The sequence below is a fragment of the Calonectris borealis genome, chromosome 11 (assembly GCF_964195595.1).
Source record: "Calonectris borealis chromosome 11, bCalBor7.hap1.2, whole genome shotgun sequence".
Taxonomy (NCBI): Eukaryota; Metazoa; Chordata; class Aves; order Procellariiformes; family Procellariidae; genus Calonectris; species Calonectris borealis.
The window spans coordinates 13,843,152-13,915,240 of record NC_134322.1 but is presented as its reverse complement, the minus strand read 5'-3'; the positions used below and the strand labels follow the sequence as shown (position 1 = coordinate 13,915,240).

Genomic DNA, 72,089 nt, shown 5'->3' with positions numbered 1-72,089 from the left:
CTCCAGGCCCCAACCATGCTATGTGGGAAGAAATATGGAAATCCACCGTTCTCTTCCTTGGACTGCCTCTAACCGTCTCTGTCTTCCTCTGTCAGTAACCTTTCCATCCACATTTATTCCAAGCGAAATAGATGTAAGTATACCTCCTATTAAAACAAGGCAGGAGTGAGACTGATAAAAATTACACTTTTTTTTTTGTGTGTGTTTTCAGGTCACCCATCAAAGCAACAAAGTAACTCTGTGAAAATTTAATTTTACTTTAAAACTTAAAATCAGTGAGTGGACTTATTTACAAGGAACATGCAAAGTCCTGTTTCCCTGCATGCCAAAGGAACTTGGTAGCAGCAGCCAGGTTCTTTGCACTAATTTCCTTCCTGAGAGTTACCAATTAACCGCAGAGGTTCTCCCTCTTTCTTTTGGAAAGTTAATTCAAATCAAGGAATACCACAATTTTGAAGTGAAATAGCTGTTTTGGATGAATGCTATAGAGACTGTTGTTCTAGAGAAAAAATGCCTTTGGAAATACATTAAGCTAATCCACAATAAAAAAACACTCAATCTGGAATATGTTTATAAGACAAGTTAATCAGAAATAGTTTTAGTGGGACGGCCATTCCAGAATAACTCTTTGAACTCCTGCTACAGCTGTAATTACTTTTCCACTCCCTCTCTCTTTTTTCTGCTGCTCTGTCTCCTTCAAGCATACACAATACGTGCATGAACAGCACCCAACAAATCCTTTCCACCAACATGCCCCAATTTTCGTGTGGTGATGTGTGTTAGGCAGGGGGATCAACTACTACTTCATACAGGACTTTAACTGTTTCTGACAACCTTCTTAATGGGCAATGCCATCCAGCCCAGCAGGTTTTCACTGGACCCCCAGCAGTAGCAGTGTCCCAGCTTTAACAGAAGGAAACAGAGATATCGGAAACTCAATTTAGATAAAGTGACACAACAAATTGACGTCAAAGAGGATTAGCACCTTCGTATCTTGGTTCCTCGGTAAATACTTTAAATCAACAAGTTACTTGCCTTAATTCCCATCCCTCTGAAGATATGAATTCATTTTTGCTTTCAAATCAACTTTGATATGAGATGTTGAAGCACTTGGGAATAATTCATGATGGAATTAATTTAACACGGTGTAAATCCTGAATAGTAGTATATGTACGTACCAGAATACAGAATGAGGACCCTAGCATTAATCTGCTAGTATCTGAAAGCACCAGCAACACCAAATCCTAGCTCAGCACATCTTAAAGTCGGACACATCCAGCTGGGCAGACAGCACAGAGAACTTCCATACAACCAGCCTTAGAAGAGTTGAGAGCTGAAGCCATGGAGCCAGGTCATCTTGGAGAGGCTGGAGAGAAAAATGCTGCCCAGAGCTGATGACCCAGAACTGTCTGGGCGAAGGCTGGTTATGCTACAGACACACAGATTTCTTCTTGCTTTTTCAATTTCATTCATAAGGTTAAGTATGCTTGTTACTTGTATTTACCATGAGAATATTGTCCAATCACTTGCTACCCGAGTGGTGAAACATTATTCTGTGCATCCAAATTCATCCTTATTAGGAAGAAGCTGGAACAAGTTTCGTATGTAAGGAACTTCCATTGCTACTGTCATTTCATAGAAAATGGGGCAAATTTATTTCTGCTTTTAAAACCAACCAAACAAACAGAAAAAAACCCACAACCCCAGCCTAAAAACAAAGCAATACCAAAATGAAAAATTTGCTGTGAGTCACCTAAAGCGCACCAGGGAATCCCCAGAATTTCTTCGATTAGCGAATATAATCATGGATTTGCATACAGACACACAAAAGGGACCCAAGCTAGGAAGAAACACTCACTCTTTCACTTGAACGAATACCAACTGTTGATGCATGTCATATGAGCTGTGAGATGCAAATGGATCTCAAAAGACTGTGGGCCCATCTGCAAGTTATTTACCCTGCGGAGGGAGTGACTTGCAGCAGTATTTGTTCTTCTGCTGGGGAGAAGAACAACTCACAGTATAACCACGTAATAACCCTGTGTTATAATCCTTCAAAACAAAACCAAAAAACCCACCAAACTAGGACTTGCAATGAAAATGCTTTAATCTCACCTGTGCGTGCCAGAGCAGGCTGGAACGCAGACGGGACACTGCTGAGTTACAACATGGTGCCACGGTGGGGTAGGGCTTGCTGCTAGCAGGAACTCTGAATGCTCCCGCTGCTTTCACATTGCAAATTCATCACCAGGGCCCAAGGAAAGTGCTGGACAATGGGATGTTAATTTATATCCTGACATGCTGCAGCCAAGCAAGGGGCTAGGAGGGCAGTGAAAGCAACCAGAGGGAAATGTTGCTCAAGGATGACTTGGAGATGTTAAGACTTGAAAGTCCAGAGGGAGCCTCGCCACTGAGCAGCTGTCTGCACAGGGAACCGGAGGAGAAACCGAGAAAGCCTGGGAGTTAACAAGTTACAGGGATAAGGCAGAAAACCGAAACAAGCTGCCTGCAACAGAACTTGGTCAGGCCTTAAAGTTAAAGCTCAGATGAAGCTAAGTCTTAGCGTTAGACTAAGATTTACACTTCTTTTTCTCCCATGTTTCTGAATCTACAGAAAACTTACCCTATTGCACTGTGTTATTTCTTTATGAAGTGATTAATACATGTTAGCTTGTCTGAAGGCAGGGAAGAAGAGCAGTCTAGTTAATTCAGACAACAGTGGAGGCTCGTGCAAGACCACATCACATCAGCATTTCTCTGTTCAATGCTCTCATAGAACATGGGAAAGTTGTGTTGACTTTAACAGCCACATGCATTTATCTTGGTCATAGATGTATCAGGTTGCTACATGCCACAGGAGAGTGAGGTAGAAGGCAACGTGATGCTTGGTGTCACATTGTACTGCAGTTCAAAGAAGTCAGCTTCTGTATAGGAGAAAGCAATTAGCTGGGAACAATGGCAGCCTGGGGTGGGAGCGCTGGGCTGGATCCAGCCATGGCTAGGAGGGCTGACTGAGTAGGCTAATGCTTGGCTAGCTAGGACAGGAAGAATAAAGTGCCTTATTTCATACTTTCACCTCTCACAGTGTCTAAATAATATGTCTACTCATTTAAGTTTTCTGATTAAACACAGTTAAAATTAGAAAAAAAATTGAAACAGCTACCAGAAGAAAACACAGTGAACGAATCAGAGTTGCTAGAGAATATTCCCAGGCGCCAATATAACTGGATGCAAAGGCAACTGCAAGAGCAGTAATCTCAAAATAGCAATGTTTTACAGGACGTGATGCACTAGGGCTCACTTACACTGCCGACACCTCTCACTAAAGCACAGCCGCTGGGGTTACAGTAGAAATTTACTTACAGCAACATAAGGTCTTACCGTGGACTAAGTGTGTATGTATGTATGTAACCAATTCCTGTAACCTGTGTTGAACACCGTGTTGTCCTGATGCGCTGGAGTGCTATCCTACCCGAACTAACCAGCGCAGAGCCGGTCAAGGTATGCCTGACATACTTAACTGCCAGACTTTACATCTGCTGACTTACCAGAATACTAGTCTTTTTATTTCTTTTGCGTGCTCAGACACGTTATAAGTGACTTGCTGCATTTCATACCACTTCAGATGGGGCTGTAACAGCAAAAGAAGGAACTTAGTAATACCTGGGACCAAAGACTGCTCTGTAATCTCAGTGCAATGCTCCTGATTTGATATATTATCTTAAAAGATCGTTCACAATGGAGAAATCAGAGATTAAGTTATTTCCCTTTTCTTTCCATTTCTAAAGAGCTTCATGTGACTTCATCCCACAATGACAGATGTACTTACTCACTGTCACCTCAAAGTACGTCATTATCTACAAGATGGATTCAGTGTGACAGTGAGGGAGGCATCGCTAACCCTGTTTTACAAAAAGGGAAAACCAGACACAGAGTCATGAGGTCTCTTCCCCAAGGCCATCTACTGAAATCAGTGACCATTCTCCTGGCAAGAGTGGAGCTCCAAGCACATGCTGAGTCCCAAGGACAATAAAGGAAAAGGCATGCTGCCAGCCCTCCACGCAAACTGGATGACTCCCTTAAAAAACATTTTGTGAGAAAACCTCACCACCACGCATAACCCCTGAGGATGGCCCCAGCGCAGATGTCTGCAGCAGGCAGAACCGCCGCTCTCGGATGGAGGTCGGTGCCAGTGCTGGGCTCCTGAGCACCAGCAGGGCTTGCAGCACAAGGAGCACTTTGAAGCGTGGATCAAATACAAGCCATGATTGTTCCTGTGGCACGGAGTGGCAAATCTCACTCCAGTGGCCGGAAACAAGACGTTAAAGCACAAATTTCAAAACCTGTTGCCACAGGAGAGGCTCCAACATGTGGCCCTTCAAGCTGTGATATTATTAGGGGGCTGTGACACACTTGTCAAGGATTAGTCTTTGTTAGAGAAGCTCACAAGCAACATTTATAGGAAAACACTTGCTGTAAACTTCACAAGTCCAGCTGTACACAGAAGTTATATGTATAAACATATAAACGGCAGCTCCAAAACAAATTCATTTTGACTGGAGGAGGTTGGGCACCTCCAGCGGCAGATCTGAGGAAACCTCTGTTAAGGCAGATGATTCTGCTACAAAGGCAGAAGAGCTGGAAGAAGGCATTTGTCCATGAGCCATGCCCAAGCCCCTCCCGATCCAAGCCAAACAGAAGTACACCAGTTCTCAGTAGATGAGTGTCCAGAGAGGATTGGTGCTGTATTGGTTTAAAATCACTTCTTCGGCTACGCTGGTGCAAAGCTGTTTGCAGGTCAAGCCTGAGGGTATTTCTAAAGTGCAGTTTCACCTGGAGAGCCAGGACATTGGGATTTACAGCACCATGCTCCTCTCTTTTGGAAGATGGTACTCCTAATGCCTGAAGCTCTGCTACCTTATTCCTGTTATCAGGGCTGCCAAAGAGCCCTCAGGGTACGGCCTGCAACCACACCTCCACACCAGCTGCCCCAACTGCACCCAGGTCTTTTCAAGCTCCTTCAGACCCCCACAACTTCAGTTCTTAGCAGGCACAGCCTTGACAGGAGCATACCTCTTCCTAGTGTCAATGAGGAGCAGACTGCCCAGGTCCTGATGGCCAGCTGTTCCTCATCTAAATCTCCATGGGGCTCATATTGCTTCAGAGAGGGGTTGATCTTCATCAGCAGTTTGCAGGGAAGATTGTCAGCCGACAGCCAGTTTTCCAAGGGTGGTTCTCCCAACCCTGGCACAGAGGTCATGTCGGGAATGGAAAGACATGTGCATGGAACTGAAGCCTGTTCACATCAGCTGAGGTTTGGACCGTGGAAGTGTGCTGAAGTGGCAAAACATAATCAGCTTCAAGTGTCTGCATGACACCGCGCAGTCAGAAGCTGGCATGGGAGCATCGCTCCTGCCGGACGCTCATCAGTGAGCCACCTCAGGTGGACCACTGAGGGGTGAGGATCTCTGCAGGCGTGCTTTGCTCCCCCCAGGCAGTTCCCTGGAGAGAAATGAATTCATCTAAAGGCTCCACTCCCAGGATTTCTTCTAATCTCAAACATCTGAATAACTAACTGTGTCAAACACTTATGTGCAAGATGATCAGCAACACAAGAACTTCTTTCTGATGTCAAGGTCATCTGAAGCTCACAAGTTACGTCTGTTAGCTAGAAAGCTGCTGGTCACATTTGCATGGAAAAAAAAAAAGGCAAGAATGAGGATGCATTCTGGGAAGGATTACTGAACTGGCAGAGAAGAAAGTGCAATTTAGCGCCAAAAATAATGATAACACAACAAGGAGATTCTTGGAGAGGTTCTCCAGTTATGCCGATGGGCATTGGATCGGAATCAGAGAGACAGATTCCTACAGGAGCAAAGCATGCCGACTGCTAAACACTTTACGTAAATTGATCCTATGGGCACCAACACAGCTACTAAATGCCAAACATTTGCAAAAATGCAAGCTAGAGCTCTCTAAGGCCCACAGGCTGATACAACCTGTCCAAGACCTACGCAGTGTGCCACATAGCCACTAGCACACTGGGTTCACAAACGGGACTCGCGCTGGTGGTCTCAGCAGAGAGGTGACAGGCTAAGGACACCTGCACTGTCTGATGTGCTTCAGGAGACCATTCCCTGCAGCATCTCCTCAAACAGAGGGATATTTACAGCAGCTACCCACATCTCTGTGGGCCTCCCCTGAGGGTGGAGGAGTGAGGCCAGGAACTACAGTGGAAACGCAAGTGGGACTTTCTGTGATTAGTGATACTCTTAGTCCGAAAGCAAGCATAAACCTGGACAGGAATCTCCTCTTGGACCACCGGCTATCACTAGCAGCTCTCTGCGCTGTTCTTTTTTCCAGCTCCCAACTCATGGGCTGAATTCACACCCTTACTGGGTCATTTGTCGTCCTTCACACAACGCAGCTCTGAGTCTGGTGGCTCCTCGCTCTAAGGGAGAAGGTCTTTCCTTTTGTCAGCCTCTGTACAACCCTTTCCAGGGTTCAAATACACCAGTGTTTTTCCTAAGCTCTAAACAGAAATGAAAACACAGACAAACTGCCATTTGACCAGTTACACAAAACAAAACCTCCTTCAGCGAGGTATGATTTGTGGATTAAAGTTTTTTCCCTTGAGCTCAACGCAGCCTAAAATCTCTTCCTGCAGCTTATCACAATTTAGCTAACCCCAATCCTTAAAAGACTTCTCTATCTCAGCACACCAAGGAGGGTCTTTGTCAGGGACTTTCCAAAAGCCCTCGGCAAACCTGCTGCACACAGGGTACAGTACAGGCTTCTGAATTTCACAAAATGTCTGAGATGCCAGTGTGAGAACTAGGGGGTTGGATGTCAGGAAAAGAACAAGCCTGGGCATTATTTCACTTTGAAACCTTTTGCCAGTCATCTGGAAACTCATCACATTGTTCCAGGAGCATGGAAAACAGGGGGCTTTTGTCGGAGCACACTGCTCCTCACATCCAGGCTTTATGTGGTCCTGGAGAGGTGGCAGTGGCTTACTGGGGTGGACTGGAACTGATTAGTGAAACAAAAATGACAGAAAACAACTCATAAAATCCCTCCTGATTTCCAGCTGCTTCTTCAGAGTACACTTCTTTCACCCTCTGAGACATGCATGAACATGAGACTAAAACGTGTGCAGTCCAAGGGATTAATCAAAGGATGCCATGAATTTGTTGGGAGAAAGCAGACTACATGCCTGCAGTAACGAAGGACACAAAGAAATCGCTATTAAATACTGTCACAGGCTGCTTTGGTAATTTTTGTCTATTCATAATAGCTCTGTGTCGTAGCCTTCTTAAAAACCAGAAAAGATTATCATGATGTGATTTTACCAGTTTCACAAACAAAACCACACTTTTGAAAATACCTGGAAGTCTGGATAGGCAAACAGAATATTTTCATTATATTCATCTAAAGAGCAAGATAAACTCCACAACCAGCAGAAAATGCATCCACGTTATCTTACTTGCAATGGAGCTACATCTTGCTAAACAACCCAAAATTAGCTGCTGCACGGAGCTCGAGCTCTATGAGAATATATCTATGCCTCCTTGAAAAAGTAGCACATCATATACAAGTACTTACTAGCACACAGAGAGTTAACCTCTGTGCACTGCCCTCTGAAACAGAACTGGTTTTGAGATGTATTTGTTTAAACAAGTTAACAGAAATGTCAGAGGCCATTTCACCAACTACACATGACGACAGCCTTCTTCCTCCTCTATCAGCAGAGAACAATTACACACTGGGAAACAAGGGCTTACTAATGTTGAGTCAGAGCAGGAAAATCTGTCCAGAAAATACATGCAAATGAAAGAAAGAAAAGACAGACTTTGCATTCTGTCTTCCCCCTCTTCCTCCTCTCTTCCCTCAAATAACGTGAGCTGGGCAGAGACTGCCTCTCCTACTCCGGCTTGAAGAGCCCCATGGAAGAATTTGGCACATCGACAGCCTCATCTGTTCCCACAACTCCCGCATGGGTATTGACAGTAAATCGGATGTCTGGATAAATCCTAGCTAAGGTTAACGACTCCTGGTTATCTCAGGGTAGGAAACGGTTTTCCAGGAGTATCAGGAAACAGCACGTCCTTCCAAGGATGGGCTTGTGCATAAAGCACAAGAGCTCTTGGATCTACTCCAAGATGAGAAGCGGACTTTCTATGACCGCACGGACAAACCATGCTGGCATTTCCTTACAACTGCAAGTCTGACCGCAGGGGACGTGGGAGGCTACCTTCCTTCACCTTCATAAAGGGCTTGGGGCCAAAGGGCTCGTTAAGTGTTGGGCATGACAAGGGCCTTCAGAGAGTTCAATTTTATTTGACTGTAAAAGCAATCTCTTCAAAGTTTAACTGTAAATACTCACTAATAATAGTGCACACACAGGAACTTACCAGCACCAAAACCAACTGACAAGATCAACTGTGAAACGCCAAGTTCTTTCCCATCTACACCCCTCCTCGCTGCCTCTCCTCTTTTCCACACCAGAGGTGACTTTTGCAAAACTTCCCTAATGTCAGGAGGGTCCCCGTACTTCCCCCCCAGAATGTTGCATTCCCACACCGACACCTTTTGGAGAAATCCCTCAGCAGTAGTCCCTGCCCATAAGCAGCAGGGCAGCCCCGGTGCCGGCACCAGCAGGGCCACGCTGCACCGTGCTCGGACTTCAGCCAGCAGCTTAGGGGAGAGAGCTCTCGCCTGTGCCGCCTGCGTTAGACCTGGCCCAGCAGGCACTGCGGTGCTGCGTGCAAGGCGCTGACTCAAGCTAAATTTAAGGTGAGTCCCAATAAAGGACATGGCAGCAGTCTAATCGCAGCACCAGAAAAGATGTTGATGCTTTTCTCTTGAATGTGGATCATGAAAACGAGTTGTACCTGAATCAGGCACAGCTGACAGCTCTCCCCGGCCAAAGCCCTGCACTCGTGCCTGCAGCACGACACGCGACAGTGCCCTGGTCTGACAGCCTGGGCATTAATTCAGTACAAACAGAAACCATACGGGAAAACAGGGCTATGCCCTACTTTGGGGTTGATTTCCATTTGTGACCGTTGCACAGCACAGGGCTCAATGCCAGTGCCTTTGCTTTCTCATCCAGGATCCAGAGGGATCCTTTGCCTGTTGGAGAGGCTCTGCAGCATCTCTCCATATTTCAAATGGACAAGCCATTCTGAAAACACCACCAACCTCCCAACCCTCTTTAATTTTTAAGAGCAAGAGTTACTCAAAACAAACAAAAGAAACACTACTTCTGAAATTTCTGATTACACATTTAACTTTTTATTTTCAGGACAGGATAAAAAACAGGTGAGATGCAATGAGTTATTCTGGTATAATACCGTTTCATTTCTTTCAAAAGACTTAACCATAAATAACTGAATACTCCCACCTCTTCCAGGAACACCAGTCCTGCTCTGCCTTCCTCTCCCTCAAGCAAAGATGTCATGCGTAGGTCACTCCTAAAGTCAGGAGACTTCAGCTATTTCTCATTAAGGAAAGTAGAGGGTTCTACTCAGTCAGAAAAGCTACAGAATTCTAGGAAGTCGCAGTGTCATTTTGCAAACGGACCTGTTTACGTTGTGGCTTTTCTAGATGCACACTGTAACGCATAGCCCTGATGTGCACAAACAGCCCTGGATGAGAGCCTGCGGAGGCGGCGCTGCGGGGCCCTCGACGGTTCGGCACTCAGGGCGCAGCTGGGCCTCCTGGAACGGGGGTCCTCTCCTCCCTGCCTGGGTAACACACACGAAAGGCATTCATCAAACTCATACATTTCACTTCGGGTTCTTCCATTGTGCTAAAATGGTCATGCAATAAAACGTTACCGATCTTACCCACTTAATTCTCCCCCGAGGACCCACTCTGCTTTTAATAATCTCTCCCTGGTCTCGCCTCCCTCACTGGGCTGTTGTGCCGATTAATTAGTTAATATTTGCAAGGTGCTTTGAAGATGAAGAGTGCTAAGTACTCAGCATTAAGCATGATTATTATAAAAATACTGCAGGCTCTGGCAACGCCCTTCAGGCAGGTGAGTATTACATTGAAGTCGCTTCACCCTTTTGCCTCAGAACTACCATGACCCGCAGCATGTTTCAGCTACCCAGAAACACAGCGTTTTGTCTTACAGCTTAATTATAAAACAACTTCTAGTCAATCCCGCACTGCATGGCGGAGCAGAAAGGCCAGCAGTCTTTCACGTTGCACAAAACCCACCGCTGTGACAGACCAAACAGCAAACTCTGCCTCCTGCCAGAGCAAACGATCTCCATAATGTCCCCAAATGTGGTGATGGTTAGGTGAGGGGACCCCCTGCGGCAAACAGCCAGGCTGCAGTGGGGTTGCGGCAGATGATAAAGAGACCAAAAATAGGCAGAAGAAACAAATTATGGGAAAATTCAAGAACAGAAAGTGCAGTAGCAGCCAGAAGCGAGGGAGAGCAGCCTGACTCGGGGCTCCGGCCGATGAGCTCCAGCAGAGCTGGCTGCAGCCCCGCAAGGATGCGTTACCCTCCTCAGCCACCTCCCTGCTCCCTCCTGGAAAATGCCACTCCTGGGTCTGCATCTGGGTCAGCTCCGTTCCCAGCTCAGTATAGTCAGCTGCCACCAAAGACAGGTTTGCACTAAGACACTGGACCGGGAACTGAAGTCCCCGAGATGTGGCACATGTCCCCTGCTGCCCCGAGAAGCCCGAGGGATGGCTAGAGGTGACCCTGTGCAGCTGCTGCAGCCGCTTGCTCTGTGAGATGGAGTCAGCGCCCGAGGCCCCGGGAAGCGGTGCTGAGCAGGAGGGGACATGTGCTGGACACCACGCAGCGGGCTGCAGGAGCAAGGAGCACCACTGGAGCCAACGGGACTCTTCCTGGCAGCACAAGGCCCGGGTGAGGCTGAAGAACACCGATAGCCCTCTGCCTTCCAGATCCATCCCTTTGTATTTTTGATATATGTAATAGCAAAACACACAGGGATTTCCTCAGTAATCAGAGAAACACATTAAAACATTTTTCTTCTCCCTGCCAGTGCAAGACTACTGCCTGTTAGTGTTTTATATAGGCAAGCGCTCTTTCCTATATATTTTCTTTAAACTTACTCTCCTAAAAATATTTCCATTGCTATTCTTCATATACTCCAGAAGGAAACAAGCTGCTAATCAAGCTAGTAGATAGGTACATCCACTACTCAATCCACACTAAAATGAGCTAGGAAGCTTTTTTCAGAGCCACGATGCTACCAAATCCCCTGAAGCACTGAGCTGCTTTTCCCCAGCTTGAGCACCAGCCGCCTTGCAGCAGAGGCTCGCACTGGAAGCCCGCTGAATTAGGACAAGCAAGGGGAAATTTATTAACAAATGAATTCCTGCTATTACAAACCACTTCCACTACACTACCAGGGCTTTTAAAGGTTCACGGCAGGATAAGCCATCTCCTTTCATTCCCAAGAGTGCAACTGAAGGCTTGATTTCCATGATCGCTGAGCTCTTACTGCAGCTCCCATTAGCCGTGGCAGAAGCTGTGAGTGTTTAGCTCTTCTGAAACACAACGGTTTCATGTGCGGAGGGGGGCTAAGCACCCCCGCTCCGACTGAAGGCTCGAGATGCATCCAGTAAGTTTCCACTCCTGATGCGAGGAGCAAGTGTGAGTACATGCTCGGGGAAGCCTTTTACGCACTGTGTCCACGGGCTTTGAGCACGGGGCTGCCCTAGCCGGGATGGGAATGGCTGCACCTGCCAAGAAAGCTTTGACTCCAGCTCTTGCCCTGGTACCTGCAGTTAAAGGCAGCCAGGAGTGGGGAGAGCGTGCCAGGTCTGCGGTACTTCGGGGGTACTGATCACAGCCTTAGCCTGCACCAATCCAGAAGATGACCAGAGCAACAAGCTGATGTGCTCATGAAAGGCTGGACCTCCTGAAGCTCTACAGTAGCAGCAATTTCAGCCCTAAATTTAATTGGCAAGGAGAAGATTTGATAGACATCTGCCCTCAGTTAGAAAGTGCTTTAGAGAGATTGCAGATTCTTCAAAGTAATTCTCCCGCATCACCTACAGTTCCTCCTTCTTATCTAAATGCAACATTAGCAACTCAGCTATTGATGCTCCCCAGGGATTTAAATATTCACAAGAAATCACTGTTTGCTGCAGCCGGCAGACAGTGCTGGGTAAGGTCTTCTGGCATCAGACTCCAGGCTGCTTTATGGCTTGACATTAGAAGGAAATCACATGAAAATCAGTCGTCTTGTACATGATCAGATAAATGCAGTCGTCAAGCACAAAGCTGAAAGCTCTTCAGTGAAGAAGGGGTAGTGTTATTTTTTTTTTTTCAAATGCTGATATGAACTATTAAGTCAAAACCAAATCATGAAGCACTTATTCAATCTCTAGTGTCTGCCAGACTCATACAGGCTTCTGTGGGAGGTCTGTTTAAACAAGGCTATTTTCAGCTATCCACCTGGAAAAAAAAAAGAGAAATACAGAGGATTTTGTTTCAGTATAATCTAGTCCCACCACGTGATGCTGACTGATCTGTGATAAAATTTCCAGAGCTCAGCAGGTGTTTGGGGAGTGACTGCAGCCGCCCATTCAACACAACAATACACAACCACAAGATAAAGAGCCGAAACAAAGGTCAAAGGGAAAAGAGCGTAGGAAGTTAGGTGTGAAGATGAATGATGAAACTAATGATAAAACTTGTGTCGAACACAATTTACAGTAGAGAGATGAAATCCTCTTTCTGGGTGAGAGCAAGTCGGTTGGTCACAGTTACAGCGTACTTCACCGTCACGCTGACAATCACAGGTCTGTGCCTATTCAGATACACTGGGACAACTGGTTGAAGACCCCAGGAATCCCAGGCCAGAACACAGCTCACAGCACACTTTGTCACTTACTTCTTCCACATCATTGCCACTACATTCAGCTTACAGCAAAGGAAAGAGATTTTATTCCTTCTCTTTCAGAGCTCCTATTGTCACAGAAGCTGCAAATCAACAGCAGAATGATGACATAAATTCAAGCAGAACCAATTCTTTGCTGTTCATGTAGCCCAAACACCGATGACACAGGAGAAAGTTTCGGCTTGCTGTTGACACTCAAAAGCCAAAGTCCCCACAACCCAGACCTTTTGGCTGTCAGATGTTTCAGAACGACGTACTAAATATAGTCATGACCCTCAATATACCCCATGTACTGTCTGCATAGAGTAAAACACTACGCGTGGACCAGCTAGATAGATTTATTTCAGTATGGGGGTCATGTGTCGGCTAGACAGACAATACATGCTTACCCAAAACTGCTACACTGCTATAAAGGCTGCTGTACTGCAGAAACTCAATTTCAGAGTTAACTACAGAGAAATAGGAATTAAAGCAGCAAGGTTGCTAAGGTCTAACATGCCATTAAGGAGATAACATGCCATTAAGGAGATAACATGGGCTCAAGTTACCAGACAGGAAAGAGGATGGATCAAGAGTCCCTGCATGTACGCTGGCTTCCCCCTCGGAAAATAAAGCAAGCATCGTTTTGCACAACTCCCTCCTGACTCTTCTGGAGAGCTCTTCCCAATACGCAAGCAGAAAGGCTCGTGCAGCCGCGGGCAGGAGGCACACCCCCACATTCCTAACCCGGGGAGCCAGCCTCCCTTCCTCCGCGGGGGGATCATCGGACCAAATTAAAAACTAAACATTTCCCAGCAAGACTTTCACATACCAGGAACTTCTTGGTCAAAGGAGCAGCACATTAACCTCGAAGATTTTCCCACAGAAGCTGGGATCATGAGTTTATGAAAGTTAGCTCCTTTTACTTTCTGTGCAAGCCGTTCTTAATTCTTGCAAACTCTACCCACATTATTATTGAAATTGGAGCAGCTTGTTCCAGGGGAAGCACATACTCAGCAGCTCACCCAGTTTTGCTCCTATAAAGGGAAAGAGCAAAACCAAATCAAAGAAACTCATTTACTACAGAAAGTTGCACTTTGTGTACAGGTATTAAACACCCTGGAAGATGTCTAAGTAAAGTGGTGTGGAAAACTGACAGTTGAAAAATAACATAATGATTTTACTATTTTTGTCTGAATTCTCAAACTCTTGTGCACGGTTCTATTTTCTAATATAAGGAAAAAGAAATTAAAAAAACCCCACCACAAACGACCCAGAAGAGCTGATGGCCTCGGCTTCTCCACAGAAATCTGCAACAAAATGCTCCGATCAGCCTGTACAAGTGCCACACTAGTTACTGCCATGACTTGCACATACAAGGACTTTAAACCTGATTACTACTGTAATGATGAATCATTGCGTAACTGAAGCATCCAAAGTATCGTTTGCAAAGGGATCACCCTCTACCAGTTTTTCAGTTCCCTGTTAATTTTTTCACTGCTGCAACTCTAGTCCCTAGAGAATGACCATAAACACCCCTAAGGTAATGACCTAGCTAAACACGACTGTATTTATAGCGCTATTATTTCCCCTTTGGTACATTTCAGAGCACAGAGAGAGCAATCAGACCCCTTGAGGATTATATCCTAACATATCTACTATAAATATTTATCTGACTGACTTAATTTTAGCTTTACCTAGGTCTTTCAGGGACACACAGTGGGCCTTAGCTTGGGAAACCAGAGAAGCAACACAACGTGACCTTCTCATGTTCAAGCCAGTTTCCCCTTACTATTGCTGGGTTAAGTTACCTGTGCATAACCTATCTGGTATGGCCGCGCAGCGTCACTGCTTTTCGCAGAATGAATGCCAGGACTCGCCGTCCTTGGTGGATGCTGCATTTATTGCTGAAGCTGATGATGGAGAAGGTAGCAGATTTCATCTTATTTTCATGCCACATAAGACCCTTTCCCATGACAATGGAAAGCCTGGCACTGCCCAGATTAGTATCACTCCAGAGAGGTACCTCCTCTCTGCCTACTACAACACATTCTCATGAGACAATGTTCATTCAGCTACTGAAATAAAAGAAAAATAAAATCCTGGCCAGAGTAACATCTCAGAAGTAAATTGCAAGTCAGAACAACAACATACCTCCTGGAGCGTGAGCTTTGACTTTGGACGTCTACAGTGATGTCTGCCTATGTACTTCACACCTCCTCCTGTAAACTTCAGTCTTGCAAGCAGCTCCCTTCTCAGGCACGGTTTCTCAACAGACGCCGGATCCCGCTTACCAGCCTCCACACCGGCTCGCCTGGCACATCAGCGCAGCGGGAAGGCAGCCCAGCTTCCCAGCACCGTCCTTCCTCAAACAGCCCCAGGGGCAGCAGCTATTCTAACCCCCCTCGGCACATCAATTATTGGCACAGCGTGCTGCTCCGCTCCGACCCAAGCGTTTGATTTCAGGCAGCCTTTGGGACTGACAGAGCCACACTAACGTAAAGACTGTGGGAGAAGCCAGCAGAACCGGAGCAGAATCACTGCTGCGACTGCTGCCCTCACTCCACACACACTGCTGCCTTCGGAGAGGGAGACCTGGCCCTGCAGGGTGGGACAAGACCGCATGGCAAAGGGGGAAAGTTCAACAGCAGCTCCAAAACACCTACCTGAGGAAGCAGGGCATCAGCTCCCCGATGAATGACCTGGTGCTCCTCCAAGCTTACCTGTCATTCATCAGTCTCAAGGAGAGACTGGTATCATAGTGGCTTTTAGAGGGGTTTTCCCAACTGTAGTATGACCAACATAGTACCACTGCCCTGATGATGCTGAGGTAGTCCAGCATGGTCTCCTCCGCTATTAACAACAAATTGACCCTAACAATTAAGTGGAATGCTTGCCACGCGGCAGATATTTAAGCATCGCTTCACTGGCAGGAGGAAAGATCACGAAGAATCATGATAAACTGCGAAAGTAAGCAATATTTAAACAACCTCAGATCTGCTTCCATGCAGCACTGCAGAACTACCACAAGGCTGGAGGAAACAACAAAAACCCAAACGAACTGAATCGCTCAGATTTGGCCATTACAGGCAATTCGTCTCAGCAGAAAATGTAAACACATGAAGGAGCCTTTGCCAAAAATACAGTGCCTCCTTTCCTCCTCTCCCCGGTTTCAGGGTGGAGACAGATTCCTCAGACACACTTGCGAGGCCAGTAACCCTCTCTACTGCTTTACAATGTTATCAGATGCTGAGGGACGATACAGTTCACAGATGAAGGAGTTTAGTTCAAGAACAAATCTTCCTCTCTTTAAAAGGATTTTTTTAAAAATAAACTCTGATTATGTCAATACTCCCACTTACACTGTGGCCCCACATTAGGTCTATCAGCAAAGCGGTGTGAAGGAAAGTCCAGGCCGTTGGAGCAGGAATAGTTTTGTCAAGTGGCTTTGGTTTGTTTTGTCAAAAGGTTTTGTTGCTAAAGAAAACAGGGCACTGAGCTGCCCCTTGAGTCACATTTTGGTGCATGAAATATTCTCACAGACTGCAGTTCCCCCTTGCTCTCCCTACACAGGCCAATGTATTAAGAGCAGGCTGAATCCCACCCCACCAAGAGCCAAGAGGCGCGCGACGGGTGGTGGTTACAGGCACCCAGGTAACATTAGGAGACATTTAGCTCTTAGCTTGTGACTTTTAAATCCTTCCTTCTCCAAATAATTTGCTGAATGCTCCGTACACAAGATGGTATGAGCAGCACAAACTGCCACAGAAACTTTCACTGCGAGGTCCACCTACCATGAGGTCCACCTAACCTAGGGATGATCAATCACCAAGAAGATGAAAATCCTGCCTGGTTCTGCAGCAAGGTGGAGTTCACCCCACTTGGGCAGCAGAAGCGGCTGACATCTCCTTCTCACCTCACACCAGGCTGCCCCTTGGGCTGTCAGCGACAGAACTTTTTATGGGGCTTCACTAACTGAGGAGCAAATCTAGGTCTTAAAATTAATAATATTAAAAGCAAGAAAGATAAAATCAGTTTTGTGTTTGCTTTAAATGCAGACCTGCTCGGCACAGAGTCCCACGCGCAGTTGCGTCACCACGAGGGGAGGTTCACTCAGTTCCAGAAGCCAGGACGAGAAGCCAAGGGTGGAGTGTGGAGTATTGCCACCAAAGTGCCCGCACCATGAAACTACACCCACACCAGCCCACTGCAAGAACAGCCCTGTCCTTCACCCCACAACTTCCCACTGACCCACCACGATGGCGGCAGCAGCACTGACAGAGCTGAGGAGCAGGCTGCTTCGCAGGTCCCCAGCTGAACAAGTCTCCCAAGAGCCCTCCCAAGCTGGGCAGTGAAGCAGAGCCTTCAGACCACAGCGCATCCCGGACCCCTTCAAGGGAAGCCTCCTTTCCCCTCTTCTTCCATGTGACGTAGGTGGCCATGGAAAGGACAGCATTATGGGAGGTGATCCAGTCGATGGTTCCTCCTAAGCTCCACACACCACGGTCAGCACCTTGGAGCACGGTCAGGATCACAGCTTCACATCCTCTGCTCGCCACAACCTTTCTTCATGGATCTAAGGGGACCCCACATCTCCTTAATGACTGTTTCAAAAAAGGTGCAAGAGTGGATGTATCTAAAATGCCGCAGAAACCAACATTTCACCATCCCGAGCAGAAGCTGGGTTAAAATTCTGCAGAGGCTGCTCAGAGAAGCTGTAGTGCTTGAGGGACAAGGTGGTGCACAACAGGCAAGGATGGGTGTGGGGACTGCGGGATGCCTGTAGAGAACAGCCTGCCTTCCAGCCCCTGGCTTGTGAGGAAACCACATCTGCAATGCAAATTGACCGGGCACAGGCAAGTTATCACCATAGACAGATTTGCAGGCCTGATCCTCTTTCGCTTCTGAAAGAGAAACTGGGATTTTCACCATAGATGTTCATGCAGCAAAAGCACTGCTCAGCAGCCAACTACTAGGAGGAGTAAGCCAACTATTTCAACTGCAATTCAACAAAGATTTCTCTGGAAAAAACTCCAAAGTCTTGGGGGTTTCCCTGCCACTCCCAACGTACCCATCCCTGTTATTGCCTACCTTTACCAAGATCAACACCCAAGCCACCCACCAGCATCAGAAGGTGTTTTGATGTTGCATATCCCCACCAAGCTGACTCCAGCCCTGGGGAAGGGAAAGGCTGCTCCCATGGGGAGACCGTGTCAAATCAGGCAGGTGACAGGGACAACCGCAGGTGGAAGATAACGAAAGATCTTTCTTAAGTGCAGTTTTACACAGTGCCCTCATATTTGATATATAATCCATTTATCAGTACCATAGAAGGTTTATACTCGTATATTTAACCTAAGCATTAAGTGAAGAACTTACCTGGCCCAGAAAAGAAAAAAAAAGGCAAACCCACAAGCCCTGGCACAGGTATAAATGTGTCATGTCAGACAGCAAACAAACTTTCTGCAGAAAAACACGGGAGACAGTATCTTTTCACCCAGCCAAAAAGAGCTGCCGCACACTTTTGAACCTAAATTTCCTGATTTCCACAGCTGCTGTGGCAGGGGGCAAGAATGAATTACTGGAGTGCATGAGAACTTATTAAACTGGTTTGTTGCTGGCAAAGTGTGTGCAACCCTGCTCTGCAGCAAGCCAGACTCCCACTCCCCGAACAACCAGTGGACCCGCTGGCTTCTGCTGGAGGTGACCGACCGCGCCCACGGCTGCGCCAGCCCCAGAGGTTGTGCAAGCCCAGCGTCGGGCACAGCCAGCCGGGCTACCTGGAGTCACCACCCAGTGCACGGTCAATGATCCCTTCTACTGGCACAACTGCGGCGGCGTCCGACCAGTGGGCAAAAATGAACGGTAACATCTTTAACATGCACAGTTAGCGGCTCTCAGGGGCCCTCTGTGGCTTCGCTAACTGGAGGGCTCCAACGGGGAATTGTTTTAAGAGGACTCAAGCCTTTAGCAGACCTTCCAGGCTCTCGCCTCCCCACCTGTACCGCCCGTGAGGAGCTCGGGAAACCTTTGTACCTGCACCAAAGGTGAGTGAAGCAGAAAAGCCCCCTCAGCAAGCTTCTGCACAAGAGCACACCAACCTCCAAGTGGTCAAACACATTATGTGATAAGAAACAGCAACAGTCACTGAATAATTTATGTGATAAACTATTTCTGGAGCATTTGGTCGGCTCTACTGGCTATCGTTATTTTTGCTGAATCAACAGCCCCCATCAGAGCATATGCTCTAGCGAAAACAAGCAGCACTGTGACAGGTTAGGAAAGACTTTACTAAATTAAATGCACACCCCGCTTGCTCTGCTGAGCCATAATGCAGTACATACATGGAAATCTAAGCAGCTAAATGCATACGCTTCCTGAAGTGGCTGTCTGAGCATACACAATCTGTCCCTTCAAGGTTTTTCCATTAACATACCCACGTGTAGAGCTATAAATCAAGATGAAAGAGAACAGAACAGGCCAGCAGAAGAGCAAGAGAAAGAAAATACACTGCAGGCCCTTCTGCAAAAGGCAGTGATTAACTATTATCAGTTAAATCGTGGCTAGAGTGATTCTGCACCTCAGCGGCCTGCAACAGAGGGCTGGGGAAGTAGAAGCAGGTTGGTGAGGAACAAGTGTTCAGCTGCTCTTGAAAACAGAAACAAACATGACAACTTTTTTTTGAAGAGATTAAAACCACTGCTGAGTACACACTTTGATTCAGAATTCACCGCAAGCAGAAAGAAGACAACAGTATGTATCTTCTGTGGAGAAGTCGGAGGACCCAGAGCAAAGGAGGGGAAGGCAGCAGCGAAGCACAGAAGGTGCCCTGGCAAGGGGACGCCTGCACCGCTGCCCTGGCACCTTCCTGAGGCCGCTGGGAGAGCTGGTCTAAGGCAACAGGCTGCCCACATCCAACACGGGAAAGGAATTTATGCAACCTATCCCTCCACTTCAGAACGTGGCTCCTGGGGTTTGCTGGGGGGGAAGTTACCCGGTTTTTACTACAAATATTTCTTCACTCCTACAACATCTTAAATCCTTCCTTGCCGTGACCTTTCTCCAAATGGCAGCTGTGAACCGCTGCTCTTGTTGTATAGACTTGGTGGATTTTCAGAAAGAGAAAGCTGCCACAAGGCATTGCTGTTGAACAGATGATAATTTGATCAGCGCTGGGATTACAAGACTTCTTTTGCTAGTGGAAGAGCATGCATGGTACGCAAGCCGCCATACTTGCACCGCAGATGGAAACACATCTGTGGGATCACCTGGGTAGATCTGGCAGCAAAATCACTGTTTAACTCGTTTTCCCTTTGGACAAGAGGAATCCCAGCGTATGCTGGGATCTTCAGCTCAAAATACGAATTCCCTTCATATTCAGTACTAATGATACACAAACTCCCAACTCCCAGCTGCATGCAGAAGGCAATCTCATTTCCTATCCTTGATCATGCTGAGATGCCAGTGGGGTTCACCAGAACGCCCCGGACCAGCAAATTATTTTGGTGGAGTGAATCCGTTCACCGGGCAGCGCAGAGCGCGCCAGCGCGCATGACGAGGCGGGAAAGCTGCCAGCTGCCCTTCAGCTGCCGGAGCAGTTCCTATCTGCACAAACACACTGGCACAACACCCACTCGCTATCTGGCAACAGCAGATTTTACACTGCTCAGCACTGCTGTTAAATACAGGAACCATTTTAGAGCACAACAACAAAGTCACACATAACAGGTTTAACCAAAGCTGCGTATTTTCCTGCTATGGAAACCGGTCACAAGAACCAAAAAGCTGCCCAAAGACAAGAATTTCGTGCGCTGCTCTCTCCTAATCTGCCCTGCTCCCTTCTGGAACTCTAACACTGATGAACGGCGACACGGACTAGTTACAGCCGGCCCAAAGCAGCAACCTAAGCTTTTCACATCAAAGCCCTGCCAATGCATTATCAAAGGTCACACCAAAGCGCAAAGATATTTCACCCGCCACCTCCAAATGACCTCATGCAATGTGCAGCCTTGCTTCATCTTCACAGAATGGGCTCCCCACGTACAGATGGACAACAGACCTTGAACTTGTAAGGCCTTAAGACCTTACGGCTTTTTCCAGAAGCAGGAATAATCCAGAAGTCCAAGTAAATGGGAGCTGGCAAGAGCTCAGCGGTCCACAACTGAATGCGAGAGACACCACTACATTTAGAAAAACACTCAAAAAGTAGCAATGAAAATTGCACCTTGTCCTTGCCTAGTAAGAGTAGAAAACGTACTGGCTGAAGCTGTAGCAAAAGGGGAGCCGAGGCTCAGAAAACCTTCAGAAAACGGGAGACAGCTAAGGAGCACAATCACCACTGGGAATTTACAGGTTAAAATCTGTCAGGAAGGCTTACATCACGTTTCCCTGTCTCAGAGCACGGAGGTGGGCTAGATAACCTCTCACAGGTCCATGTCCAAGCCTATTTTCCTATGAACCTAAACCCACTGGTGTTTCACGCCGAGCAACCCAAGAACCAAAGCGCTCGGTGTTCTGTCCTGCAGAAGATTGGCTTTAGAGATGTGCTACTCTATACACCTTCGCAAACACTCTCCTGCTTTCTAAACATTTACGTAAACTCTTTACAGGATCTGTAAGCTATGCTCCATCCATCTAACGGCAGGCCCTGCCGCTGGCCCTGCCGTGCCCCGCCACGGCCCGGATCCGCAGCCCGAGCCTCAGAGGGGGGCTTCAGGCACAACCCCCCAACAGCCTCCACAGCCTCCACAGCCCACAGGACCCTTCCCGTAAATTGACTGTCCTGGAGCGGAATAAAATTGCACCGAGCCTGAAAAACACTTGACAGCCGGTAACTTATGCAACAGCCAAACGTTTCACCCGTAGAGAAGTACAGCCCTGCCTCGCCGGAGCAGGAACACACCGGCAAAGCTCAGCCACCGAGACGGGAGGATAAAGGAGTGACTACCGGGAGGAGAGGGACGCGGCAGGCCTGCAGGGGACAGCGGGCGGGGGGCTCCGCTGGGCTCCGCTGCTCCGCACCCCAGCGCACGGCAGGCGTGGGGCGCACAGCTTGGCCGAATCGGCGGGGTGCAGAGGCACAGAATCCGTGCGTCCGTATGTATGTGAAGTACCACGTACTTTTGTTGTTGAATCCAAATAATTTTTCAGCCTAAATTGCATCGGTATGTGTTCTAAACGGGTTTGTTATGCCAGTTTGGGGTTTGCAGTTTATTTTACAGTTGTCTTTGCTACCAATTTTGAAATACATATATTTCTATGGTTTAGAAAGAACCATCTGGAATCACGTCCTGAAAAACACGTCCTTCTGGCAGACAACTTGTGTACTTCTGAGTAATTAGTGTGCGTTTATAGAAAGACAGGGCATGCTTGGGTTTTTTTCTTTGGGAGCCCACTCTTCATTAATTACATTTTCCAAAGAGTGAGAAATAACATTCTGCCTCTCTCAAACTCAGCTGCAACAAACCCCTGTGTACAAGGCCAAGACGGAATATGGGCTACAAACGGCTGGGACTTGTGCCTTCGCTCCCCCCCACCTTCTGTACCCCTGCCTTCGCCTGGTCCTGCCCGGCTCTGCCCAGGGGCGGCGGCTTCCCCCCCCGCAGACACAGACAGCCGCAGCTTCATCCAGCAAAGCCCCTCCGCTAGGTTACACACCTATTAAGAGTTCTGCCACTTCTCTGCTTCCAAAACAACAGATTTTTTTTTTGCATCTATTCCATCTAGTTCAGACTTCCGTTAATTTTAAAGCTTTTCAGGTTTTTGAAACACCTATACAACCTGATTAAAAACATCTAAAAGCTGGACGCCTTCAAGATCAAAGGCCTTCAAAGAGCCAACTTACCTAAAATGTCTAATAACTTCTGAAAGCTGTACATTCTTTTTAAATTTTACAATCGCAGTCTGCTGAGAAAAATGCATGTTTGCTCAGAGTTCAGCCCCGCAGCATGCGATGCATCTGTCTCAAACCACTCCCAGAGGTCCCCAACTCAAACGTGGCACCTCGTTTTCCTAAGTGTATTAAAAAGCCTGAGCTCTGCTCTCTAGCTCCCTGGCAGTACCAGCTGATCTGCCAGCGCACCCTGAACGATGTTGTGTAACAACAAAAACCTGTTTGGCCTAGGAAGGTCTGAAGAGATTTAATAAGACGTTGTGAAAGGAAGGCAAAAAAAGGGGGATAAAGATAGGCTCAGAGGAGTTTATGAAACATGCCTCAGAATAATTTCTTCCCTTAAAAAAGCTTCCTTCCAGCTTATCTGGGAATTGTTCTTTCTATGCAGCCAAGTGTATTTCAGATGCAAACTACTGTCGTATCCAGTACGACACACAAAACTATGAACTGTCCCTAGTGTCCAGGTCAGCGGCTCTCAAACTTTCCAATCTGCAGCCTTAATTCTTAACAGTAGTATTAGCTCTTCTGCATATCTGATATAAGTCTATTCACAACCGGCCAGCTTTTCTTAGTTATGTGGTGTGGACCCCTCGCGAGTAAGTTCAGAGACAGAGATTTAAAAACGCTGCTCTACACAGCTATGTGACTTATGCAGAGGTGTATTTCTAATGAACATATTGCAATCACAACGCGTTACACATTTATATAATTCCCATGATGTAAATTCAGAATTACCTTTAACAAATGTCGTTGTCACGTGTATTAAGGACATTTAAATGACCTGAAAAAGCTCAGATTATCCTGCTTACTCAAAACCTTCGCTGGCTAATGGAAGGGAAAGTTGTCTTAAAATTTAAAAATACAGGAGCAGAGGTAGTAAATACCTAAGGAAAACGGCAGCCCTGAAGTCCAGTGAAGTGCCAAACTACAAAATGACTCAAGTCTTCAAACTGGCAGGGCAGCATTCACAGATTTAGTTTTCCCCAGCATCTAGTAATGTCGTGCTATGGAAGGACTAAATCTTCAGACAGACAACCACATACGTGGTGCTGCCCACTACATGCCAGCAGCTACTCCAGATTTAGTGTTTGAGAAAGTCCGAGAGCCAGAATAATCCTATTTAGTTCCGAGAGATCAAACAGGATTTGTAAAAGGGTAACATATCCCCAGATTAGTGAAATGTTCTCAATTTAAGTGTGGTCACTTTGCAATCATGTTCAGAAAGCATTTTCTTCTGTAGATGTAAAGAATGTTTTGGACCATGTCCAGAGACATTAGAATTACATTAAAAATATACATTCATATATAAGAATATATATGAAAAAACCTGGGAATGGTATTCATAAAACACTGATCCCCCCTTACCTACCCCTCATACAAATTTTGACTCACTTACTGATGCAGGAAGGTTCTCCCACAGCCATACGTACCATCAACTAAGGGAACATGTCAACAGAGCACAGCATCCCTTTCTTAGCAAAGAAAAGCCCATCCATATTCTCTACTAATCAACTTTTCTGAACAAGGTTTTCTTCAGAAGGAAGAAAGCATTTAAAGATACTATCAAAATGCCAGTTGTTTAAGCAAAGTCCATGCTGATATTATCTACAATTAATTCACAGTGAATCAAAATGATGCACTGATGCAAGTCTTACAACCCAGCACACAGCTATATGCCTAACCATACCTGCAATTACAGCAATTAACAGTTCTGAAGAGCTTCCGAGAGCTCATCGTTGACAAGGTCCTTAACAAATAGCTTAGATAGGAAACTTCCAAGTCTTTGCTCTTAATTCTTTGTGCTCTGCCACTACGATGAAAATAGCAGTATCACTCAGCTCACAACAGAAAAGCCTCCACCCGAGGCAACTGTGAATGAGCGGCTTCCAGAAGAACATGCGGTCCCCTTAGATCACGGGAGAACACCGCGCAGTGGCCCGAGCTGGCTGTTTGCAGCATCAAACCACAGACATCACCTGCAGCGCAGGAAGGGACCCTTCGGAAGGAGCTTTCTACCCCACACTTTCCAAAACCAGAAAACCACTGCCAGTAGAGACCCTGGGAAAACATTATCTAAATGGTTACAGCAGACACAAACCTAATTATCAACCAGACAAGCACCATAAATAACCTAAATAGATGCACAGATGTTACTTCTGTGATAACAACAGGGGCAGTCAGAGCTGCAGAAAACTCCGGACCTCATTCAGCCGATATAGGACAACTCCCGCTATCCTTGAATATTCATCCCCATACCCCATAATTTTTTCATCCCATTGCAATTAAGTATATTTAAACTCAGACATGGATATTTTAATACCCATCAATTTTTTTTATTTACAGCAACATCCTATCCAACACGTCCATAGAGTAAGAGCAGCCAGATCAAGTCAGTTGGCTGTCAGGATAAAAATCTATTCTCTATGTATATCCCACTATCCTTGACTAAGCATCACTGCAAGCGAAGAAAGTGCTCTTGAGTTTAGCTGAAGATATAATCCCCTATTGGAATACTTCGACTTAGTCGGATAGCAATGTTTTAAGGGTGCTGTGCTCCGCGGGACTTCTCTTTCCTAAACTGGAGGTTAAACACGCTCATAGAAGCTGACTGGGTGCCAGAAGTCGCTACCTGTGTAACGCTGCATTCCTCGCTCTGGGCTCTGATGGACCCTACTCAAAACCTGCCCATACAGCAGCTGGATTGCCGCTTGCTGGCTCATTCTGTAAATCCTTGGAAAAGTTTCAGTACAGACCTGAAATTAATACTGACAGTGACCAGGCACGTCCTGTAACTGCATACTTCGTTGGGTGCTGAAATGAAGACCAATTTGTCTTGATAACTTTAGAGAGAGAACAGCTAGTAACAAATTCCTGTATTTTCTACTGAAGGTACTTGTCTATCTTTTCCTCCCCAAGCATGCTTTATTTGCACACCCTACTTAAGAAAAAGAAAACTTACTTTCTCAGGGAGCCTGATCCCCCTCTTACCTGAAACAAATAAATCTCTTGTTTTTACAGCAATGCCTAGTCACACAGTGACAGGTCAAGGCTGAGTTAGTGTTTTCACTGTACAACACATTTCTTGAATCTTTTACCAACCTACCATAAAAACTCTCCAGGGACTATAACAGGCTTTATACACCCTCGTTAGATGAAGGGACAGATTTTTTCCTTAAGACAGCTTTCACACCCTAGACCGAGTGCCTATAGTTCACTGGGTTAAGGGTCCTGTGCGTTTATTCTGGCAGCTGACTGTTTTATCTCCACAATACTTTAGCCTGGGCTGGCTATCCTTCACCATAAGCCCGAACACTTCTGAAAGCGCCAACCCTCCTTGAAAACCCCAGGCCTGTCAAGTCAACTTGCTGCCTTGAAGGTCCTTCCCCTCTAAATTGGTTTCCATTCATTGTTACGTACAGACCACTGCAATGTACACCCGAGGTATGTTAGACCATTTATACATAGCTGGACTGTTACAAAACTTACATACTTGCCTGAAACTATAATTTGAAAGTTTAGCCTTCATCAGCCTTTAACTCTTTTTAAAATACAGGAGGCTGCCACAGGATTAAATGTCTTTACTGTCAGTACTGCAAGAGTTTGATCTGTATCGTATGTTCTCCCACTAGGTTGATCTAAATGTAATTAGTCCCAACAGAAGAACGTGTCCCGGTCATTTCCAGAAGACTGATTTAAGAATCCAAACATATCTGGGCCAAAATTTACAGTTCTATGAAACCACGAGCTTTTTACATTAGACTAAGACTGTCTATGTTCAAGAAGGCACTGGTGTAAGTTCCAAGAAGAAAAGAGGAACACCATCCCAAGGCAATTCACAGAACTGGTGGGAGGAATAACAGACAAACGTTTTTAGGCAGTAAGCTAACACTCCACTATTTCTGTCCTCGTTATTTAAGCCTCTTGTGTCATCATCAGACGTGAAGCTGTACATGATTACCAATGCTTCTCAAAATGACGGTAGGTATTTTGCATTTTTTCCAAAGGAAGAATATTCTCACTTCCTTTCCTAATCACCAGAAAAACCTGTACTGGGAGCAACACAGAAAATTCAATCCAAAAGACAAATTACTGATCTGACATACATAGGGTAGCAAGGCAGTTATGGAAAAGGGGTAATAACTCAAGTTGTGTTAATGTTAATGTACAATGAGGTAGCCTCTGAGAAAAATGTGAAAGATATATCTTTACTTAAAGAAAGATACCTTTCAGAGTCTGTTTCCCCTAAATCAACAGATTAATTTGCTTGCAAGAAAGGAGAAAACCCCTAACATTATCAGGTGTGAATCTGGAAATATGCAAGCTGCCCAGGGTCAATTTTAATTTGCACAACTGAGATTTTGGCATTTGAGCTTTTTCCAGTTACTTTTGAGAGGGAAAAACAAGAAAAGAAACAAACCAACCAACCAACCATGTTTTAGCCGCAACACTTTGGCTTGATCCTTCCTTATCTTCTCTGGGATATACTCCTCCCTTCACAAACATAGCAGAGTCCAAGTAGCAGTTTATTTTAAGCTGAAAACTAAGACTGGGAGATAGCAAGCTCACGCAGTTTAAATACAGTTACCTTATTCTACACCAGTAAACAAACCTCAAAGCTGCTGGCAGTAAATACGATCAGAACCAACGCTGGACCAACAGCCAGAGCAGGATTCTAGAGCTCAAAACTACGCCTCCCCCAACCAAGCACATGAACACTAAATACAAGCGTACTGAACACCTGAATGGAAGGGCTGGTACTGCTGTTACCTAATGTTTATTTCCTTTACATATTGAAAATGAGAGTGCTCCTTCAGCATCCATGTACATTTTCCAAAAATGGATTTATCATAAGATCAATAACGACTCTTGTTGTAAGAACCTGTCCTGTACAGAATGTTTATCATACATCTTTACACTCGATGAAAAAAACAACTCAGAGAACTGCCAAATTACCAGGCTAAGATTAGCACCTCACCTCCACAGTTATATTCTGAAGTGAGGTATCTTGCAAAGAACAGGAAAAGCATGAAACAATATAAAATGAGATATAATCTGATGCAGTCATAGGATATAAAGAAGAGGGTATGTTAGTTAACACTTCCACTGTTTTGTAAGATTTTATTCATCTTTAATTTACAATAAATAAAAAATACAACATGGATATGATTCCATGACTAACAATAACTGCATGAATGCTACTGCTTCCCAGAAAATTTCAACATAACCCAGAGACATGAAGTTACGTTTGTTGGTAAACTGGCTCTACCACCTCTCATTTCTTCAAGACTAAGCCTTAATGGAAAAAAACCCCAGCCCAAAACAAAAATCACTTTCTGAAGTTAAGCTTCCACTTTAATAACTGATTTTTTCCAAATATCGGCCCAGTAAACTAAGATTCATAGGCTTTTAAAGCATAAAAATACCCTTTAACAACAACCACCAAAAACCTCAAGAAACCAAAAGTCTTGTCAAAGCATTTTTTTTTTTTTTTAAATAAAAAGGCTTCGTGTCAGAGAATCATTTCAGCATAGATTTACTTAATTTTATGTTATTTTCTCAACTACCTCGCTTATATAATTCCTCAGAATGCCCAGGAGTTTTAAAGCAATTAAATGTACAAGCTAGTAATCAATACCAGTTTGCAGCTTTTCTGCAAGTCTTTCACGTCTGGACAAGTATTAAAAAACCTGAGCTCAAGTCAAAGGGCATCACTAGGCAACAGCAGGAATTAGTCACATTGCTCTCCAAGAAGCACTTCCAAGTCAAGCCAGAGGCAAGTTCCTGAGCGTTACCATAGCCTACCGAAGTTTCACAAGTGTAAGACATTATACCTCTTATAGCAAAAATTAAAAGAACATTTATCAGAAACAAATCGTCTTCTCAGTCATTCCCATGCAACAATCTCTATGCATTCAACACCACCCAGAGAGCTTCATTAGCAGTCCAACGCTGTTAAACAAAAGCACTCTGCTAGAATGGGCTGACACCGAGGACCCCGTGCCTACTGGCTGAGAAATAAGTACCCATGGCTTCCTAGGAGAGTCACCATCTCATGGTTAACACATTCCTCAGGTTGCAGCTTCCTATCAGAGCTGAGCTAAAACTCGCTGCCATGTACAGGACCTGTCCTGCTCCACCTCGGCTTCCCCTTGCACCACCTCAAGGCACAGCTGACTTTTCAACGTGCCACTTCAGGCAGCTACACCGGTAGAAACCTATTCACTTCTGTCTGTACGTCAGGTAAGTTTTCAAAAGAGAGCCAAGTCATGTTTATCTCTGCCAAAGAGATCGCCCTTCCCTGATGGCCCCCAAGTCACGACCACACCAACTTACGGAGCTGGCTCTGCTGCTCACCTGGCCAATACGGCAGTTCTGCAGGCACGCCTGGCAGAGAACAGAAAAGAAATTTCCTGACAGCTTAGAAGTCAACTCGCTGAGCGGGGCTAGATATCCCCAAACCTGCTGCTAGGAAGAGCGAAGGACTGCATGGGCAGCTGCTCCTTTGGCGGGCACTCCCCGACCCATCAGGTGTGCTGCAACATGAAAACCACGCCGAGCTGCACGGCTAGGATGGAGAAAAATGGCTGGTGGAAAATGCTGCCAGGTTCCAGGAAGAAAACTCCAGATCAACAACTGGAAACCGGGATACAGCTGAAGGACATACTTGAAACAGCAAAACTGTAGAGCCAAGAACAGCTTTCAGTGACTGTTTCAAGAGAATTTATCCTATATCCTGCCACTAGCCAGAAAATCCAGTACTCACACAGCTTAGTATCAGCCCTTCCAAGAAATTTTTCTTTTTTGCAAGCTGTTCAAATCATGCCCTTCCTGGACGAAGAATTCCAACCAGTCAGTACAAGAGTAAACACAGTTCAATCTACAGTCTCTTTCCTTCGGCTTAATATTTTTAATTTGGGTAAAATGAAACAATTCCAAGTAATTCTCTCATACTTGGAAGCTGGGAAAAGGGATAGTAAAAACTGTCTTCAAGTTAAATGAAACTATACATTAGACTCACAACTAAAAAAATACTGTGGATAAGACTAAGTTCATTCAAGTGACTTTAATTACAAGACGATTGTTAAACCAATTTAAGCTGAGAAAACACTTTCTAAAATTCCACATTTAAATAAGACTTTAAAAGAGCAGTTTACAAAAGACAACAGTGTAATGTTTTCATAGGTCTTGATGCCTTTACTAAGGTAATTACTAAGATGAAGTAATTTTTGTAATCCACAAAAAGCCTCATTTTTGGAAGCTAAATTGGACCACTTAGTAAAAGCTTAGTCAGCATCAAACCTACGAAAGTGATTAAAACATTTTCACTCCTAGGAGTGTAGTAAAAATAAAAATAGCCAACATTTTAATGGAACTGACATAAAAGCAAACACATCACCGGTGAAATGGTGGTGTTTCCATATGCCAAATTTGTTGTTTAAGAGGTATCTGGGAGGCTTTTATGTGAAAGTACAGCACATTACATCCATATAGAATGAGTCCTTTCTATACAGCTGGCTTCTTCCTGAGAAGGTTACAAATGAAAAGCAGGTAACCCCATGTAAGGAACCAGTCTCCCGACAGAGGTCTAAACTAAGAGGATTACAGGGTCAAAATTCCAGCAGACGGAGAAAGGTTTTATCTGCACATTAGAGACACAGGAACTCTTAGATAACAATTTAATTATAGAAAAAAACAACAGTTTCTCAGGCACTCAGACTTCCGAGTTGAAATTTTTCACTTTGTTTTCATACTTGCAAATGTCTACACTGCAGTCAGCTGCTCAGCAGAATATATTAACACACACAGAGCTCCGTGCTACTGCAGCTAGAACGATTCCCATACCTTCCAGGCAAGAGCAATGGAGGTAGAGTACTTTGATAAACTACTAGTCTAATTAAAGATGACAAAAGCAAGATGTCCAGGTTGAAAGCTGTATCTCAAAGAACGAGGGAATGCCACGAGAGCAAAATGCTCGCGATGAGGCACGTGCACCCTTCTCCTGTTTTATAAAAAAGCAGAATTCAGCTGGGCAGGAGAGAGATGGGTAACAGTCCTTCTTACCTATCAGCTACTTTATTTCCTCTTACGTAACACAAATCCACATAATAAACTTTCCACGGCATCAGTCAATGGTTTTGTTTAAAGAGGCATTAAGCTAGTTCTGTTTTCTCCCCATTACCTCTTTCAAGTCACATCCAAACTCTGCAGGACTGTGTGGAAAGTCAGATAAAAGAGCAACACAGGTAACATCTGAATGCTCTCTCACCAACGAGAGAAACGACATATTGTGTATTGCATCTTGGAAAGAAAGCGTGGAAAAGTTCAGATATTTCTTGTAGCCTGTCCCCACTTTACAACCAGTATTGCATCATCAAATAAGGTGTTTAGAAATAGTGTAAAGGCAGCAATGATTCTGTCCAGAACATTCTCCTACAGTAACTTCTCAGCTAAACAAACCTATTTATAAAGCCAACCAAGAACAATAAGAAATACACCATAAGGATTATATGAGATTGTGAGACACTATTGTTAGGATACATTTTTGCATTGTGGTTCACTTCACCTTTTAAAGGAGACTTTCATCTCTGCTTGCAGAAATGTCTTAGTTTTGTTTAAATAAGTGCTTTTACTCTGACATTTACATCACTAGCATGTGCCGATTATTATTATTGTTGTTGTTGTTAACAACACTCAGGCAAGATGTGGATTTTCATTCTGGGCATCAGTGCATGAAAAATAAATGTCTTATGTGATCAGTTGACTATTCTAATGGCAGGAACTTCAGAGTTTATTCAAACATGATAAGAAATATTTTTAGTCATCAAAATATACCACCATAGTAATGTACTGTCCACAGCCAACAGGAAGTAAGGACTATCTAGGAAAAAAAACAGAATTCTACTGTACCACTCATATGTTCTCCCAACCCTTCCACGTAAATGGTAAGCTAAATCGCCACACCCTTGCCAGGCAAACTTATCATTTAAGTATTCTATAAAGATTAGAATGGTTTCTCCTAACAAACTCAGTAAAAATCGCTGATTAATTCACTTATTCGAATAACCAGTTACTACAATTCTCAAAACTGAAATGTACTGTGTGAGATAAAAAACAGCACTGTGGTGATCCCTGGTGCAACAGTTGCTACAAAAAGAGAAAAATCATAAAAAATAGAAGGAAGTCAAAAAACTTTATTCACATCAGAAACACAGACTTCAATGGAATTTTCCTTTATCAAAATAACCCCATTATGGTTACTTACATCTTTGCTGTAAGAGAACTGTACAATATATATATAAATATATATAAAAAAAAAATCAACTTTTGTGCTTCCTTAATATTAATCGTCATCTTCTTCCTCTTCATCGCTGATCACATATTTCTTATGCTTCTTACTTGCTTTGTCATCATCCTCTGCTTTCCGCTTTCCAGAAGGTTCACCTTCCTAAAGGCAAAAAAGGACAAAAATAAATCAACATACTTCAAGCTAAAATAAAAAACTCAGAAGAACAACAAAAAGCCCTCAAAGTCTTTCTTGTAAGAAAAGCAAAATTATTAGTTCTGGTTCTTCCATTTTGGCTTCTGTGATGCAGGACTGCTCGTGCATCAGTACCTTAAGTTCAATCAACGTGGCTACCAGTTGACTCAAAGCCCAGCCTGAGAGGGTCCGTAACACAGCTGCAGCTCCATCTACCTCAATGGACATGCAACCAGATCTGCTTCAAACTGAACTATGGCATGGAAGTAATTTATGTCATAATCTGGATTTATGGCATGTGCAATATCATTCTCAGCAAGTCTTACGAGCATGGGTAATTCCTAGAATTTGTAGTGAATTTTTCAACATGCAGAAGCTTTCCCTTCAGGCAGCCTGCGTAGCTTCGTTACGTTTTCAGACTATTGACGCTTGTACGCCCTAAATTAGAGCTACTGAAGCAAAGAAGAAATTCAGTAAGTGGGTAGGCATTTTGTTTGTTTGTTCATTTAAAAAAAAAAAAAAACTAAACCACTCTCTGGCATAAAGGAAAAAGACTGATGAGAAACCACTAGTACTGAGAATCAACACCACAGTTTACAGTCCAAGAAATATAATAGTTTAGGAGGCTTCAAAGCTAGTCAAAGGAACTCAAATCATTTAATTAATTATTGCAAGTAATACCATAATGACTTTTATAGGCTGGATGCCCAATTTTTAGCACCTAAATAGAAAGTCAATAGGTTGATTTTTATTCCGTGTGCATTTACACCAGTTCAGTTTAAATCATCCTTCCGAACAACATTTTAAATCAGAATGCTATGAAAATGTTTAATCAAACTACAAATCACTAGTTGTTAATGCAAAACTCATCAATTTTGACATGAAGAACAAGTGGTAACTCAGTTATTGTTTAAAAAGAAGAGTATCTTTAAAAATACTCTCAGGTCTAAGTAACCTCATCCCTTTTTCCATTTGTTGGTTTTGGTTTGGGGTTTTTTTGCTTTGGTTTTGTTTTTTTTTTTTCCTAAGCAACAGATATTACTTGGATTTTAAGAAACAGCAAAAGATTAGAGCTCTGAAACTGTAATAATTCATTAAAGTTCTGAAACTCAATGAACAATTTTTTATTCAAAGCATTTTATTCTATATTAACATATTAACTTAGTACAGTGAGCGTCTCAGTTAGGAAAGAATTTTAAGCATGGAAAACAGAAATTAGCAGGGGTGGGAATCTCAATGACAGCTTCTTCCTCAGAACAAGCATTCTCTTGTAATCTAGCTAGGCTATTGTTAAATGATTCATCTCCCTGTTTAGCAGAATATCCCCATTAATTACAGAAAAAGTAAAACTACTAGCCGTGTGGTGATAAAGTGTATTAATAATAGATTGACGTTTTCAGTAATAGTAACAAATTGTTATCAGGACAAAGACTTGTGCTGTGTTGTTGATTGACAGCACATAAAAGTCTGCGTACAAGGAAGTCCATGTTTCACGTATGCGGATACGTATACAAATATGATACTTCCTACGTGGTGACTGAAAGCAAGTAGTTATGTATCACTGGGGTTTTTTTCGTAATACTGTAGCACCCCTCCGTGGCCCTGATGGGAATATTACCTTTAAGTCATGTAATTTTAAAATGGAGGCTATCATTCCTCAAGCAGCAGAGAAATGCTGTTGACTAGACCTTTTCTTCTGAGAGACTGGAATTGCGAAGTCCTGACACTGCTACATCATAAACCAACAACTAGTAGTGTCTTATAATAAACAATTCAATTTCTGTTAACAAACATTAGCAGAGCTCACAAAATCACAGTTTTGTCTACGTGCCTCACTATTGCCGTCTCCAGGATTACTGTCGTATTTTCTGAAATATTAAATTTTCCTCACTATATAATAAAAAGCCAGAATCTATGTCTTTAAAAGAAAAACTAATTTTTACTTCTGCTTCATATTACAATGCCTATTAGTGCAAATACTCAGCAGACAGTTTAAGAGAAGTAACGTCACAGCAGCAAGAACACATCTTCAGAATGTAGCAAACATCCAACAGGCTGGGAAATAAGTCATGCCTCCTGAGACGTTTACAGGAAGCACAGTATAGAAATGCAAATCAGAGCACACTTACTCCTTCAAGAATTAAGATTTCTTACATTATAGAGGTATGTGTCATACTGAAAACTATATTGGTCATTTATGGAATTTCAGCAGCTGCGATTACAGACATCTGATGTGCATTCATTCACTAGAAGGACAGATAGCAAGTTACACTGCAAAATTACTCTTTTAAGAAGAAAAGGATGTTTTATTATGAAAGCCTCTAAAATTCAAGAATAAGGTTCTAGCCACTTCAACAGCTATTAGAGTAGCACACTAGATATGACTGCAGAAAATCAACTGAAAGAAACCTTAGGGCAACAGTTAAAATAATTTAAACATTTAAAAATAATCTCTTAAAGGAAATGGTGATATAAAGCATTAAAAAATATTCCATAAGCTTAAACACTGACCTACTCAAACTTCCTTTTTTTAAACTTCTGCATGATATTCTATGCATAAACATTTAAATAAAATACAATTTACAGTAAATCAGGACAGGAAGATTAATCAAACTAGCATGCCAGTGTAAAAACATCTCTCATAACCTACAAGGTAGTAATAAGAACCTGTTAAGCTAAGTTAGTTTGTATTGATTAGTCTGCCGCACAGTGAAGGTGACTATCAGCAGAGCCCAGGTGTGTCCAAACTACCACTCCTAAGCCATGCTTGGCTCGGGAGAAATGCAAGCACAGCTGCCACTCGGGGCTGCACTATACTGGTCAACAGCAAGATTACAGCAGTTCAGAACTGGCGACGTCTAAAAGGAAGCAAACTAATGGGCTAGTAAAACCAAGTAGGGCAAACGCCTGACCCAGCCCAATTCCCTCTTGAACAGGGCAGTGGGAAGCCGGGGAGGCAGCGGCAATTGCCCTTTGTCATGAACTCCAAGATTCCCTCTTCTTTCAGCTTCCCCAGGTACACAGTAAATGTCCTAAGGCTCTTTGCCACAGAAGCATTTTACAATGAGGAGCAAGGGTCAGGAAAATAGACGACACAAGTATAGCTGATATAGGACTGGTTCCACTTCTAGCACTGGATGAAAATAGTTAAGTTTCAATCTCAGAAATGGTTTCTGTCAATTTTGAAAAGTGTTTCAAGTGTGACATTACTTGAAACGAACTAAACCTCAAGACGTGATATACACAAAGATTCACTTGCTTATACCCAGCAGTGATAAATTACAAACCAATAAAACACAATTTTAGAAGAGGAAACAGCACTACTGCTGTAGCTAACAGTTAACTTGATCATGGCCTCATGTTTAGCATGATACTTGGGTGATGGATAACGTCTATTTAGCAGTGGACATTAACTCCTTTTAACTCAGTTTTTTAACTCTTCTATTTAAAAAGAGCAGAAATATTATGTGCAAATGCTTCCGCTAGTTCCATAATAAACTGGAGAGGACCATGTAGCTTAGGAGACAACACTGCACCAGGATTCCAATACTAAGTCTTCTTACTTCTTGCATAATTTTGGTAAAATAATTTTACATAACTCTGCGTAAATTTTTCCATCTTTAAATCAGCAGTAACAATAGTGACCTCCTTTGGGAATCACTCAGGTCTATGAACTAATGCAGTGTATAAGAAAGTGGTGATTAATTACCATGGAAAGCATGCCAAGTCAAATAATACATTCATCACAGCATAAATGAAACTACAAAAGTCTCAGCTTTAAAAACTAGATTTAGTGCAGGAAATGTTCCTGACTGAAAATGAGTAGCTTAAGACCAAAATCCTTTTCTTACCTCATCACTAGTAAGTTTCTTTGCCTTGAGTAGTCTTTGTGTTCTATCTTCATCTGAGCCCTCATCACTGTCAGAAGAGTAGATTCTAGCACGTTCCTCTACAGAGAAAAATGAAAAGACAAATATTTATCTTTATCTGAAATCTGTGAGGAAGAAAGAACACTAAAATTAATTCTCTTACATTTAGTCCCACAAAAAGCTGGCAGAATTTAATCCCAGAGTAAACAAAATAAACTCATATGAACTGAATTCATGTCTCCTCATGTATCAAATGAACTGGCAAAAGACAATCTTACCAGGAGTCTCCTGTGAAATTAATCCATCTAAATCACACAGGCTCTACTTACATGCTGGTAAAGTTTATTATTACCTCTGATGCCACCTTTGTATCTGTTTTTGATAGCTGCTAGACTGATTGCATCATCTCCCTCATCCTCTTCATCATAGCGATCAGGTTCTAAATAATTTGCACTCAGACCACGCTGATGCTGTTTCTCCCGCATTCGTCGCTGCTGAGATTCTCTACGAATGGAAGCTCTCAATCGCTCCTCTTCTTTCTGTCCAAAGAAAGAAGCAATATATAAAGATTGAGGAAAAAAAAAATACTGAGGAGCACCTTGTATTCTACTATAGCTTTTGAAATAATTCCACAGCAATGTAAAGATTGTACATATCCTGATTTTTTTTGTAATCTGTAAGGTTAAGCAAACTGCACCCATGGCTAACAACTCTTGTCTCTAACTTCAAAATACACTCTGTTTTTCATAAAGTCATAAAATTCAGAAATGTTCAGCTATATTAGTTGTGATTTTTTAGATTAAATCAGCAGATAAGAGAGTTCCATGCCACAATACCTTAATCATTTCTGTGCGCTGAGACTCTGGATCGCGACCTGCCATTGGCAAAATACGAATTTTCTGGGTCTTTGAACATCTATCTGCCAGAGACAGAGTCATCTTCCTGTGAGTGGCACTGTCCGTAGAGTGTGGCCTGTTAAAAAATTGCTACGGGTTAAATACTTCTTAAAGGAATATATCAATTTTTAAAGGACAATGGTAAGGCCAGCATACTTAAGATTTCAAAGATTCATCTGCACAAAAGTAAAAGCATCATTCTTTTTTTTTTATTTATTTATGTGCATTGTCACAGCTACTGGAGCCATCAATTCCTCTCTCAGCAAACCATCTGCAGTCCATTACCAGCCTAAATAATCATCCTCACATTTCACATTAATATCCCAAGACATATCATCATCTTGATAGCAATTGTGCATCAGAAGAAAGGTTAATTTCAGGCAATATTAATATTCTTTCTGATTCAGATGAGGACTTGCACTTAAAAATGCAAATTAAAAAATATATATAAAAAAAATACATGTAGCCTACATATTGCAGCGAATAGCACAGTCCCTTTCAAACTGGGACACCTGATTTAGAAAAAATCTTATCAAAATACTGACTTTGGAAAAGAGCACATTCTTATTAAACAGTTACGCTCTGAAGGTTTACGAACGCGTATCTCTAATTTTTATACACCAGTTACAACGCTTAATGGCAAAAGTAGTATCAACATTTGATATAGAATAGCATGTTTACCTGAAGGTTAACTTTGTCTTGAAAACAGCCTGTCCTTGTAGACCTGTCCCTTGTCTGATAAACAAATGGTTGTGATCTCCCTGTAGCGGCGCCTTGTACACATCGAAGACCTCATTGCCCAAATGGAGAGACATGCTTAAAAGAGATTCATGTATCAGTTACCTGATAAAGCCACTACAGTCTATTTTTTGCCTCATTTATAGATGTCTCCCTTTTATATACAGCAAATAATTATATTTCAATCCAAACTAAGCAGAGTTTGTTGACCTTCCAATTCTGCACACCATGGCACTTCACTGTAAGAACAACTGTATTCCTTCGACAGCAAAAAGTCCAAACTCACCTTCCATCCGACCATTTGACTATCCGTGCATTACTTTCTCTGATCTCATTCCCTTCCTCATCTCGTCGCATCCGCCATCGTATTGTGTTTTCTACCTGTGGGGGGAAAAACCCAAAAAACTTTTTCTAACTCATAGTAAGGAATACTGTAGCAAAATATACTCTATATAGGTCAGGAATTACAGTTAGAAAGGCTAGATAATTTACTGCATGATGCAAAGAAATGAAGGTGAAAGGTATCACTTTTATAGGTGAAATGCAGCTGTCAAGCTTTTTTTTAATTTATTACTAAAATGGATCAACTTTTCACAGTGCTGAACGACTCCATACTTTCATAATCTGAACCATAACTCAAAACACCATTCTGAAATACCTGAAACAGACTTTGAAGAAATGTGGCTAGATGAGCGTAAAAGAGAAAGGGAAAATTAACATTATACCTTGAGTTTTAACCTGGTTCTACCCTCTTCATCAAGCATCTCCTCATCTTCAAATTCATCTTCATAATACTGGGGATCAAAAGGTCTGCAATAAATTATAATACCGTCTTTATTCTTCTAAAAATTAATCCAGATTATTCTACAGTTGTGCAAAATAACAGGTGCTCAAAAGGTTTAAATTACACGCTGCACACAGCAGTAGGCACTGCAGCTGCGAGAAGCCATTTCTGCAGTAATGTCATTTACTGCATTGATTCTACTCCACGGGAGGCCTACCCAAGTGTCTTCGCTACCATCAATTACAGCCACTTTAACATTCAGACGCTCTAAACGGCTCTAGCTAAAGAAAGCAAGTCTGCCTCAGAAAATACTGTTTCCTTAGCATCAGGATGATGAGGTCAGGGTTAAGTCTGGAACCAAATATATACAATATTATACAGAGAAAATAAAAAGAAAAATTATCATCTTATAAATGTGGTGCATTAGGGATTTTCTAGGAGCACAATCTTTGTCATTTTTTAATTTCAATCTCAAAACCAACCAAAGGGAAAGGGAGATGAGATTGTTTTTCCTCTCTTCCTTCAAGAAACCCGGGTGGAGTGAGCGGGGGAAGGCCACTCCCAAGCCTCCTTCCTAACAGCTTCCAGGCTGCTGCAGGGGAAAGAAGTGATGAACTGCGACTGCACAGTTCTACTTTCAGTCCTCTCTGACCCCAAAGATCCTGAGGGCTTCTCTCACTGATTACAGCCACTAACCGGACTTCTAACAGTTCTTTCCTGAAACAGTCTATAACATGAAAGCCAGGAAGATTTAACTAATGTGTAACAGAAACAATGCTATGCCCCCAGCTAACAAGACACCTATTAAACGATGCAATAAAGTTGCTTAACAAAACACTTGAAGAGACAGATTTAACAGCAATTTACTAGAAGTAAAACATCTCTAATAATTTATTTTGTTTCTCCTTATGAATTCCAGAAAATTTCTTTAGCTTGGGTTAGGTAAGTATGAAAATGAGTAATCACACTCTTCACAGTTAAATAGTACATTTAGCACATACAAAGAAGGGTTTATTCTAAAATTCAAAATTATGTTTTTATCACTCCGAAGTGCATAAAGATCCTGTGCATTTGGCTTTCTGAGAGCCTGAACCTATGTTTAAAATTCAACTGATAGCATGTGCTTTCAATTAAATCATATTTTTATTTTTTAAAGACAAGAAGTTATTCCATCAAGCTGAAATGCAAGCTTGTAAGAAAATTACTCAGCACTTGATTAGATAACAACAATATATACATATATAATGTGATCAGATTGATCACAACCACAAGTGTGCAACTTAATGTCAACCATTTTAAACATGGCCAACATATTTAATTGTGTTACTAAAACAAAAGCCATATAGGGAAACACTAAAAAACCTTATCAATCATGTATTTAGTGTGCAATTACCTGGGCTCCACGCTAAGGAAGTTGGGCAGCTTCACAAAATACAAATCATTACCCAAGTCTGTGTTTACTTTTGGTATTTCTACCTCTATTCTAGTCTCTGGAATAGGCTCTTCTTCCTGCTGTTCTTGACTCAGTCCATTCTCATCCTAATGAAAAAAAGGTGAATAGGAGCATAAATGAAAAAAGTCTATCTGGCTACTGTTGCTCTAATAAGCACTTACATTTTGCTTGAAGAAAAGTCATCCACATGCACAGAGAGAGATCAGGAAGCTTTGGGTAAAAGAGCTTGCACATTTTTAGTGAAAGCAATCCAGTCCAGCATTTTCATATGCCACTTAAAGTGATTTCAAATACCAGTGCAAACTCAAGAGACCGCAGACAGTAAGGAGACAGCAAAGGAGCTGACATAGTTTTCAGCTAAGCACTGGAGAGTAAATGGGGAACAACTTCTCCCAGATAAAAAAATATTTTTATGTATTATCTTCAAGATCCAAAATGAAAATATTTGTCAAATAGCTGTACTAAGGTACCAAAGACAACTATGACTTTGTATTTTACTTGATGACAATCAAAACTACTCAGTATATTTCTTTCAAGTACAAAAAGTAGAGCAGGGATGGGGGAAGGCAGATAAATTAATCCATCTGATATTGCTATGTGTAAAACTTTAATAATTGGCAAAATTATCTGTAATGCTTACTTAATGCCTTTAGTCTTCTATTCACTAAAATATTATCAAATCAATCAGTGTTCAGCATTTCAGAGCGGAACAGCATGTTAATTAAATAATAATTTAAAAAAAAAAAAGTCAAGTCTACTCACAATGGGCTGTCCTGGAGTTGGTGGCTTGTCTTCTCCATCGCTTCCTGAGGAAATGTCATCTGCACCTCCGAACAGATCCATGACATCTGCATGCTCTTGAGCAGAAAAATTACTATTTTAAAATACATATATAAGCGCACACAACGCCCTACATGCAAGCACACTCACAGAAAAAAAGATTAACACATCCTTCACTTTTATTACCACTTAAAATTACCTACAAAGGTTAAAAATTGTGAATGTCTATGAAGTACACATTATTCTCTTATCCTGAAAAACAGTTTTCCCTTGTATTTTTAAGCTAAGGATTCAAGAGATGTTTTCCTGGAAAGGCTCTATCAAATAAGAGAATCTAGCTGAAAAATGGCAGCAGAAGAATCAAGAGCGTAAGATCATCCTTTACTCAAGTAAACAACTTAAATATATGTAAACAGCAACTTCATTATGCATTTTGGATATTTTTTTATTCTCAGAAGAATCAACACCTCTTTCTCAGCCAACTAAACATCAGAAAAACCAGTATAGCTTCTCTGGGCTGCTCTGATTAGAGGTACCATTTCTTAACATCTTTCAGTAAAAATGTGTGAAATAACATTTGCAAAAGAAAAGCTCTGTCTCTCATGGAGGAAACTGAAAAACTGACATCGCTAACTAGAGATAATCAGCAGAAATACAGCGTGTACTTCCCCACACAGAATTCTTGCTGTGCTGTTTTATTACTTCCACGGCACTATAGTTACACCGTATAGCAAGCGCTATCAATTTTATCAAGTTCTGTAGCAGATGAATGGTGTGCTTAACATGAGGATTAAATGAACCAAAAACCCACAAAACAATGCCACCATTTACCTTTCTGTCCTTCTGTATCACTGTCCACTTCTGAATCTGATGCAATTGGTTTCTTTCGCTTCATTCGCAGAACTTCATCTTCGCTATCACTGCCCCTTGCAGACTCTGCTAAGGAGCATAATTATTCTCAGCAAATTAAAAATTTTGTTCCACGTATTTTAAAATTCTTTCGTATTAGTAAGTTGAGTCAGACAAAAAGGAATTCGAAAGTGCTGCATAAAAAAACATTACAAAGATGATTATAGTTGAGAGCTACGTGATTAATGCCTTTACATTGAAGTCTGAATCTTTTCAGGCCAATATAAGCGAAACAATAGAGATCAAACCAGAAGCAAATCATTACCACTGTATTCAGTCCTACCAGATTTATGCTCTTGGTCCTCCTCATCAGAGTGCTGGGCCCGTTCGTCGTCGTCAGAGTTCTGCATCTTCTCCTCGTCAGAATGCTGGGCCCTTTCATCATCATCCGAGTTCTGCATCTTCTCTTCGTCTGAGACCTGTGGTCTCTCCTCGTCATCGGAGTTCTGCATTTTCTCCTCGTCTGAGTTCTGGAGTCTTTCCTCATCATCAGACATCTGCGGCCTTTCATCTTCATCCGAGTTCTGTACTTTCTCCTCGTCGTCAGAGTTCTGCTGCCTCTCCTCGTCATCAGAGTTCTGCTGTCTCTCCTCATCATCTGACTGATCGCTTTTGTCCTCCTTGCCCCACTTCTCATCCTCTGAATGTGCTTTTTCAGAACCATCTCCCTCTGAATGATGACTGCCTTCATCTGACCCATGCCCGCGATCATCCTCCTCATCATCATGAGCAGCTTCTGAAACACTGTGCTGGTCCACATCTGACTGATCATTATCTTCGTGCTCAGAATGTCCCGAAGCTTCAGATCGATTATAGGATCGTTCAGAGTGATTGTCGCTCCCTGTGTGATGGGATGCCCCTTCATCCTCACTATCGTCTCCAAATAACTCCTTATTACTAGGTTTTATTGCCTCCCTGTCATCATCCTGGTCACTGTCGCTTCCAGAAGCATTACTACCAGAGCCAGCATTCTCCTGATCGGAATCAGATCCAGATCCAGAATCGGAATCTGCAAAACAAAGATAACCGTTTCAAGAGTTAAAATGTCCCTACAAGGATGCACATAAGATGATGGGCATTGCTTTAAAAAAAAAACAAACACCACCAAACCCCAGAGAGAGAACTTACAGAGAACTGTAAGAAAGAACTATAAAAGTTACCTAGAACAGTAAAATAAAATGTCTACGAATAAAGGCACAGCCAATGAAAGACACAATGAAAAATGGATGCCACATAAAGTTTCAAACCACAAGCTATTGTCTAAGATTCTGAATATAAAGAATAAGCAATTATACAAAAGTAAAGAAAACAAAATTTGAAATAGTGAGGGCTTAAAATAAGTAAATACATACATATGGCTTATGAGATCCTACAAATCTAAGTCTGTCAGCATTTCTTTAATCCAAGTTAGCTGACTTATGTACCCTGGCATATCTGCTACAATGGAGCTACTCTTGAATGCTGAGGTTGTTGAACGCAGTTTCAAGCAGGAAAAAAAAAAAAACACCTTCCTTGAAAAATAATTTACAGAAATTGAGACAAGCACTTAAAAAACATACAAATGACTTAAATCGGGAGGCGTTCCATCATTTTTCTTGAGATGCTGGTGACAGCTAAAACTTTTCCAGACAACAAGGGGCAAACAGGGAACACGCCTTGTTTTCACCATCTCCAATCCAAGCAGCTCCAAGCGAGCCCACGATTACACGCTACCAAATTCAGAAGCACGCTTTGCTTTTGTTTCCGATCATGAGTTTTCCACGCCCGCGGTGATGGGAAACAGCCACCTCAAACTGCTGTTTCACGCAGCCCCAGCCGAGACCAGCGTCCTTCTTTCAGAGCACTAATCGGGGGCGCACGCACTGCTGAGGGGGCCGGAACACCCCCGCCGCGGTGAGGCGTCCCGAGGGGGAGCACAGCCACCCGGCCGCGGCTTCCGTCGCTTCTCGGCCAGACGAGCAGGGCAAGGGGGCCCGCGGCAACGCCCGCTGCCCGCGCAGCGCGGGGAGGAGGTGCGGTAACCCCTTAGTCCACGGGTCAGCTCCACCCGCCCGCTCCGCTCCATCTCCCGCAGGCCTGCTCCCTCCCCGCCCGCCGCCCCCTCCCTCCCCGCGGCTGCGGGCGGGGACGAGGCAAGGGAGGCCCGCCTGCGGGGCGCCGCCGCGGGGAGGGAGGGGGAGCGCGGCGCCCCCGCACCTTTCTGCTCAGCCTCCGAGTCGGCGTCGCTGCCGAAGAGGTCCTCCATGTCGGCCATGGCGAGGGGACGGCCCCGCCGCCGCACCACAACGGCCGCGCGCCCACGGCCACACCGCCGGCGCCGCTCAGTGACGTCACCACGGAGCGCCGCACGGCGCCGCCGGCGAAGCCCGGGAAGGAGGCGGGAGAGGCTGCGCTTAAAGGGGCCGCGCCCCACGGCGATTACCCGTGTCGGCGGGCTCCGCGGCCATCAGTGATCAGCGCCTGTCGGCGGCAGCCGGCCGGGCGGTGACCGCGGCCCCCCCGAGGAACCGGGAACCGTTTATGAACGCAGAGAGCGGCGGTGCGAGAAAACCGTGTCGGGGGGGTTGGCCGCGGCCGCACGCACGGGCTCTGTCGGCGCCCGAGGCCTGGCGCAGCCGGGCGGGGCCGGCGGCGGGCAACGGCCGGCAGCGAAACGAAGAGCAGCAGTTGGGGTGCGCTCGCCGCGGGCGCTCGCCCCGCCGGCGGAGCAGCCCCCGGCCGTGCCGCTTCACAGTGCTGCTGCTGGGCAGGGGGCACCCCGCGCCACCCGCGTCTGGGGGAAACGCGAGCTCTCGGCCAGCTCCGCGCCCGCAGCCCGTGCTGGTGTTGGCTCCGTTTCCTTGATAGTGAAGGGGACACGAGCTCAACCCACCCGTGTTTCTGTAGGCGAGACACGGCACACCCAGCTGAGAGGTGGGAGACTGCTACCCACTGCGTCTGAGAAAGGGGTCCGGATTTGTTTTTAGCTCTAGACCTTCCCCTGGCCAAGGGTGGCTGAGGTAACCTGCACGCAGCAGCCTAACCTCCCACCCCCGTTCTTGGGGCTTGTAGGGTGGCACAGGGCTAGCAAGTGCCGTCACTCCCTTTATGCATCTTTCTGCTGCCTGCTGTGTGAAAATCCAGTTCCACAGGAGTAAGCCTTTACTTGCAGAAGTGCCATTTGGTCACTCACTTTCCTACCGGAGAAGAAAAAGTAATGGTTTGACACAAACGCATGGGTCAACTTTAAGCAAGTCAGTGTACTATCTAACAAACCAACCAACCAACCCCCCAAAACCACAACAAGAATACAGTACTTTAATCATCCAAAACTTTTACTGGTTTACAATCTGACAGCATATAGTGCTGATAGGCTAAACCACTCAATTCATGTTTCCTCAATGGAAATTTAAATCGAACACTTGCTCGTTTGTAGCTTACAAACAGTATTACTCAAGCTGTAGAGAGAATAAGGCTATTTCTTTAAAATACAACAGTAAATAGATAATTGCTTTGGAATATAGGCTATGTTTCCATGCTTAGCTTGGAACCAACAGAATCAATGTACATGGTCATTTGACTTGCGCATTAAGCCTGAAAAATAATCAAGGAGAAAAAAGTATCACCTCTTTTGGAAAAAAGACCTCGTGTTTATAGTAGCTGGTTATCAAAGTAATACCACTTTTGCACTCAAAAATAATGGAGTCATACACAAGATCTCACTCCACTTGATAGCATTACATCAGTGTTCACTTTGCTTGTTGAGACTGTTTATGATTCCTAGCTACAGACTGAATTCCTTCATTTATCCAAAAAGGATACACATTATAGGCACAAAAGTGATGTAACTGTTCCATGCACATGCCAAAGGTCTTGCAACAATTTGGAGGGCCAAACCCTTCTGGTTGAAAAAAACCCTAGTTTTCTATGCCCAGCCTGTCAGGTATCTGTCCTGAAAGTGCCAACAAGCAGTCGAATACTTAGCTGCTGTCTACAGAGCTAAACCAACTATTAAGCTCCACTACTATCATCTCTGACAGGACACCTGACAGTTGCAGCTTAAAAGCCCCTGCCTTTGATTGGAATATAAATCCAAAAGCAGCTAAACTTGATTTAATAAAGTAAGGAAGGGATTTGGGCTATCATTTACATAATCCAGCCTTTCATTTTTCTCCTTCATCTTCAAATAGGAGATAACTGCCTAATCTTGTTAGATAATGATAAAATAAATCATCATAGAATCACAATACATGAACAGATTCCATGAACATGCAGCCCTTCAACAAATGAAGGAAGATATTACAGCCTGTTTTTTGACACAAAATGATTATGGTGCCTAGCAAATAAAAAGTAAAGTACAGCTTTAGGCAACTCAGCACATGACATGCTTTGGCCATGTTCATACAGCACTGTCTGTAAAAAGACACTTAACTTGTGACTTTATGCATACTATATAAGAACTTAAATTTCAAAATCTAAAAAGTTCTTGAAAATTTACAAAAGCCAAAACCAAAAGAAGCCCTTTTTGTTACTAATCAGGTCACTTCTAGTTGTTTCAAAGTTATAGTATGTATAGTCTTTGGTTTTAACAGAATTAATTCTGACTTGCTTTTCAGAGCACACATTTATTTGTAATTATAATAAAAGGCCAATTTTGAAATAGGAAAAAAAAAATGTTCTTCCACAAGTATAAACCAGTTATATACATCCTTACTGAAGGCACTATAGTTTAAGATTATCTGTACAGTTGCAGTAGAATTCAAAGTCACCTCCGGAATAAAGTCTGTCTTTAAAGATCCAAAACAAGATTTGCAGCAAATTACAACATGAGCACAGTGTCAGAGAGTTGCTCTGTTAAATTTTTATAGTATATACAACCTGATGCAAAAATCTCAGCCCAATATGTTTTCTATACATAAAATGTTCACCATATTATGATCCTTTGATGAAAACAGTTGTCAGTTGAATTCTGTTGCTATAAATATAGCCGAGCAGTCCTTTAGAACATTTTTGTGAGTTTATGATCTCATGACAACATTGAGCAAACTAGTACAGTACAGTCCAAACAGACCTACACCAAAAAGCCTCGAGATTTTCATTATTTCAAAGAAGCCTACTGTGATTATGTACAGAAGTTGAAGTGATTCTTGTTGCCTTATTAGTTTGCTTAGATATAGAACTTAAATACTTTAATAATTACTACGCCATACAGATTTGACGCTGCATATTGGTTAATTTCTGCATGTCTTACGTAGTGTTTCAACATCAAGACATAAGCAGAATAGAAAAATCCTTTCTTAGAAGTGTTACTTCATTGCTTTATTAAAAAATTATAGATTTATATGAAGTACTAACAGTTTAATACAACAGCTTGAAAGAAAGGATTTTTCCATTTGCCAGCAACAACAGTGGTTTTAGGACAGCTCTTCCTGTACAGAATTATGCAGAATTTAACAAATGCATGTCCACTACTTCTAGAGAAATTGATACTTATGAATGTAGATAAGGATTTTTAAACAAAGAATATAAACTAAATAATGCTGATGAACACATTAAATCGGTCTAAAAACATATCCAGTTTAGATACAGAGCAAGATACAGCTATGGGACCTTTTGAAGACGACTCTAAGGATTTAGGTATAATATAAAAACTGTCATTTTGCAAGGCTTCTACTTTTTTTTTCTGCAAGGCTTCCACTTTTTTATTAGTCCCTCAAATCTCTTGGGAGAAGTCCTTAGCCAATTTATTTTTGTTTGGTTTAAAGGGATGTCTTTAAACTTAATCACAGTATCAAGAACTAATAAAAAATAAAAAGTAGAATTACAAATAAGATAGTTGTGAAAGATTTCTCTTCAGTGCATATGAACAAGGCTGAACAGCTCTACACAATGAGTCCAACTGTTGTGTGAAGAATCCCTTATCACTAACGCATTGTTTTCAAGAATATACACACCCCTCCACGTAAATAAGCAGCCCCAGATTTTCTAACAAACATTTCAGTTGGGTCATTATCTGCCCAATGATCTTGAATGTCCCATTCTTTGACTACAGACAATTATACCATTGATTTGCAATTACATTTTTTAGTAGAAAGCACAGCCGAAGTCTTGAAATACAAAAAAGTTCTTAAAAAAAAAAATCAAAAACTATGGTACAGAGACTGGTGCAGTTACTGTGTCTCAATCTGAAAAACGTGATGCATACCAGCAGATTATTAATATAGCTTTGCTTTAAAAGGAATGGGGTTTCCAGTCTTTTCCCTTCTAACCCAGGTAAATGTAGTCCCAGATTGTCAAAGCCCCCATTGATGAGCGTGCCTTGACGACCCTTGAAATCTCCACGCAGTTTTGACAACATCTGCTAGTTGTCTCCTTCAACCCTTCTCTTGCGAACTGTAAGAGAGGAAAAAAAAATTTTTACTATTTTATCATTGTAACTACTTTTCATATTTCTACAACATCAAGTTACTTTGCCACATAAAGTTTCACATAGTACAATTTAAGGTAATTAACACTTAGTATTATCCATCATTTTAAGCTTATGCTTATTGAGTTATTCATGAACAGCTTCAAATATTTGTGAGGAGAGACTTGTGGGAAACGTTAATCATTTTACGTTTGGTAAACAGGTTTAACCAGTACTCTTTTTTTACATTGCAGTTTTCTGGTGATGGAGAATTAAGTTTACATGGCTTCAAAAGAAACAGAAAGTTTCACAGTGTATCTAATGCAATTTATACACTTTGTAAAAAAAACATGTTATATTTAATAGAGTAAAACATTCAATTTATTAATAAAAATATTCAATTGTCAGGAAATGCAAGAGCAACAAAAATTTGTGAATAAAATCACTAAAAGCTCACACGCTGTTCAGACTTAAGAATACGCAAGATTGATTGAATGACTGGAGTTTTGCTCAATATTTGTAGTATTTTTAATTGATATTTTCTCTTTCCCCTATCAAATTGTGTTTTCCTTTTCTGTGCAGACTTAAATGAAGCTAAGGGTCTCCATTTTGTTTAAAGAAGTGGAGCAAACACATCTATATAAGAAGAAAGTGATTCTGTTCTCAAATCCACTCATTGGAAATTATGTAGTTTTACAGATATTTGCAATTTGAGTTGATCTTCTTTACCTTCAGATCAAAATAACAGAGGGAAAGCTGTTTTGTTCCCCTCCCTCTTCCTGTCTCAAGAAATGTTTTAGATACAGTCTAAACAAACAAACAATCAGAATAGAATCACACTAGAATTTTACTCCTTACAAAGCCAATGTATTGCTCACTTTGAGAGTAACCCATAGACTTATCTCCATTTGAATCCAAATCGTTTTCATCAGTGACAGAAGTTATGCATACCTGCTTTCATCAAATCGCAAGAACAGATGGAAGAGTTTCCAACCTTAGACTTCTCCAATCATGCAGTTAAAAGCAACATGTATACAGTTTCAGACAAAGAAAAGGGAAGTAGTGTAAACAAGGGAGGAAGAAGATGTAGACTATTTTTTTAGAAGAAACGTACAAAGACAGAAATGAGAGACTTTGAACATCTCAGTTTTCAGTGCTCAATACCCAACTGGGTGTTCAGAGTAACCTGTCTCTGTAGCTTCAGGGCTGGAGAGATGAAAAGATACTTGCAGAAACTTTTACTCGCATACTCCAGACTAAGAAAGCAAAGAAAAAAAGGCAAGATATCAATAGAAACATAGATTTCCAACAGTCAAACAGTAAAATGAGAACTAGTGAAAAGAGAAACCTTAAAAGAAAGTAAAGAGACACCTGAAGTGTTATGACAAAAAAAAAAAAGGAAGAACTGGTTTAGCATCTATTTGGAGAAACAGTTATGCATTGTTTGAGTGCCTGCCTTCTCTGACCTCTATTCTGTTACTCCTCCTCCATCTCTTTCAGAGCTGTTCTCCTCCACTTTAAGCTTTACTCAGAGAGGAAGCAGATCTTTAAACGAAATTCCAATTTCCTATGTCATTCCCTTTAATGTATTCCTGAACTACTACTACTACTAAACTGCCTGGCCTGTTTTCACGCTGATGAGATGTGTAATCCTTACCACAAAGCATCTAAAGCCAAAAAGTTTAATTAAACGGAGTTTTAAAATGTAATTCTATTTAAATAGATGGACCACATTATCTTGTTGTAATTGAGAGCTTTAAGTATCTGACATTATTATACAAACGATTTCCATTCACATGCTATATTATTAACCAATTTTCTGCTGGTCCATTTAGTTAGCATTCTAACAGATGAGCTCCAACAAAACTTACTGCAGCAAATAAAGATGCCTCTGCTACCAGCTACCTTTAAGCGAGGCAGGGAAGGTACCCGTGCATGAACAGAACCATAAGGGAAGAGATGACCCAGTCCCAGCCTCTGCACATGACAGTACATTCACTTTCCTTGCTCAAGCAATCCAAATGAGACTGAGTGTACTGGCATTGAAGAGGGCATCCTGCACTATTAATGTCAAGTTCTGCTTTTAAAGAAACGATGAATGTTATCTGAATAAAACTGAATAAGCAATTATTTTCCCTCCTTTTGCCACAACTTACATGGAATTTGAATGTTCTTGTTCTAGACTATGCTAAAAATCCTCAACTCATACACCTAAACACTCTGCAACAAAATAAAAGGAGAACATCAAGCAGCAACAGAAGAGTAGGAGTAAAGCACAGCAGAAATCTGAAACTGTTCTACTCCTATTTTGCTATCCTGGTTATATCAACAGAAAAGCAGAAAAACCAGACACCTTTAAAACCTGTGCCACACACACATTCATTTAATAGTCACTCTCTACTGACAGGTCTTACCCAAATCATTATTTTTTGTGATAGCTGCAGCTGCCCTGGCTCGAGGTCCCTGTTGTGTGAAATGGTATCCAAATTTGAGGATCTTGGTGTTTTCTTCAAGCATCTTGGCAATTTCTACTTCTGCAACTGTGCCCAGCTGCTGCCTCTGTTAAAATAAAAGGTACACAAGGACAACAGAGCTTATGTGTATTCACCCTAAAAGAGATCAGAATACTTTCATCATATTAGTCAATAAACACTTAGGTTCATTTTGATTAATCTAAAAGGCAGAAGGTCATAAAATACGTTTGTGCACTTTAAAGCGCAAGCAAGCACAGAAGTGACCAGGAATCAACTTCAACTGGATGCTTCTGAGAATCTTAAGGACAGTCATTCATGGGGTTAAGATATTTACAAGTAAAATATTTTGGAAAGTTTATCATAAGCTGCCTTCTAAAAATATTCAGTCAACTGGGATAGAATGATTTTAATTATGATATTACCACCACCTCACTTACCTGATTATCAATTTTGATCTCTGTCAATGTTTCATTGTCTTTCAGTGCATCGACCAGTGCCAAAATTCCAACTCCAGTGATGAAGTTTGATTCTATGTTTAAACTTTTTAATTTTGTGTTTACTCTCAGCATATCTGCAAGAGCCTTTGAATGCAAGAAAGATCATTAAACTTTTGAATTTTGCTACAGTACATCATAGGACACAGTGATAACCATTTCCACTAACTAGTTCAATAGAACCAGCAAGTTCACAGGTGCATGGTGTAACTTTGTAAGTTTTCACTTATTATTTGAGACTGAAGCGAGTCTTCGACGAGGCTTTATCTACATTCCCTTTTTTAACAGTATTTAGTCAAGAAAAGGCCTGTCTTTCTGTTGTTACAAACTAAAAAGCTACACAGAATATAAATTCTCTGAAATTAGCATATTGGACCAATTCCACTTTGTAAGCCTTCACAGCATACAATGAGTAATGCAAGCTGCTAAGTAAAGGCCAAAGAAAGGGCGTTAGTCAACTGAAAGGAGAATTAGATATGGTTAATTTGTAAACAGGAGATCTGACTTTCAAAATGCTTGTGTCCACAGATCTGGTAGGAAGGGGTAAAATTCAAAGCTCTAAGGCACAGTTCCAGCATGTAGCTAAAAGCACTCTTATGGAAATGGCATATACCTGATCTTATTTCTGAGAAAATAAGAAAACAAGAATAGGTAGCTGCTGAGGTTTACTGCCATAAAAATCATAACCTTTAAATTTTTTTGTATTAAGTCACAATGCAATAAAACCCCAACAAAACCACACCCGAGAAAACGAGCCTTTATAGATTTTTATTACAAATGTTTCAGTTCTACTGAAAAGGAACTTTTTAATTGACCCAAAATAAAGCTTTCAAATGTTCATTTATTCATTTAATGGAGTCTTTCAAGCTAGTTTTCTTTCTAATTTGAAATCAAAACAAATGCAAAGGATTGTCCTGGCAAAACAGTTAGTGCTGTTTTCTTACCTCTTTATTTGCAAATAAAGAAGGTACTGCTTTTGATTCAACATAGGAAAAACAGGACCAGATGATAAATACTTAAGTTTCAGTTGTGTCAAACTAGATACCTTGACTAAAGTTATGCTTTATATGCCAATGCTTTAAGCCCATCTTTGGTAGGGAAATCAGAGAAACAGGTATTTTTACAACTTTCTTCAACTAAAACTCTAGTTAGAAAAAAAGATTATGAGCTTTTTCAGTCCTCAAATGTGCTTCTTTTAAAGTTAATTTTGAATATACTATTGGCTCGTGGAATGAACATCAGGAACTAAACAATCAGGAAAGAAAGAAAAACAGGAAGGAGGTTAGCAAAATGAAAAATCAGGGAGAAGGGATTGAAAAAAAAAGACTTCTCACTCCACATACATTTGATGCATTGCTGCGTATTAGTCAACTAGCAATCATTTACCAATGCAATACAGTTTTGTTAAAGAAAACATACTTTACAGTGTAACAGAATTTAATCATTTTCATCCCTAAATATTTAAACAGGATTCAATGCAATCCCTTACCATTGTCTTTCTATCCTAACTTGCCTTGCACCTCACTTAAGCACATTAGCAAGAGTACTTACAACAGCAACAGGATCATTGCTTCGGGTGGCTGCAAGGCTAAAATTCTTCACATGCGTGTTGGTTTCTAAGGCTTTTGCAAATTCTTTCAGCGTTGGAATTGGTATGTTCTTGAATTAAAAATAGCATTTCACTCTCTTGAGATACACAAGTTTATCCCCTCCCCCTCAACTTCTTCCATTATCTTACTCTCTTTACAGCAAAATATATATACTATATAAATATTAACTGTATACTAGATATACTATATAAATACTATAATACTATCACTGGTCTCCAGCAGTCTCAAAGTAAAGGCCTACATGTGTAGCAAAGCTATATGTAAAATGCAACGGCTATTAGAGTCACCAATTCTATAAAGCAAAGTCATCTTTACTACATTCATGCCATTGCCACAATAGAAGTTAAAAAATATTTAGCTGACTTGGAACTGTTACTGAGCAAAATTTACATGAACTGAACATTCTGCTATCAGCATCAAATTAACCTCTCACAAATATAAAAAGATTTAGAGCTTTAAACTGGTGAAACCATTAGCATTTCATTCTCTGTGTTCTATTAAGAATAATTCCAGAGTTTGCCAATTTATAGTTTGATAATTTTTACATTGTAGTGGCAACCAAGCTTAAAAGGAATAATTTTAGATAATTAATGAGGGTAGCAAATTTCTCACCGAACAGAAATTTTGTTCTGTTGCCTTTTTAGACATTTATTTTGGCTAGCATTTCTCTATTGTACAATATTCTTAAACCATGTATTTTATTTTCTTCCTTTAGTAAGGACAACAAATAGCCTAGGCTGCTAGCGAGGCTGCAGCTAGCAGCCTGTCACTGCTGTCTGCACTGCAAGTCAGGAGTGCTATAGTTCTGTTTTCTTTCACGCAAATATACAAAAGTTTTAGTCATGTTTAAAAACACAACTGTTACACTTATGAGCAGAAGCTGCCCTAATTGCCAACAGCTCTTTTGTACAAGAATCAGAAGGACGTCAGGTACAAATATCACTTTCTTTGCAATAGCAGTAACAGAGCACATTGCTTCATCAAGGACAAAGGATTCAAAGTAGGATTCAAACCATTCCACGATGGTCATCTGCTGGAGCCATCGCCAACTTGGCAGCAACAGAAATCTGGGCTGGCAGTAAGAAAATCTAAGACTTTTTAAATACACGTTTGGCAAAATAAACCAAGATGGTTTATCAGTTTAGCTCCAGGTTTCTGAGATTACACACACTGCAACATTTAGCAGAAAGGCTCCTGTACTTAAAATAAGCCTATTATGCTCTCTTGTAGAGTTTTACAGCTTAAAGCGTCTTCTACTGCGAAAAAGCAGCATATTTACTGCAGACTTCAGGTAATTACCTTAATGTTATTTAGATTAACTTCAACAAGGCGGGAATCATTATCTTTAATCCTTTGCAGTGTTTCCTCCACATTTGTGGGATTTGGTGGTTCATCAAAAACAGGCAACATTTTTTCACCTTTTACTATATCTGAAAAGGCATTTAATTGTAATCAAACAGGTCATATACATTCACTGTGAATAAGTGATACACATACTAAATATTTACTGTATTTAAAGATCATTTTATCAGTCTCTACATCTCTCCCCCACCCAAACAGCATACCAGCCTCTCCTGACCATATTTTCATAAAGTTCAATTCTTTTCCAAAGGTCCTCACAGCCTTTCTGCTTTTCTTGCACACCAGCTTTTTTCAGAAAGCACATAGGAGTTGAATTACAAACACAAACATGAAACCTAAAAACCAACACACACAAATGCATGTTTATGCCTACTTTTATCCCCCCAAAAGTGAACTCACTGCAGAATAGATTTTAGTATACATAGATATATTTTAATTCCACTCTTGCCAGAACTCAATTAGCAATGTTATAGACATGCACATTTCCAATTCAAGACGGAGTAGTCTATAAAGAATGGTAGTGCAACAGAAAATAGTTAATGCTATAGTAACTGTGTGCAGTACAAAGAACTCATTTATCTAGCACTTGCATACACACTTACTTGAGAAGCTGTCTTTGTCAATCCCATTACTACTTCCTACTACATCACAGAACTGATTGTTTGTTATCAAGTTGGACATTCCCAGTATAGCTGTAAAAACAGAAAAAGAAAAAGCAAAAAACCAATTTTAGTGTTCCTGAATAATTCAGCTCAGATGCAGAGTTCTTTTAAACAATAACAACTGATGGTTGTAAAACACCCAGTTATCAGTACAATAAGCCATTCTCTCTCTTAAGAATTTAAAGAAAAGTAGAAAAAAAAATAAATTAATTACAGACTTTTTAGTTGCCTTTCACATCTTAGAAAGACTTGACCTCACCAGGTTCAAGCATCAAAGTTAAAAGTGCAGTTCAGGCACAAAATTCTTGACTGAAGCTTTAAGAATACAGCTTTAAGAATAAGGCACATAGCAACACATTCTTATACGCAAGAAAAGGCAGTAGTGTACACAAAAAAACCCAGCCAGTCTGAGGAATGAACTTAAAGGTTTTGACTTTGAAAATCAGGTATCTTATACAGGCCAAAATAATCTACCTTCCCATAAATTATCACAAATCAACAAAGATGATACACTACAACCAAACTGCCATATAACATGTTCTAGTTTCTATCACAACTAGTCACATTTCAGATAACAAATACATTACCCCATTAATTACAGATCTTTCTTGTCTAAATACACACCAGTCCATTCATACTTCAAAAAAACTAACCTGCGAGGTCACCTAATTCTGTGTCTGTGGCACTGGTCAAGGCTTCCTCTAGTTCAGGATCCAGGGAGAATTTTTCTTCTGTATAAGACTGTACAGGCTTTTGCTTGGGGATAAATATTTTCCCTGGATAAGAGAAAATAAAAAGTCTGATGTTACTTTGTATTATATCGCTACTTATCTTTAAACTTTTCTGTTCTTAAGGAATACATATTACATTTAGTAAATCCTGAGAAGAGCACCAAGGACAACATAAAGGAATGAGGTTTCTTCTGTTTGTTCTTGAAACTCAGAGATGAGGAAAGAGAATAAGCAGGAATATAACATTACTTATTCAAAGTTTTCAGGAGTCTGTATCATGACTCCAATCTTATTTTTTTCTTGTAAGTATTAGAAAGTAAAATATAAGCCTCCATTATACATTTTAAACAGCCTAGAAAAAGTGCCTGTAAGGAAAATTTAGTATCGCTAGAGAATGATGATGGATATCCTTTCAAGGGAGAAAGGGACCCAGACAGAACTGTAATCTGAATGTGTCAAAGAAATAGAATAACAAAGAATCATTTGAAATCACACACCTGAGTATTCACTGCAGTTTTACAGCATACACAATATTTCTGATTTCAGCTGTTAACTCAATTTTAAGTAAAAAAGGGGATGCCTGAGCTGCTTGAGAAAACCATAGTTTGTGAACAGCACAAAACAAGATAATCGATTTCTCTGCCAAATGACACTGTTTTCTAAAACGATACTTAGAAAGGTCACAGAAGATTCAATGGGAAAAGGAGTAGTAATATCACATTCTGCACCAACTTTTTAGTCATTACAGACGGGTATTGGGAAAAGTTATTTTAGGAGACACGCATTATAAATAGAGCTCTGTGTGGCTAGCATAATTCCTGGATGTGTTTTCAGCTGAAGTGTCGGGTAAGAAATCAGAATATGAGAAAGCTATTCTAACAGTTATTCTGAAAACAGTTCAGATTTTAACGATTTAGAATTGGCCTTTCAGAACAAAGTAGTCTACTACTGGGTAAGAACCCAGGAGAGGTAAGGGGTGCTTAGGTTCAGGACAAATTAATGTGGTAAATAAAAGCTCCGGTACTGTATGAGAGAACAAAACTGATGCATTTGATAGAAGTAATTCACAACTAGAAAACTGCGAATCTAATCTTAACAGTTATTCAAAGTTGTTCAAACTTTCCAGTTGCCTGAGCTACCAGCAGACAGAGCTGTGGGAAAGGGGTTCCAACTTCCTTTAGTTCTCTCCCAGGGTAGGAAGCAGTGTCGAGGATCTTCCTATGAAGACTCAGTGCTAATTCAGGAACCCACCCTCTTCCATATTCATAGCTAAAAAACATTTACACAAATCATACTAGCTCATGCCAATTACACGATGACAACCCACCATGCACCAGAATCAGACCAGCTGGGCAGAAGCTAGAAGCCTGAGATTTTTTTTTCCTCATACTGCATACAAGTGTATCTTGTTACATGTTTGGACTAAGACTAAGTTTAGTATTTTTAAATACCTCCCAGTGACAAGAAGCTTTATAGGGATGTTGCAGTTTTATTTCTGGGAAATTCCAACAAAGCAGGATTTTGGTTTCACCACTGGTGGGGAAGCAATGCCTGAAGTCAGCTCCTGTGTCCCACGGCAGACATGGGCATAACAAAATCCATCCACCTTTTCTCTCTCTCCAAATTCCTATCCTAGATTACAATAGTTTGTGGTTCATTTTCTTTTTAAAGGTATTTAATGCATTACCACTAGCACAGATTACAAAGAAGTGTATCAGGTTTTTCTCTGACAACACAGTCTGATAACCAAGATCTGTTGCTAGCAACACAGTGTTTTTGTTCCTGGGTTGCTATCTCTTTGGAAAGTTGTATAAATGGTCATTATCCATATTTAGAAGCAGAAAATAAATCTCCTTACATAACTGTACCAACTACAAACAGTAGCTGAAAGCAGCTGACATGCATTACCACCCATACCTCAGGTTTGATGGACAGTGCAAAAGAAACTGTGTTTGTGGTGATTCAGGATTAAAAGAAAACCTTCATAAATTGAAGGCTTAGGTAGTAAATGTTTAAGATTATTTTGGTATAATTGATACTGTACATTTCTACCCCCATTTTATTTTACCAGCATCACCTACTGGGAAAGAATAACTTCCAACTTAAATTGTAATTTTCAGAAGAGATTTGGTTTGATGAGGTTTTCATTAACCCACGAAACACTGAGCAGCGTACACGATCTAAAGCCTTTCATTAGCTATGTTTGCGTTGTCTTCCCTCAGTAATACAGACTAGTAAAAAAAAGTAAGGATTCCAGAGTACAAGGAAGGAGAAGAGAAGAAAAGTGCGATTTGAGCACCTGAGCCTTCGTTCATGTCATCCTATTTGCAGCATCAGCGTAGCAGGCAGCGAGAGAGGGAGAAGGAAACTGATCTCAATTAAAAGCAACTTGGTAAAAGTGTATTTCAACCTAGATCAGCCTCCTGCCTGGTTCAGCACACGGTACCCACAAAAAAGAACTACTTTTCCTTATGTTACTTTAAATAATTCTTAAATTCATAGGTTAGGAACTTCTGGTTCTAAACATTTGCTTCCTAAGAGTAAGACGAAATACATACATGCCTGACTTAAGATAACCTTAAAAAAAAAAGTATATTCAGTTTTTATTAAAGCCGCTCCCCTCCAGAAATGTTCACTGCAGCCAGCTCCAGTCACATGAACCAGGTCAGAGCAGTTTTTGTTATAAAACAGGTCACACCCTTGTGTATATAATCTTTCATTCATTGGCTTCATCTCATCCTAGCCCAGAGTTCAGAAGTTTACAATACACATACGAAAGCAGGTCCTTCCCCACTCCCCACTTCCAGTAACGAACTTACTTGAAAAAGGATAAGACCCCTGTGTCTCTGGGGACAATGATCTAACTCAAGGCCTGCTGCCAAGACAGTTTGGCAACTCCCTTCCCCCCTTACTAATGTAAGCTTAAAAAAAAACCAAAACAAGCAAACAAAAAAACCAACAGACTACACATCTGTGCAGCCCATGAGATGAATAGCTTTCTCGGCCCTCAAGTGGAGTTTCCAAATAGCAGGGATTTGATGACATGAAGGAACATGACATCCTCCTTTTCAGCCAACAAGGATACTGCAAAGATTAAGCAATACAACACAAAGAGGCAAATTTCAGAGGTGTTCCCATCATTTCTGTAATAATTATATATTCAGGTCTTCCATGCCTTTAGCTAACATGTTAAATGATGCACATCCCAGGATTAACTCATAGGCTTTCTTTGCTACAGAATGAACTTTCAGTTCCAAGTTCCACACAACTGCATTGCTCAAAAGGCAGAAACATTGGATGATGTCTGTTGAAGTGCCCTAGACATTTCATACACAGACTCACACTATCTAAGGCGGGACTGAAAATCTTGCAGAAATCAGGTCTGTTCAGCGTGGCCATGCACTGGATATTGCTGGTACTATTCTCACATATCCCACAATCCTACCCCCATGCTAGCGGGCAGCAAGCGGCCACAACTTGCAGATCAGAAGAAAGACTAAAATCCACTTTGCAGTATCTCTTTGCAGGAAAGGAATCAAGTGTCATCTGAGGACAACTGAATACAAACTCGTCTCATCAGTAACTTCATGAAAAAGAGCAAACAACATCTGATATATGTTCCTTAAAGCCTCATCAATCCAGAAGTTGATATAATCCATAATCATATAATATAATATAATTCATCAATCACCAATTCTTACCATGTGACAGACTTAGGTTCATCAATTCACTTGTAAGCACAATTTAATACTAATTTTTTTAATTCAACTTACAAGTGACTTCCTCAATGTCTTACTGTAGAAACAGTACTGTTATTTGTTATCTGATTATAGAGCACATCGCAGTGAGTTAGAAAACTGTTTTACATTAAGGCTAGAGTATCCCATGTTATTTTGTTCTAGTGGTCTTGTATGAAGAATGTCAATTTGACAAGTTGTTTCTCCAAAGCTTCTACAGGATATTAGCTTCATTTTACAACATGTAACACACTTGCTTTAAAGACCAGTGATTGAAAAGCAAACAGAGAACACAGCATCCCAAATCCTGCTGCAACAGAAGCAAATGGTGATGTAGAGCAACAACTGAGCAGGGCAGCACCAAAAAAGCTCTAGCCAGGTGACTACGGTTTCAGCCTAACAATATTTTCTGGCTGATAGAGCAGGGGGAAAAAAAACCACACATCACCACAACATTAAAGCAGAAGTTACATGAAATGCAAATCTACACAGAACAAACATATGCTGGCAGGAATGCAGAGGGGGAGTTGGAAGAGAAAGCCACGATTAGGAGAGTGCAAAGGCTAGAAATGCAAGGCTTAGTTTACATAATAATTTGCTAATGCCTTGCACTATACATCACAAAGTACATTACTGATGTTAGATATGTTTTTATCTCAGGTGCAATAATTCTCATCTTTTGCTGTTCCAAGACAAGTGAGGAGCATTGGTCAAACTTGGTCAGATGCGTGGAACACGCCTGAGGGCAACAGACTCCAGTGCTAAAGCCTTGCTTCACTGTTTAGATGAGAGACGCTTCTCCTTGCAGTATGCCTTGTAAAATCTTCATGACATACGTGCATACACAGATTGAGACAAAGCTAGTTGTGTTGAAATTATGACCGCATTGCTCTCATGAATCTCTTGAACAATGGTTTACTGTATAGTTCAACACTTAATTGGAACAGAATGTGACTTAAGTCATTAAATCGTGTTTAAAAACAAAGTATGTTTTTAAGGATGTTTTTAGAAACAAAATCAGGCACTGGAAAAATGCAATAGAATATAATTTGGGGATTGTTAAGCTTCACATTTCTTTAGCACTGTTCATCTCAGTACATCAGGACCCTTGACATGATTTCAGATCTTCCACATTTCATAGCACACAGCAAAAAAAGGTTCCAAAGATTTGGTGAAATCAGGTCATCTATCAGTGAAAGAGATGCAACATTGTTTTAATAACATGTTACCCCAAAATGGTGTACTTAGGACAACTGGAAGAGAGGATTTTCCTTTACACTGTAGTAGGGAAACAAGGTTACCAGAATCAGTTGCAAGCCAGGATGTTTAAAATTAACCCAGGGTAAGCTTCTTTGATAAATCTGCAGGCCAAATTGCCATCCAGGACATCAGTTCTACTAAAATAGGAAAAGGAAAGAGAAAAAGAAGGATAGATATTCCCGTTCTTACTCCATGAAATGAATAATTAGACCAAGTTAGAGCAATGAGACCAGCTAGGCACACAGAAATATTTTAGCAAAGCCTGACCCACAAACATGGCACCAAGGCGACTGCTCTCGCCCCAAAACCTCTAGATCTGATGGTTACTATTGTCAGTTTTCTGAATTAGCAGGATTATCAAGCAAGATTTTCAGCTACCCCTATTCCACAACTTGTTAGCATTTCTCCATAATACATTTATCTAGCCAAAGAGAAAAATTATAAGCCAGCTTAGTCATTTGTTTGTTTTTTTAATATTAAAGAAAAACACATTAGGATAAGAGCTCCCTCTAGACAAAAAACATCCTACACAAGTATTAAGTTTTGCTCCACTCCCTTTCCAAGTTTTACATCTAGATAAAGATCATGATTTCTTGATTTAAAAGATTAAGTTACATAGATTTGCCATTTTTGTGCAAAATGGCCACAAACATGGAGCAAATCAAAGCTGAACCATAACATTTTAATAAGTGGAAAAGAAAAGGTTATCCCTCACCTACTACAAAATGAGCTTAGTCTTCTTGCCTCCTCCCGCCCATTTAACAGAGCATGAATTTCCATACTGAACATTTGTTTCCACATTTTTAGTTTTGATGAAAGTAAGCTACATTTCATTTTTCATATTATTTTCTCTTCTTCTATGCTACTAAAATAAACGGTAGAAAAAGTTATTAAATAGCAACTCTTTTGGTTTTTTGGTTGAGTTTTTTTTGGGGGGTTGTTTTGTTATTTTGTTTTTTTTTGTTGTTGTTGTCTTTTTTTTTTTTTAAAGACATACAGGAAATTTTACTAACTAAACTGGTATGACATATTGCAACATCCGGACAGACTGCTATTTAGTAATACTTTATTACATAAAGGAAATGACATTTGATCTTTCTTAACCAAGATCTGCATTATAGCTGGACCCCTCTGTTTTTCTACAGGATTCTCACAGATTTTATCTACCCAAACAAATAGTTTTGCCATGTGCATGTGTACGTAAGCTGACTTTAAAGAACCACCTATCTGAATGAAGCACTAATACTCACTAGAAAAAGTAGTACTAACTAGAGCAAACCCTCCACGCCCAGCCTCACATCCGAAGGAGCGGTTACAAGCTAGCTGGGCTGCAAGGGATTCCCCAAACCAGTTACGAGGCCCGAATATACTTGAACTCAACCACGTTAAACCATAGGCTGTCTCCAACATACACTAGCAAATACATCAGGCAACACGCAGAACAGGGGAGGAAGCAGCAGCACACTGCACAGCCAAACACGGGATCAACAGGTACTTGCCAGCAGTGGAGGTACCATAAGGGTACTGCTGCTATAAGTACCTTTGACTACCTTCTACAGTCAATACATTGCGTTATCCTTAACTCCATTACTCTTACAGATTCAGTCAGCAAACTCCCATTCTCCTGTCAGCAAAGGAGTGTCACGCACGTTATCATCTGTCTACAAAAGTGGTGTTAAACTACACAAATAAGGCAAAACTTGGTGTATTAAGGAAGTAGTACACCATAGGTGGTGCAGCACGTTATAAAGTCACAATCTCTCTATTACTTCAAGGAAAAGAAAAGGAGACACCAACATTGTCAAGTAACAGCTATCCAGTACAGGCGGAGCAAATGCAAATACCCCCAACAAAATTTTCACCGAATATACACCACAATCACAATCATATATACAAACTCAGTAGATGAATGAAGACTCAAGTCTGAAATAAGCAATGATTCACATCAGAGAATTAAATAGAATTAAAAGGTTTCAAACCCTTAAGAAGAGAGGAGCTTGTTCATCCTGGCCAGTTGGAATACAACTTATAAAACAATTTTCTGAAGTCTTACTGCAGCAGATCTGCCCTGCTGCTGGGGAAGGTTCAGACAAGCTAGGATTCACAAGCAGTACACAAACACTGTGGCAACAGCTAAAAGCCTCCTCCTATGCATATGTGCCCAGCACAGAACTGGGAGTTTCTGTCCTTACCAATAGTGCTTAGTAAGGCACAACAAATTTGGGAACTCTTGTTTTTGGCAGGGGGGGACAGGGAGGGGAAATCTATTCTTACAATATTTAAGATGCACATTCTTTTTTAATTTTCTCCTGAAAAGGAAAATGCTTCCCATCAAGTCAACAAGACGACTAGATCCAAAACAAAGATTTAAAATCCCATGCTTTAATAATGTGTCCACTCATTGGGTCAATGTTTCCATGGTTTTTAGACCACAAACCACTGCCAGATTTCAAAGCTTCTTGCGATGTTAACTATGTAATTATTTAATAATAACTATTATTAAACTTCTCGGTAAGGATACTAGAAAGACAACATGATTGCATACACCACTTGCCTGGCCTTGTCAGCCTACAAAGTCTACTGAGTATCTACCATGACACCATTCTGCTGCTGTTTTTTAAATTCAACATAGTATTACAAATGTTACTGTCTGTACTCAGCACCACAGGGCATAAGCCACAGGCACGACGACAGCATTTGTTATTATTGACATGAATCAGGGGTAGTTCTTACTTTGAGGATACCATCTCCATCAGAACTTTGCAATCTTTGATAAAATCTTTGAGTCTTATTTCCTTCCTGTGCTACATGGCAAACAGCACACCAGCCCCAGCACCACAAAATGCTTGAACAGGAAGCATCCCGCCCCTGCACAGTAGCACTCATTTGGAAACGCCGCAAGTTAAAAAGCATTAGAGCTGTCAGTGCTTGAATAAACTTTGGTTCACAGCAGTTCTGGCTAGTCCACTTCAGAGATTTCATAACCACCTACGCCGGAAAGGGTGGCGTTACCTTTCTTTTCTCTTGTAAAAGGCACATAGTCTTCCCTGTCTTTGTGCTCAAGAGCCTGCTTCTCCAAATATGCAAGGAGTCGTTCCCTGTCGAAGGGACCTGAAGCCTTTTTAGCAGTCTGGTCTTTCTGTCGGAAGCCTGCAGGCAGAAGTGCGTTCTGCAAAACAAAATGGAGCAAACAAGTACAGCTCAGAAAGTCTGAGTGAACACCTGTTTAGTTTCATTTCCCTCTTACTGCTCCCTCTCCCCAAGGTTCAAACCCATCATCTTTTTTAGGCAACGTCTCATCCCTTGCCAACTTCCTTTTTTTGGGGGCAGGGGAGGACGCAAAGTAATCTATTCTTTAGATACCAAGAATATAATTAAAAATAGAGCATGCTGCACTCTGAATAGGACTGAAGCAATTCTTTAAGTACAATAACTCCCAGCACTAGACTTGCTAGTTACTTTGCATTTCTTTTCTAGAATGAACACTGTTTAAATGAGTAGTAGTAAATAAAACTCAGCTATTTACAGTTTAGACATTCAGCAAGAAGACTGCTTTCTCCATCACTTATATCCATGTGTTTCTAAGTCGTCTTCTAAGACAACTGCCTATAGTACTGCCTAACATTTAACACAGAGCATTTCTACTTTTGACCTGACTCAAGGTGGGGTGTTTTTTTGCTATCAATGTATTTCAGCTAAAGAAAAAAAAAAAAAAAAAAAGAAAAAAATGGAAGATATTAGTATGGAAAGAACAGAATGTATAGAAATTCAGACTATCATGAAAGACAACCAGTCCCTTTTGCCAGTTCTCCTGTTAAAATGTCTATAAAGCCAAAGCCAATTAAAATATCAAGAACATCTTGCAGTGCAACAAAATAGGTGATCATAATATTCTTAAGTGATCCCTGAACATCAAGATTAAACTTAATCCTGGTCCTATTAAAGCAAGACCAGAGAATCAGGAGGTGAAAACACAAGTCTTGGATTCTGATGTTAGCTGCAGTATCAGTGGAGGACATAACTCAGCTCTTTATAACAGAAAGCTAAAATGTTCCTTATTCAATACCCCATGCTGCCATAATCATTCAGGAGCTGAGTAATTATTTGCCTCCTCTTTGCAAAGCCAGCACGAGGACAGGAATAGATATAAGCTACCAGATACAGGACCAGGAATCTGTAGAAGAGGTCAGCACCCTCCCTCTCCCATCAAACTCCAACGGTAGAAGCAACAAAATAAAAATGGATGCAAAAGGGCTGTTTACCAGACAACACTGGAAACAGGAAAGTTAAACAGGCCTTTTTAAATAAACTTTCTTTTCAAGAACCGGACTAAGAGCAATTTTTATTTATAAATAAATTCCAGAAAGCTCCTCCCAACAATCCCTTCTTCCATTTTCTCTACTGCAGTTGCGTTCACATTGCAAACAGGAAATAAACAGTTGAAACATTATATACACATATATATCTGTAAATAAGATCATTAGCAGACTAGGAAAAAGCTCTGTCCAGAAGTATATTGTTCAAGTAAAAAAATGAGTCTCCATTTCTTTCAGACTAGTTTCTGAGCAAATGAAAAAATAAAATTTCTCTTGGCTAATACCTACCTCAGGGTCAAGATCATCCAAAACAGTTTCCAGTTGTTTCAGTTCTTCTTCCGAAAGTTTGCCAAGAATTTCATCCTCATCAAGATCTTTGTATTTGTCCAAGTCCTTTCGAAATGGGAGCGTCATGACTTGAGCAGTAGCAAGTTGCTCAAACACTTCAAATTCCAAGTCTAATTCTTAACCAGATCTATTAAAAAAAAGTTTTAAAAAGAAATAACCATAGGTAAGGTAAATATCCCAACTACAAAGCATCTTCAACCTCTAAATACATCTCTGAAAGGAAAACTTTTTCATCCAGTATTCGTATCTATCTGTTATTCTACAACAGACAAAGAACTCTTGGAAGCTGTCTACACCTTGCTTCTTCACTGACAAGAATCCCGTCCTGCCATGCCCTTTTCCACCAATTGCTAAGCTATATATATTTTCAGATGAATGCTAGTACCCAGTTTTCTCAATGAGAACTCCAAGGCCATAATTCCCACAGAGCAGGGCAGGCTGCAGGGTGGGAGGGAAAAGATACCAATTATACCTAGTATTTATGAGTCCAGCTTAACGCCATTGGTTTTTACAGATACTGCAGTCAAAAGGAGAGTTAAGATGCTTTACATTTATTGTTGCTGCTGCTGTTCGAGGTCAGTAAAGGAGAAATTCACTACAAACACGTTAATTGGTTATTACTGACTCATATCCCTGCGTATTACCTACAGAGGGAACAAAGGAAGTTTGCCTCTGAGTTAATTATAGCACTACCATTGAAGTAACATTCTGTTCTGTCTGAGTAAAATTAAAACAGCTTGATGAAAAGTAGCAGCACTCCAGTCAATCCTACTACCAAAAAAAAAAAAATACAGAACAGACTGCATAACTGCTCACTAAACATTATACTTAAAGGAAACTGGGGTCCTTCAAAAGATGTACAGTCTATATAGTACTTCTCACAGACAAGGAGAGCACAGGGAACCTTTTTTTTTTTTTTTTAACAGTCACAATTTTTGAGCATTTGGCTTGGAAAAAACAAACAGTTAATCACAACATTGTTCAAGCAGACAAGTTGGTTTCTCTCATTTTTCTGTAAGAAGTTCTGGGATTCTCCTTTTGTTCAGCCAAATTCTTGCTTCAAGTTAAGCACGCACACAAAAAGTAAATTGAATGACTCTCTGTAAGTGAGCAAGAGTGCCCGTAATGTATTTGGGGAGCAAAAGCTAGATCCATACATTCAGCCCCGCTAGCTGCCCTAACCCCTTTCTCAGCTCTATAGAAATACTCAACACATATCAAAAATACAGCAAACATTATTTGTTCTCCAATAGCTCACGTTCCAGTTCAGATGCTCACACCACATATACTAACTGCATTACTTCACACCTGCACTTACACTGTACTTCAAAAACAGATCAATTTAAAGTTATTGCCTCTTAAGTAAAAGGAAAAGAAGGACCGTACATACATATTATACGTGGAATCCTGCTTACAGAATTCCTTCACCTCAGCTGTTTACATCAAGAAAGGTCTCCCTGGCCATCACCGTTACATACGGTGATATTTTAATTCAAGAGACACTGAACAGACAGACATGAGCACATAAAGGTTCATCCTCACCATTCAGTCAAATTTACCTGTAAAGTAAATCTGGTTTTAACAATTGCCTTTGCAAGAACGGTAAATTTGCCAACATCTACACCTGAATAAGGAATATATTTACAGCTATTTTCAGGATGTCTGCTTTTAAAAAGTACTACTGATACAAAAACTAGAGCTTACTCGTAAACCACAGTTGACATCTATAGGACGTAATTCCAAAGCTGAACTACCAACTTAGGTAAAGTTCTCTCGAACATAAAAAAAACCAGGAGGAATTCTTAATTTCTGGTACTTTACGTCTGGTTTCTTCTGAACTAAAACCAATCACATTGGAAAAGCCTGGACCTTTTGCAAGAGGCTACAGAGCTGCAAACATCAGAGTTTAATGGTTGCAGAAAATGCAGAGGGTAGCACACCTATGTTTTTCAAAGCCATGTTCCAAAAGTAACCAAAGAAGTGTCTCTATGGTCCAGCGTGCCACCTCCTACAGTTTTCATAGTCTTGTGGTATTTGTTTCTCCAGGTGCATAACAGCTGAAGGACAATTACCTGATAGCTGCAGCAGATGCCGTACAATCTGCATGCAAACTTCTCATTCCTAGAGCCTTAATGTTTTCCCCTTCCTTACAGTTTAAGCCATTACACACTATCATAAGAGAAAAACATTTCCTGCAGCCAATTACACAGCATTGTCTGTGACCAGGCTGCACCTTCTGAATCCTACATCAACACGCTGCCATTTCCCACATTTCTGCATGGCCATTTGCATTCAAATATTAAAAGGTATAGTTTTAACGGGTAATTATAAGGAGCAGAATAGTTAGCATACTGCAGAATAATGTTCCCCTTACTCTGATGGAGAGTAGCACTGCATAACCATAAGTTGCATTCACGTAGGCTATATTTCCTCTCCATGAATCGCTGTAAAATGCTGTCACCCAGAATTAATTACCTTTTATTTACGGCATTGGTATGTTTTACATTGGAAAACTACTCATCCTTTATAATACATTAATTAATGTTCAGGTCATAGTCCTTAGCCTCACTTGTTTTTAAAATATGATCAAAGTACCCATTTCAAATCCTGAGCTACAGTGTTCACACACACAAAAAAGTGAAAAATAAAGCAGCAGAGCAAAAAAACCCACTATTTCTGTAACTGAGTCTTCACTTCAGCAAGAGGAAGAGAATCACATGTGGCCTGGCAAATTTAAATTTAAAGAGTTTTGAACACATTTTCTAACACCTATCAATCAAAAGTATTATTTAAAATAGGAACACATACTTAACTTGAGATACCTTTAAAAAGTTATTATGGTAGCACTGATGAGCATGTCTGTACTACATAGAGACTGCTTGGTAATGACTTTCAGAAACATTCCCTACAAAAGAAACCACAGCATATATGACACTCCTATATAACGTGCTAAAAATCAGATTTTAAAACATGGTGTCAGGAATTCTCATTGCCTAAAAAGGGCATAAAGGCCAGCTGAAGCCCTAATCTAATCAAACAAGCCCTTTCACCTCCCATTAAACACATTTGGTACTCTATTTGCTTTCCATCACTCACCATAGCAGTGCAGCTTAGAGAAAGATACATGCCTAACAGAAGTTTTTAGAAGGAGCAGTTATTGAGACTGTGAATATTTGTGGCACATCTTACTGCAAAATCATAGGCAAAACTGTAACCATCAATTTTGGCTTTGCAAATACTTTGCACTTTTTTGATGAGCGGAGCTAGTTTTCTTCTAAGTATCCTTCTTAGCTTTACCATGAAAACATTACATATGTTAAAAGTCAAAAGGGCTAGTATTCTTTTTTCAGATATAGAACTTAAGGTAAACTAAGTTCTTCACTCTAGCAAGTTCATAGTTGCATAAGAAACATTTGGGGAAATGGAAACAAAGCCACTGCTTCCAATCAATCACATTTCAATTCTCTATTTATTAAGCAGAAGAGAAATTGAAAAATCAGAAATTAAGATATTCTGCTGGACATCACAAAGACAAAAATCTTGCCATTATTCCTTCACCTGAGAAATCAATGAACAACTAAAGAAATTAGAAGATAGCAGTTACTTTACTTTAGGCCATTTTATAATTACCTGAATCATCCCCTGAAAGACTGTCAAGCAACATTCACACACCTTTTAACTACAAGTTAAAATATTTTTGTTTTCTCCTATGTGAAAGTGTATTCTTAAAAACCACAAGATTCTAAAAATAGTTAGCTTCCTATTTTCTTTCAAAAATTCACTCCCAGAAATTCACCAGAAATTTCTGTTATACTTAAGAACACAATTTTTTGGGACCCTAACAGGAATAACTCTTTAGGAATATCTTGCCCGCAGGAAACTACAGCCTTGCTAAAGTCCACTGTAAACGGTTTCCGTAACTTGGATTTTAAAATAGAAGTGACATCATGAAAAACAAACCGAGCCGGTTTTGGCCAGCGTGTTTGCAGAGTTCACTTTAATCTCATTTGTTCCTTCGGAGCCTCCTTCCACCCAGCCTCTGCATGAACCCAACCTGGAGCCCTGGGGGGTCCAGAGCGGGAGGTCCGCAGGGCTGTTGGCATTCCTGCACCAGTCAGGGCCCCAGACCATCCCAGCTGCTTGGAGGAGCCTAATCTGAGCGTTTCCCCAGGGAACCCCTATGATGGCAACAATTTTATTTTCCAGTGTGCAAGACTGTACAGAACTGTTTATGAAAAATGTGCTGCACTTGAAAGAGCTATCTTTATTTACCAAGCTAGGAGAAAAATGAGTAAATATAAATATTACCATAATCCCAGCAAGTTCCTTAGGATGGTTTTGTAACGCCTCACAATACCTCTGCTGACCAGCCCAATGCTGCTTTTCTTAGCAGAAAGCTCTCAAGAGCCCACCTGAGCCTTCCAAATCTCCAGCCTGGGGCAGGGTACACGAACCAAGTTCTCCTGCCCAGGGAACCAGCAGACATTCCCTAGCCCAAAGCTTTACAGAGCCAGCAGGTGGCAGCTCATCTTTGCCTATGCTTTTCGTCAGGGTAAGTAGTGTTTTCCAGGCAGTAAGGAATAGCTATTCTGGGCTAAAAACAAGCCCAAGGCTTCATTCTGTTCAAAGAAACAACCTACTAAGTTTTATAGATGGCAAGCAGACCTTCCCCAACTTCACATTTGTCCATACAGCAACCCAGGGAGTGGAGTGGGACAGACAGCTACTGCTGGGTAACTACACGGACCATGAAGATTCTTCAGTGATGAAGGAAATCAGAAAACACCTGTATTTCCAGTTCCTGCCAGCTCCTCCTCTGTATCAGAGGCCACCTGGAACCAGACAAAGCCCACTTTGCTCTTTTATATGTCCTGTATACAACTACACAGAACTAGGACACAGCTATCTTGCAGGCAGGGTGCTCCCAGTGATGGCTAAGCTGCCAAGTTGGCATTGTCCCATAAAAACTTACTCCTGTGTGCCTATTCTTGAAAACCAGTCATCCACGCTGCAGGGCTATATGGATGCACCCATCCAGCCCAAGCAACAGCAGAGGCGACAGAGCCAGGAGCCCCGAAGCGTGCATTCGGCAAGCTGTGCGGGGCACAGAAGCCTCGGCAGCGCGGGAGGTGGCATTTCAGCACATCCATCTCCGCAACACTTCCAGGCATGCTCATCAAATTGCAGGGCAGGTGTTATGATCACAAATAAATACAAGGCTGGGATAAGCTAAAAATCCCAGTTACCACAGGTGCTGCTTGTCCTGAGAAATTCCTTTGGCAGAAATGGCCACTCCAGCTGTCCATTCCCTCTCCCAAGACACAGGGCAGCACCACTGCATCAGGAGTTACTGACCAGCCAGGATGAGGGATGTTTTGACATTGTTTTTTTTTCAGACAATACCTGGATTTTCTTCAATAGAGATGTACCACCCGTAGACACTGATACACAGTATCTCCTCCTGGAGGAACTGCCTAGGGGCCTTTCAGTCTAAAAGAAACATCAGCTGCAAGCTATTGAGCATTTATAGAAACATTCAGATATTTGTAGCCATTACAGAAAAGTGGTGAAACTTACAATCCTAGAATGGGACAGCAGAAGAAATTCACTTTATTCACATTACATTGCTCAGGGAAAACTTCCGAGTACTAGCCCATTTCAGGTTCTCCCCTACATCATAGGCTGTCTTTCAAGCTCTGTACACCCAATAGAGTACAAAAACATTAGTCTTGAGGATACATTCAATATGTTATAGCAAATTTAAGGCATACAGCAACCTCTCTAGAAGAGCGCTTATTTTCAACACAACTTGCGCCTACCCACAAAGAAACAGGCAGATAGCTTTTGGAGGCTTATACTGAGAGCTTAGGTGCAAAATCCTCGGGAGATACAGAAAGCCGGGTGTGCAGAGGCGCCCGGGAGTCGCCTGGGCCCCGGCCGTTCCCCGTGCGCGCACACCCTGCCCGGGGCCGGCTCCCTGCTGGGGTGCAGCCCCACCGGGAGCTCCCGGCAGCCGAAGCCTGGTGTCCGTGCTTCGGAGCCCAAACCCTCCGCCAGCCACGGGAGCACCGGAAAAGCATTCTTCCGTAATTACGCGTCATTAACTTGCGTGCTTTGTAAGTTGTGGAAAACATATATAGCAAGTTGAAAGAATTATGCTAACCAGATCGACAGGCAAAGTTTTTAAAGTTACAGTTTCCGGATTTCACAGCAAAGCTGGGTGCTGGCTAAAAATCTAGCCCCACCCTCTACCTGAGCGCCCCTCCACAGACACCCACCCGGCTCCCCTCAGCCCCTCAGCGCACAAAGCCCCTTCAGCTGCCAGAGACAGGACACCCTACGGCTGCAGAGCCCGTTTCCCCATGGAAATACCAAAACCCCGCCCTGCGCCCGTCAGCTCCGCGCTAGCGAAGCCCTGACCTTCCCGCTCCGGAAAGCCAACCGAGGTTTCGGGGGCCCCCGCGGTGAGCCGCTGGGGTCCGGGGCGGGCGGGCGGACCCAGCCCCTTCTTCCTCCTCCCGCCGCCGCCGCGGCCCCTCCCGCCCCGCTGTAGCAGCGGGCGGAGAGCTGCGCCCGCCACCGCCCCACACCCTCCCCGGCACCCCCGCGAGGACTGCCCGGCACAGCCCGAGCGGCCGCGGCCGCCCTCCGGCCCCAGCCCCCGACCCCCGCCCGCGGCAGCCGCTCCCCACTCACCCGGGCGACAGCAGCGACCCAGCTCCCTCAGCCGCGACCAGCAGCCCCGCGCCCCGCCCGCTCCCGCGCCTGCGCGCCGCCCCCGAGCATGCCGGGAGCTGTAGTCCGGCTGCGGGGCACCGCCCCAGAGACCGCGCCTGCGCCGGCGGGGCGGTGCCGCTGCCCGGCAGCGGAGGCCCGGGCGGGGCGGCGGGTGGGCGGGTGTGCGGGGCGAGGCGGCCCGGCTCCCGCCGTATCGTAAAACACAGGGCGATGTCGGGCCCTGAGGGACCCAAACGCGGCCGCGGAGGGGGCGAAGCGTGTCCCTAGGCCGCGCTGCGCGCCTCTGCTTCCCGAC

The 72,089-nt window shown here is 42.0% G+C and overlaps 2 protein-coding genes across 5 annotated transcripts; both read right to left on the bottom strand.

The window, feature by feature from the left end:
* Positions 1-31,941: 31,941 nt before the first annotated feature.
* Positions 31,942-44,008, bottom strand: LEO1 (LEO1 component of Paf1/RNA polymerase II complex). 3 transcript variants are annotated; one of them, XM_075160080.1, is made up of 12 exons: positions 43,874-44,008; positions 41,961-42,686; positions 41,600-41,707; positions 40,751-40,845; positions 39,929-40,074; positions 38,477-38,561; positions 38,038-38,132; positions 37,695-37,829; positions 36,954-37,089; positions 36,470-36,656; positions 36,100-36,197; positions 31,942-32,215 (listed from the first exon to the last, which is right to left on the bottom strand). In XM_075160080.1, the coding sequence occupies exons 1-12, from the start codon at positions 43,929-43,931 to the stop codon at positions 32,111-32,113; spliced, it is 1,974 nt and encodes a 657-aa protein (XP_075016181.1). In that variant the 5' UTR covers positions 43,932-44,008; the 3' UTR covers positions 31,942-32,110. The 3 variants fall into 3 exon arrangements, with proteins under 3 accessions (XP_075016181.1, XP_075016182.1, XP_075016183.1); XM_075160081.1 differs by having other exon boundaries at positions 41,600-41,704; XM_075160082.1 differs by having other exon boundaries at positions 32,005-32,211; positions 41,600-41,704.
* A 965-nt stretch (positions 44,009-44,973) lies between these two features.
* Positions 44,974-71,835, bottom strand: LOC142086724 (tropomodulin-3). 2 transcript variants are annotated; one of them, XM_075160078.1, is made up of 10 exons: positions 71,753-71,835; positions 64,997-65,183; positions 63,405-63,561; positions 55,318-55,440; positions 54,605-54,694; positions 53,940-54,070; positions 52,582-52,689; positions 50,974-51,117; positions 50,477-50,621; positions 44,974-48,049 (listed from the first exon to the last, which is right to left on the bottom strand). In XM_075160078.1, exons 2-10 carry the CDS (start codon positions 65,120-65,122, stop codon positions 48,018-48,020), a joined length of 1,056 nt encoding a protein of 351 aa, XP_075016179.1. In that variant the 5' UTR covers positions 65,123-65,183; positions 71,753-71,835; the 3' UTR covers positions 44,974-48,017. The 2 variants fall into 2 exon arrangements, with proteins under 2 accessions (XP_075016179.1, XP_075016180.1); XM_075160079.1 differs by lacking the exon at positions 71,753-71,835 and adding an exon at positions 71,477-71,572.
* Positions 71,836-72,089: the final 254 nt, after the last annotated feature.

Excerpts from the sequence above, each read along its gene's own strand:
- LEO1 (XM_075160080.1), bottom strand. The coding sequence starts at position 43,931 with ATGGCCGACATGGAGGACCTCTTCGGCAGCGACGCCGACTCGGAGGCT. Across the intron at positions 40,075-40,750 it reads CAACTCCAGGACAGCCCATT|GATGAGAATGGACTGAGTCA; the intron begins GTGAGTAGACTT and ends TTTTTTCATTAG. Across the intron at positions 38,133-38,476 it reads GAACCAGGTTAAAACTCAAG|GTAGAAAACACAATACGATG; the intron begins GTATAATGTTAA and ends TTCCCCCCACAG.
- LOC142086724 (XM_075160078.1), bottom strand. The coding sequence starts at position 65,122 with ATGACGCTCCCATTTCGAAAGGACTTGGACAAATACAAAGATCTTGAT. Across the intron at positions 63,562-64,996 it reads TGGATGATCTTGACCCTGAG|AACGCACTTCTGCCTGCAGG; the intron begins GTAGGTATTAGC and ends TTTGTTTTGCAG. Across the intron at positions 48,050-50,476 it reads CACAAAAAATAATGATTTGG|TTCGCAAGAGAAGGGTTGAA; the intron begins GTAAGACCTGTC and ends CCTCTCTTACAG.